This window comes from Miscanthus floridulus, chromosome 6, assembly GCF_019320115.1.
Source record: "Miscanthus floridulus cultivar M001 chromosome 6, ASM1932011v1, whole genome shotgun sequence".
NCBI lineage: Eukaryota > Viridiplantae > Streptophyta > Magnoliopsida > Poales > Poaceae > Miscanthus > Miscanthus floridulus.
In genome coordinates this window covers 136530757-136591704 of record NC_089585.1, presented here as the reverse complement: position 1 = coordinate 136591704, position 60948 = coordinate 136530757, and the positions used below count along the sequence as shown (strand labels likewise).

At 45.4% G+C, this 60948-nt stretch overlaps 1 protein-coding gene and 2 pseudogenes across 2 annotated transcripts; 2 read left to right on the top strand and 1 right to left on the bottom strand.

Annotated features, from left to right (window-relative positions):
• The first annotated feature begins 13960 nt into the window (after positions 1-13960).
• Positions 13961-16683, top strand: LOC136461313 (putative serpin-Z6C; annotated as a pseudogene).
• A 3122-nt stretch (positions 16684-19805) lies between these two features.
• On the bottom strand, positions 19806-26557 carry LOC136459793 (uncharacterized). 2 transcript variants are annotated; one of them, XM_066459634.1, is made up of 13 exons: positions 26135-26557; positions 24693-24876; positions 24540-24608; positions 24322-24420; positions 23701-23780; positions 23387-23615; positions 22833-23231; positions 22094-22752; positions 21639-21723; positions 21509-21548; positions 21357-21406; positions 21228-21275; positions 19806-21144 (listed from the first exon to the last, which is right to left on the bottom strand). In XM_066459634.1, the coding sequence occupies exons 1-13, from the start codon at positions 26395-26397 to the stop codon at positions 20968-20970; spliced, it is 2382 nt and encodes a 793-aa protein (XP_066315731.1). In that variant the 5' UTR covers positions 26398-26557; the 3' UTR covers positions 19806-20967. The 2 variants fall into 2 exon arrangements, with proteins under 2 accessions (XP_066315731.1, XP_066315730.1); XM_066459633.1 differs by having other exon boundaries at positions 19807-21144; positions 21509-21560; positions 26135-26556.
• Positions 26558-53509: 26952 nt separating this feature from the next.
• Positions 53510-54813, top strand: LOC136461456 (uncharacterized; annotated as a pseudogene).
• Positions 54814-60948: the final 6135 nt, after the last annotated feature.

Here is a 60948-nt window from a genome sequence, read left to right as displayed (position 1 = left end):
GGTATTTAGAAAACAATTAGTTTATGACATTTCTATGATCTCTGTAAGGGCAAGTGTTAATTGAATCTATGCTACAATCATTTTCATTTTCTTAATCTATTCTAAAATCATAGAAATGTGTATATTTCTAGATGGAGTAGTTTTTTCATTGGCTGCTTGGAATAAATGCAAGTGCATCCAACATATAGATAAAAAACACAACATATAAATGAATCTAGTAAAACGGACCAGGATTTTCAACAAAAATCTAGACCTCTTAGCACCTATGCTAGCATAGTTCTAGGTCTCACTAGTTATCACGTGAATCCATTGTACAATGTAAGAAACTTGAACTCTAGCAAGGGTTTAGCAATTTTGGTGGTTGAATGACAACATCATCAAGAGCATTAACAATGTTTGCTAGTATACATGGTATTTTAGTCCTAAGTATGCAAGGCTAGACTTGAACTAGGCTAAGGTGGAGATAGATCAAGCAATCAACACCTCAAAAGAAGATCAAAGGAAAGCATTGAAGACCCTAGAACATAAGTATGAAGCTCATCAAGACATCAATCAATTGAAGCTCGAACAAAAGGACATGAAGATTTGCATATTAGAGAGCACCAAAGTTATCCAATGGAGCGAGTCCGAGGCAGTGAAGATGTGACATCATACTTTCAGTGTGGCCATTGGAGAGATGTAACAATTGCACGGTGGAGGAACCAGATAGAGCACTGGAGCTCTCTAGTGTTTGCAACAGATGCAACATTTGAGTTTAGGTGCTGACACATTGCACTAGAATTCTATGGTGAGTAGAGCATAGGGATACTAGAGCGTCACTTCAAAGAAGGTTGCACATGCATTGTGGACTAGATTTATCCTGTGGTGCACCTAGGCACGGAGCCAGCGGTGGGGCTAGGGGGGCTCCAGCCCCCCTACCGCTCGCGAGCAAGCGAAGCCCCATAGAGCCGTCGTCTAAAATTTTAGCTGTAGATGTATAGGTAGGAGGGGCTAAGATTTGCTGAACCTCTTTTCTTGCTAATTGCCGTTGTTTAGCCCCTCCTAAATTTTTTCCTAGCTTCGTCCCTGGGTGCACCGAACAAACAACCAGAGAGATGGACTTCAATAGTGTGCAACAACTAGTGCATGTAGCAAGGGCACCAAATTTCTCTGGTGTGGTCACTAAAGACCTTTGCAAGTATAGTAAACAATGCTAGTTCAAACCTTCAAGTACCAAGATAAGATGCTATCACAGCAGGGCTTGTAATATCATTTTTTTAGACGAAAGAAGAATTATATTAGATTATAGCTGAGCACATCATCACGTTACAAGCACTATGAAATACACTACGTATATCTAGAAATTGATCTTTATCTATATTGTACTCATGCTTTAGGTCCAAATCTCAAATCCAAAACCTGTATGACAATTTGTATGGATTATCGCACCAGACAAATACTCGGCGAAAGGCCTGAGCAGATGCCCAACGAATGACGACCAACATTCCTGCAGACGGAGTTGAGAAACTTCTTCTTTCTTTTTCTTTCTGCCACTGAAGAATAAGGAAGACTGATCTGAAACTTATTCTCCATAGTCTTTCATCATGGTTAGATCTGACCACAACAAAACGGAGAAGAGACAGGAGTTAAACATGGTTAAATGAGTTAAATGGCCATTCAATTCACCATTTACTTAAGAGGATTACAGCTACCACATTTGGCACCAACTAATTAACATAGTAAGTATATGAGGTGGTGTGAGATTTAATTTTCTTCCAAAAAATTTATTTGATACAATACATATATTTTACATGCACAAATATGTATACTTTTGTGGCAGAATCGTCCGAAATAACACGCTTACGGAGGTGCTCGCCTTCCACCAGACACTAAACACCCCGAAAGCAAACTACAGCGGGCGGTATTCGTCGGGCACACCCCAACGGAGAACCCGAAAGATCCACATTTTTCCTAAGGATCCAATAATGAGAACGAGTTACAATACAGGTCCATCTCATACATCCGAGTTTCTTAAAAATTACATTATTACATTACCAAATGCCATAGTACGAAATGATAAACAACGGAATTTAAAATAAACATCTAGCGATAAGAACGAGGATCCGTCTGAGCCCACCAGAGGAATTTTCTATACAAAGGTACTTCTCATGCATCGCCTGCAACAGGGGTAAATAAACCCTGAGTACACAATGTACTTGTAAGACTTATCTGATTAGTGAGAATAATTTCCCGACTCCAAGGAATATGAGAAGCTTTATGGTTTGCTAGTTTATTTTAGCAGAAAGCAATACTAATAGTGAGTCCTTATTTATGTTATTATTATTGGCCATATTAAGTTATTATCTATCCAGTCTATATAAGCACAAGTTCTACTTTCAAGCAAGAGTTGAGCAACCAGTTCCATTTCTTCTCCTTCTATCTTTCAGTTCTTACTACGGTGCTAGACAAAAAAAACAAGCCTTACCGAATCGCCCGACGATTCGCGAATCAATGCTCCCAGCTGGGTGCCCCGAAAACACATGTCCCACTTGTACCCTAGGCATAAGTAGGACTAACCCATCACCCTCCTGTCCTGGGTGTCCAGGTCTCCATCCAAACTTAGACTCTAAGCCCCCACTCCTGAGTCCCGGACTCAGTACGGTGCAAGGACCTCCACCATCTCCACCTCCAATCAGTCGGTCCAGAAAGAGCCAGATCCACGACAGGAGAGCAACAAGTCTTCCCTATGCCCATACACAAGTATGCACTCGGGATAATAGATCTATGACTTGCCTCGAGACTTATGCAACGACCGGTCCTTAATTGACACAGACAGAAAAAAAAGTGCAACCGAGCTATGCCCTGTTGGCCGCAGGACACAACCATATCCCTGCCCGGTCACCATTTTCCTTTCCATCATTTTATCAGGAGTGATCATATTTATCGCCTATTTGTGAGCAACGACAGGTTACCCACGCTACCGACATCCTGAGCATAACAGCTACTCGACCTATACTAGTAGGACTCATGGGTGGATATATTTATGCATGTAGTTTCCATAAAATATCTGTAACTTAAATGCACATCATATATATATATATATATATATATATATATATATATATATAGTGATAAAAATAGGGATTATGCACCGGGGCTTGCCTTGGACAGGCGGGGTGTCAGCAAAGTCAGCAACTGATGGCTCCGAGACTCCCTCCTGCATGAGAACCTCCTCCTCGTACTCCTGCTCGCCCGCAGTAAACTTTACCAACTCGTTATCTACGTGCATGAAATGATGATGCAACGCTTAGTAATACGGCAACAATAACTCTTAAAATAAGAATACATCTACCAAGCTACTAAGCTAACTCTAATGACTAATACGCAAAGTTACCTATTATTCCCACTAAACAGGTATGAAACATTTTATGTATTATCTTAGCAACTAAAGGCATCCTTATTGTTTATATCAATTTACTATGTATATGATAAAACAAGGTGCACTAACTACCATATTTATCAATCTATTCTAAGGCTACAAAAATTACAGAGAGCATCTAATATTATCATGAGTCTACTGTAAAATTTTCAGGGCTAGCATTTCTACCAATGCATCATAAAAAGTCATTCCCTAAATAACCATAATAATAATAAGCAACCTAGAAATAATAAGTAACCCTAAAACATCGCAGAACCATATGAACAAAATACACCAACAGATAGATCAGAAATTTAGGAATCTAATAAAATTTATTTCACAATAAATAAATAAATTCAAATGAGCTCTAGAGATGAAGAAAATGATATTATTGGAGGAGGCTAATCATGCTATTGGACTTATTGACCAGCACATGACTGCGAGTCTAGAAATAATAGAGAAGGAGAATGAAGGAATCCTTGCACGTTACCTACCTCAGTCGATTACAGCTCGGAGAGGGAGATTGACAGGGCGAGCTAGAGCTCGGAGAGAGAGAGAGACTGGAGAGGCGAGAGGAGCGAGCAGCGGCGCAAGACGGCGGCGAGCTCGGTGTCGCCCTTTTATAGGCAGGAGAAGCGAAGGCTCGACAACGACGTGTCGTAAGGTTAGTGGCTAACTAGCTTGCTTAAAGGTAATAAAGCGTTGCTTGTGCACGACGTGCTGCTCGGATGGGCAGTGTTTCCTGCAGTGAACAGTATTTTCTTCGCGCTACAGTAATTCTGCGTTGCTGCAGTGCGTCGCGTGGAAAGGTGTCTGAGCAGCGAGGAAGCAGCGGGCAGAGCTTGTGATTGAGATTAATGTGTAGCGTGTGTGATGCTGCTGTCAGTCGGTCATGTGCTGCCAACTTGACTTACTTGACACGACAAAGAAAAGCACTACGTCTTGCCAAAGAATGTACTGAAGCGTGCTTCGCGGGCTTGCGAGTGCCGAGTGCGTGCATGGAAAATTAAGGAGGAGAAGAATAATGAGAGCTAGAGTTGGATTAGGATGAATGAAAGTGATTTGGGCTGCGGGAGAATACTTGGACAAGGAATAAATTAGAGCTCAATTTGAGAATTAGTGCAACAAAATTTTATTTCTTATTTTGCCACATGCAAAAAAAATACATAAATATGATGCTCATGACTTGGTTTTAGCAAAAACTGTACAATGTAACATCGATAGTGTTACAACTTTCTAGCATATTTAACTTTATATACATAAATATTGTACTTAACAAAATTCAGTACTATTCAGTAGTCGTGTTTTAGTAGTATTCAATATTTCGTGGTACTGATGCGTCGTACTGACTGATAACACGGTTCAGTAGTATTCAGTATTTTCTAGTCAGTTTTTGGCTACTTCTACACCAAATTGTTGTAATGAACAAAATTCAGTACTATTTAGTAATCATGTTCAATATTATTCAGTATTTTGTGGTACTGATGCATCGTACTAACTGATATTGTGAACGCGGTTTAGCAGTATTCAGTATTTTCTAGTCAGTTTTGGCTACTAGGTGTAGAATCCTAGGGTGTAGAATAGCACTACCGCATAAATATGCAAATTTAAGTGTTGCTGTACAAAACTATTTAACTCCATTTAAATATGGTCTAAACCATCTAAACGCTAACCAGAGGATGGCTGATTGTTTACCGTTTAGCGTTTAAGATAACACTGGTCAAGAACAATATCTCTGAAAAGAGTGCATGGCATTTCAACCAACACAATCACACCAATTAACCCCAATAATAAAGTCCCATAAACTATATGTACTTTCATAATTCCAGTGTGGCACTTTGACAAAGATAACCCTAGCAAGCATTCCTGACACACATTCTCCATGGCTACCATAATCTTGACTCTCAGCAAACAACTATAGCAACGACAAAGTTGAAACCGACAATAAATGATGAAGGAGAAGAAAGTGAATATATTTTAGTGCTCAACAGGGGCAATGATTATGTATGGACACGTGGCATGAATTCATGGTGGGTGCCCATGGATGCTTGGTGGGGATAGTCCTCAGCCAACTTTTTTTTCCACAAAATGCTTGTGTGCCGTGTTGACGTGGACATTACAGTTGAATGTATATGCTAGTGGATTTTAATTGCATATGATAGTGCATTGTTGAGGTGGACAGCTTGCATGTTGAGATATATAACTGGATTTTAATTACATGTGGTAGTGCATTGTTGAGTTGGACAGCTTGCATGTTGAGGTATATAGCTAGTGGGTTTAGGATTATAAGAGATATAGATTTTTTTATAATTAATAAGGGATGACATAGATAGCTTGGATGAAAGGATTGCAAGTTAGAAGGACACTTAGTGGGGAATGACATGGACACCATGCATGAAGAGATAAAACATCTAGTAGGGTCACTTAGTAAAGAATGATATGAACACCTTGCATCAAAGAGATAAAACATCTAGTAGATTTTAGTTTTATAAGAGTATATAGATAGATACATATTCTACTTGTTCGTACCATTTAGAATTATGTACCGAACTATTTACTAAATTTTGCATTGAATCATATCGTATTGTGTATTAGAAATTTTTTAGGTATATCCTAAGTTCAAATCCTAAGTCTGCCACTGATAGTTCACACAAACACTCAAACATGCACATAATTTTTATTTAACAAAATTTCAAATATTTTCAAAGTCAATTTGGCTCTTATTCTTGCAATTTGAATTCTATTTGCATCTAATCAAGCGGATTTATTGTAAAATCAAAATGTTTAAAAGCTGCTTAAATTTGGCCTTGTCCGTTGAGATGCCAATGCGCCGTGCATACCCGTGGTTGAGGCTGAGACCCTCTTTGGTTGGGCTTTTCAACCTGCTTTTTATTTTGCAAAAGCCAAAAGCCAACCAAATGGGTGAAAAGCCACAAGTGCTTTAGGTCAAAAGCTGTTTTTCCTCTTGTACAAAACTCAAAGTAGCACTCCACTTGCTTTTAAGTGTTTTTGGGGTAAAAATTTACCCATCTGCCACTGGTTATGAAGATACATGTTCATTTTTTTCTTCTTTCTTTTCCCGTACACGTGATGGCCGGTGCTCACTACGGCTCATCCAGGGCGGCACCCCCATGGTGGCGAGCGCAGCGATGACTGGCACCGTCGGGGACCATGGTGGCAAGCGGCATTGGCTTTGGGTGGGCGTGGCGCAGCCCCATCCCCGTCCCCAAATCAGGCGGGTGCGGGCGCGCGGCCTAGCCCCACCGCGGGCGTGCGGTCCTGCTCCGGCACGAGCACAACCATGCGCGAGTGCGGGCACGAGCTCCGGCGGCGTCCTGCTTGAACTGCAGCGAACTGCTAGGAGGAAGGAAGTTGACGAGCGGGGTTCACTTGTCAGTGAGAGAGGGAGAGAGTTGAGTGGGGTGGACTATGAATGACATGTGGGGTCTGCTCATAGGTATTTGCCAAAAGCCACAGCTATTTCACCAAACTGCTTTCAACTTTCCCACAATAGCTTTTTCAAAGCAACTTTTCACAACCCACAGCTCACAACAACTTTTCCAAAAGCCACAACTAAACTAAACACACCCTGAGTAGCCTCTCACGAAGTGGAAACTCAAAATGGAGACACACATAGGGACAGACTCAGTTACCAAAACCAGTAGGCTACCAACACGATCAGATTGAAACCAAGAATGGGTAATGTTGATTTTACTTCCTAAGGACATATGTCCCATGTGCTTGTACTGTAAGATGCACATGAGGAGTGTGCAGCAAGAGTTAGATTTCTCACCCTTGTTGCACATGCATTTCCATCAACATGCAAATGATGCACATGAGGACATGTGCCTTTATGGGTAAAATTTCTGCGTTCACACAGAGTGTGCCACGGTCATTAGTGGAAGAGTTAAAGAGATATACTGGGCCTTATGTCTCTGCAGGAGATGCTCACGACAAAAATAATACTGCTAGTTTTGTTCATCAACTCTAAATTATCTTCGCGCAATTAATTATTACAACAACATGACTACATGTGTTCCTCTCTTATTCAATTCCCTCGATCAACTGCATATAGATATATATGTAACACTCAGTTGGATACTTCCGTCCTAGGCATGTCCAAGGGCGCCAGCTCGTCCTCGCCTTGTGTCGGCTCAATCCCGGCTAGTGTCGTTTTTCTCCAACAATGAAGGGTACATCTGCATGTTTGTCTCCAGTAGGAGCAGTACCCACCGTGGCCAATGCCGTTTTGGATGCACAAGGCCGCGCAATTCCTGTTGCTCATGCACGGGCCATGGAAAAACTTGTTCCTCATCGTGCATACATGCACCGCCTCCGCGCCTACGCATATGATTATAGATTGCCAGGTTTTTGGTTAGGCGCATATATGCACAAAATTTAAAATAGAAGGACATAGATTAGCGGTACTCGCTCCAAGATGATATGGGATGATGCAAGATGCAGGAGGCATGTTGCCAAGTTCCCAATTTGAGGTGGTGGGTTTTCTTTACTATTTTCTTGAACATTATAAACAGCAAGGATTGATTTACTTACAATGGGCCACGAGGAACAAGGCCAGGGCAAAGAGACCGAGCACCACTACTTTCTTGTTGGATGCCATGGCTATTTAATTTGGTGCGAGAAAAAGAGCATACACAAGTTCAATATTTATAGTGGTTGCTCTGGCCTGCGTTGTTGACTATCCAAACCCAAATAGATACACTTTCGCCCTGTTCATTTGGGCTTGTTTGGCTGATAAGCCATGACTGAAAGTACTGTTGGTTGATTTGGTGTGAGAGAAAAATACTATTTGTTGGCTGAAAAAGTACGGCTTATAAGCCAATCAAGCCCAAGCGAACAGGGCATTTATCAACTCCATTCACGATGTAAGTATTTCTAGCAGCATTCAAAATTTGCCTACAAATGTAAGCATTTCTAGCATAATCTACCCCTCTATCCCTCGTCATTAGTAATTAGTTTCCTTATTTGTGTCAATGTAATTTGCTATTTAGAAAACACTTAGTGCATGCTATTTCTATTATCTCTGTAAGGTCAGATGTTAATTGCATCTACCTATTGAAGGGCGCCACAATCATTTCTCTTTTTTCTTAATATGTTCTAAAATACTAGAAATTGTTATATTTCTTTATGGAGTAGTTTTACCATGGCTGCTTGGAATAAATGCAAGTGCATTCAACATATGGATAAAAAACACAACATATAAATGAATCTAGCTATTAAAGCAGACTAGGATTTTTCAACAAAAATCGAGACCACTTTGCACCTATGTGATATATAGTTCTTTGTCTCATCAGTTATCATGTTCATCCATTGCACAACACATCCAAACATTCGGCATAGGGTGCAAAATATCATATATTTGAACACTCGAGTACAAACCGAGTACATCAAGAATTTAAGTTCATTACATAGCTTTATTATAGTCCACTTTGACTAAATCAAACAGAAAAACAAAGCAAGCAACGCAATGAAGCAGGTAGAATCCCAATCTATGACCATGCTTGAGCGTATACAAAACTAACTAGTCCTCCCAGCCATCATTGAAGTCTTAGTCAAGCTCAATGTCTGCACGTACACCATACAAATGTGCAATCCGTGTCACCAATCATTGAGCATTGCCAAGGAAAGTTTACAATAGAATTTGATTGTGGATTCACCATATTCACAAACAAGCAACAAACAATGTAAATGGGTGTAAGTATCAGGCCATCTCCAGAAATGCTCATTTCAATTCTTTTTAACTTTTTATTTTAAAAATATCCCCACTCATTTTTAATTTTATTTTTATTTTTAACCCTTTTGATCGTGTCAACGCTTATGGCACGACAAAATCACACTGTCATGCTACATGCGCTGGTGTGGCAAGATCTGCCATGTTGGTCGACAATTTTCACGTGAACCCTTGTCACACCACTTCCGTTGGCATGACAGTATTGTTTTGTCGCGCCAACGAAAATGATGTGTCAAGACTCAACCTTAGAAAAATAACATCTTCTCGATACGACGTTGGATGAAGATGATATTTATACAAAAAGTGTAGATGATCTAGAACTTTCTAGTTTTGAGTTTTTTTATTTGAGGTCGTTAAGATGCTTAAAAGATAATATAAAGTTTCAGCAGCATATTAATCATGTACCAGGACGCCACAACAGCACAGCACCCTTTCTCCCTCGGTCCCTACAAGCTGTAGTGCATCAGCCCTGGTGAGTGCAAGAGTGTCTGTAAGCCTGTTACTCAACCGTTGTCCAGTTTAGACTTAGACTTAGAAATTGTGCATATGGGATTTGTGAAATTGATGTGTGAATGTGTTATGTGTGATTTAGCATTAAACCAAAACCTCATATGCCATTTAGAATTAAAGCAAAAGACCTCAACTAGTAATGTAATGTTCTATTACTCAAGACCTTATGTTTAAGCTATTTGCATTTTCATTTAGGAAGGTTTCAGACTTATTTTTTTATATTCTACTTGTCCATCAAACCATTTAGAATTATGCATCAAACCATTTACTAAATTTTGCATTGGATCATACCGTATTGCGTCTTAGAAATTTTTGTAGGTATACACTGGGTTCAAATCCTGGGTCCGCCACTGATAGTTCACACACAGACACTCAAACATACACAAAATTTTTATGTAACACAATTTCAAATATTTTCAAAGTTGATTTGGCTCTTATTCTTGCTATTTGAATTCTATTTGCATCTAATCAAGTGTATTTATTGTAAAATCAAAATGTTTAAATACCACGATAGGAAATATGAAGCTGCTTAGATTTGGCCGTGTCAGTCGAGACGCCGATGCACCGTGCACACCCGTGGCTGAGGTTGAGTAGCCTCTCACGAAGTGGAAACTGGAAACAGAGACATGCACATAGGGACAGACTTAATGACCAAAACCAGCAGGCTACCAACACGATCAAATTGAAACAAAAAGTGGGTAATGTTGATTTTGTTTCCTAAGAGCATAGGCCCCATGTGCATGTACCGTTAGATGCACATGAGGAGTGTGCAGCGAGAGTTAGATTTCTCACCCCTGCTGCACATGCATCTCTATATGCATCAACAATGATGCATGTGAGGGCATGTAGCCTTTAGGGGTAAATTTTTTGCGCTTATGAAGAGTGTGCCACGGTCGTCAGTGGAAGAGTTAAAGACATATATGGGGGCTTATGGCCCTGCAGCAGATGCTCATGAAAAATAATACTACAAGTTTTGTCCATCAACTCTAAATTATCTTCAGACAATTATTATTGCTTACAACAACATGACTATATGTGTTCTTCTCTTATTCAATTCCATCGATCAACTGCATATAGATATATATGTAACACTCAATTGGATACTTCCATCCTAGGCATGTCCAAGGACGCTGGCTTGTCCCCGTCGTGTGTTGGCTTGTTCCCAGCTAGTGTCTTTTTTCTCCAACATTGAAGGGTACATTTGCATATTTGTGTCCAGGAGGAGCAGTACCCACCGCCGCCAATGCCGTTTTGGATGCATGAGGCCGCACAATTCTTGTTGCTCATGCACGGGCCATGGAAAAACTTGTTCCTCATCGTGCATATGTGCACCGCCTCCGCGCCTACACATATGTTTATAGATCGCCAGGTTGTTGTTGGTTAGGCGCATATATATACACACAAAATTTAAGATAGAAGTACATAGATTAGCGGTACTCGCTCCAAGAGATGATATGGGATGATGCATGAGGCATGAGGCATGCTGCCAAGTTCCAATTTGAGGTGGTGGATTTTCTTTACTATTTTCTTGAACATTATAAATAGCAAGGGTCGTTTTACTTACAATGGGCCACGAGGAACAAGGCCAGGGCAAAGAGACCGAGCACCACTACTTTCTTGTTGGATGCCATGGCTATTTAATTTGGTGTGAGAAAAAGAGCATACACAAGTTCAATATTTATAGTGATTGCTCTGGCCTGTGTTGTTGACTGTCCACCCAATGCAAATAGATACACTTTATCAACTCCATTCACAATGTAAGCATTTCTAGCATCATTCAAAATTTGCCTACAAATGTAAGTATTTCTAGCATAATCTACCCCTCTATCCCTCGTCATTAATAATTAGTTTCCTTATTTGTGTCAATGTAATTTGGTATTTAGAAAACACTTGGTGCTTGCTATTTCTATTATCTCTGCAGGGGTAGATGTTAATTGCATCTACCTATTGATGGGCACCACAATCATTTCTCTTTTTTTTTTCTTAATCTGTTCTAAAATACTAGAAATTGTTATATTTCTTTATGGAGTAGATTTTCCATTGGCTGCTTCAAATAAATGCAAGTGCATCCAACATATGGATCAGAAACACAACATATAAATGCATCCAGCTAGTAAAGCAGACTAAGATTTTTCAACGAAAATCGAGACCACTTTGCACCTATGTGATAGTTCTAGGTCTCATCAGTTATCATGTTCATCCATTGTGCAACACATCCAAACATTCGTCATAGAGTGCAAAATATCATAGATTCAACACTCCTAGAGTACAAACCGAGTACATCAAGAATTTAAGTTCATTACATAGCTTTATTATAAGTCCACTTTGACTGAATCGAATAGAAAAACAAAGCAAGCATTGCAACGAAGCAGGCAAAATCCCAATCTATGTCCATGCTTGAGCGTAGACAAAACCAACTAGTCCTCGCAGCCATCATCGAAGTCGTAGTCAAGCTGATCAATGTCTGCACGTACACCATGCAAATGTGCAATCCGTGTCAGTCATTGAGCATTGCCCAGGAAAGTTTATAATAGAATATCATAGAGTTCTATATTTGTGATTGGTTTACACACTACCGGAATCAATAGGTAAGCAGAGGGTTTGCCGAGTGCAATCCATCGGGCACTCGGCAAACAAGCTCTTTATCGAGTGCTGCAAAAAAAACATTCAGTAAAATAATTGCACTCGGCAAACGAGGCAAAAAAACACTCGGCAAAGTTCGACACTCGACAAACTAGAAAGAAAACACTCGGCAAAACTAGGCACTCAGCAAAAAATATGTTTTCCGAGTGTAATTGTCTGGCACTCGGCAAAGAAATATGTTTGCCGAGTGTAATTATTTGGCACTCGACAAATAATTTTATTTTATTTTCTCTTCTGACCTTGAAACACGTTATGGAAAAGAAGAAAAAGAAGGAAAATAAAAAAATGGGTTTACCGAGTGACCCAATCTGGCACTCAGCAAAGATGTGGCTTTGCCGAGTGTCCTGATCCGACACTCGGCAAACTCGTAACCTTATAAACTGGCCCGGCCGCCGCCCCCTCCCCTCCCTCCCTCTCCTGGCGCCGTCGCCCCCTGCCCTCCCTCCGTCTCCCGCCGGTGCCCCCTCCCTCTCCCGCCGGCGCTGCCCCCTCCCCTCCCTCTCCTGGCGCCGCCCCCTCTCATCCCTCTCCCCGCGCCGCCCCTCCCCTCCCTCTCGAGGATCCTGTTTCTTGTGGAGGCGCATGTGGATCTCGAGGATCCGACCGTGGGCTTCTTGGACGAGGCGGCGGCGCTTGCCGTAGGCATGCTCGAGGCACTGCTGCAGCTCGGTGGTGTGTGCATGCGCCCGCTCCAGCTCTGCCAGTGCCTCCACCAGGTGCGCCCACGCCGCCGCCATCTGCAGGTTGCAGAGCAATGCCGTCCGTCGCCTTGCTCGTGCCGCCAGTGCGCGACCCGGCCCCGCCCTGCGTCCCTAACCCCTCCGCGTCGCTGCCGTCTGCAGAGAGCCACCCTCGCACGAGCTCGGCTCGGACTTCCAAGTGATGGCTGCAAGGTCGAGTGCCGTCGCCGGCCGGCCATGGCCCTGTCCCAACCCCCCATCTCCCTCCCTCTCCCTCTTTTTTTTGCACAGGTGGTGCTGGCGGCGGCGGCGGCGGGGAGCCGCGGGCGGGCAGCGATGGGTTTTATTTATATTTTTCAAAAAGTCTTTGCTGAGTGTCGGTTTTAGCACTCGGCAAAGTCTTCGCCGAGTGCCCAATAAAAAACACTCAGCAAAGAAACGTTTGCCGACTCTATGTACGCCGAGTGCCGTTTGCCAAGTGTAACACTCGGCAAAGGCTTTGCCGAGTGTTTTTAGGCTTCGCCGTATGCCGTGGACACACGGCAAACCTGGGCATTCCGGTAGTGACATCTATGCTTTCCTTGCACAATGTTTTTTTTTACGATTGGTGACTACCAGTAGCAAGTAACTAAGAAATAGACAAATAGCTAGAGAAGCATATACAGGCGAGCCGGAGTGCGCCATCCTTCTTAGTATTTCTTATCGTGCAACGGTGCAAGCCGTGTATACCTACTTGGTGATCAAGAAGAAGCTTTTTTGTTTCCGAAGTTTTTTTTTATGAAAGTGTTTTTGAAGTATTTCTTATCGTGCAATCCATATACCTTCTTCGTGATCAAGCATTGAAGGGGCATCGTAGTACATACACACGGAGCCTTGGGACATGTATGTATACTCCGTGTCCGTGGATACAAAAGTTTGAGGCTGCAAGCAGGCGACATCGGTCGATCGAGCTCGCACCGGCGGCATCGCAAATTGGCAATGGTGGAACACGGGGCGCCGCGGGGTACTAGCTCCGGCCTGTCGGCCTTGTCTCACCGTCTGATGAGGAACTTGTCCTCCGCCGCCGGACGAGAGAGCAGGTCCGCCGGCAACCTTGTCTTCTCGCCCCTGTCCATGTACTCTGCGCTTTCGCTGGCGGCCGCCGGCGCCAAGGGGCGCACTCTAAGCGAGCTCCTCGACGCCCTCAGCGCCAAATCCCGCGAGAGCCTCGCCGAGGACGTCCGCTGCATGGTGGAGCGCGCCCTCCCGCGCCCGGACGGCCCAGGCAGTGTCGCACTCGCGCACGCGTGAGGTGTGTGGCATGACGCCGCCACAGGAAGGCTCAAGCCGGCCTACCGCGACGTTGCCGCCGCGTCCTGCAACGCCGTGGCGCGCGCCGTCGACTTCCTCAACAAGGTCAGCGACTCAGCGGGCACTTGGATCGATCAGATCTACTAAGAGCAAGTCTAATAATATAGCCGGTTTGCTGGCTGTAAGGTTTTTTTTGCAGCCTTTTCTCAGCCCACTCATATAGTAGTTAGCTCTTTACAGTTAATACATGGCCCACTTGTCTCTCTCACAGACTTTCTTGGTTCTTGTGCCCAAGCCGACTGTAAGCTTACAGCCCGCTTCTCCTCTCTCTCCTCCCCTCTCTCCTCCACCTCAGTATTTAGTCGGCTTACAGCCTGCTATTATACTTACTCTAACTGTTGTTGAATGCAATTAAGTATATTAATTAATATAAATACTCTGCCTTGATGCATGGATCCTCCTGCATTCATGCAACCGGAAGAGGCAAGGAAGCGGATCAACAGTTGGGTGTCGGCGGCGACGAACAACCTCGTGGACTCTATCCTCCCTCGTGGATCGGTGACCCAAGGCACAAGCCTCGTGGTCACCACGACCATCTACTTCAAGGGCATCTGGAAGACGACGTTCGACAAGTCCCTGACCAAGAAGGGCAAGTTCCACCGCATGGACGGCATCGCCGTGGACGCCCAGTTCATGCGCAGCAAAGAGGACCAGTTCATCGCAGCGCACGACGGGTTCAAGGTGCTAGTGATACCATATGCGGAGGCGGCGGCGGGAACAGCGGCAGGAACGGCCGTCGCCCCAACGATTCCCTCGCCGCCGCCGCCGCCGCATTACTCCATGTGCGTCTTGCTGCCAGACGCACGCGACGGCCTGCCGAGCCTGGTGGACAAGATGACGTACCCAAGCTTCCTCCAGGAGCACATGCCGGAGCGCAGTGTCGAGGTCGGCGACTTCCGGGTGCCCAAGTTCAAGATCTCCTTCTACTCCGGAATGAAGCGCCAACTCCAGGACCTCGGGATCAAGGCCGTGGTTGATCCTGCCAGAGCCGACCTGTCGGACATGCTTCTGGTGCGCGATGGCGGCGGCGGCGATGGAGACTCCCGAGCGCCGCGGCTGGTTCTCGACGACGTCTTCCACAGGGCGGTGATTGAGGAAGGCACTGAGGCAGCGGCTTCCACAGCTCTCATATTCGCCGAAACTTGTGCAATGCCAGCGCCTCCGCGGCGGCCAAAGGCTGTGGACTTCGTCGCCGACCATCCGTTTGCCTTCTTCGTGGTGGAGGAAGTGTCCGGTGCAATCCTCTTCGCAGGACAAGTGCTTCGCGATACTCACCTCACGTACGAAATATACTGCTCTAACAATAGTGATCACGTACGCATGCAATTGCTGGATCGGAGTACGTGGCAGAGCAGATTAGATATATAGTCCTATCTTTTGTATTATCATTATAATTTTTATTTATCTGATCTGGGATAAACAATACAATTAGAGCATGTGTCAATTCTAGTGCTACTACTATATCTGATCTCTTGTTTACTTCCGCAAATCAAAACTCCGGCCCCTTCATACTTCCTCCAGTCATGAATTTGTGACTGTGTTACGTTCAACCAACAAAATAATGTACATTTGTGTTCTTTACAGTGCAGTGTATTGCAGTATGGTGCAATACAGGGTTCAAAATTTCGCCAAAAATTTGCGAACTTTAGTAATTCCAACGGTGGTCAAAAGAAAAATCCAAATTTTTATATTACACTAATACATGTGCTATATAACTCACATTGTTTTATGTTACATATTCCTCTATTCAATATGTGAATATTTTGTTTAGATCTATTTTTTTTAGAAAAACATACTTCACGTGTAAGTCTATAAAAAAATCAGCAAATTTTTTGTTGAATTTTATAAATTTTGGGGGTGACCGAAACTTTTTTTATATCAAAATTGAAAACCCTAGTGCAATACTTTTCGCGCAGATCACATGCAACTTTATCATACGCAATATCGTGGCCACACTAGTAATTTGATACCTTGTGAAGTACTCCCTCCGTCTCATAATAAGTGCACTTTCAGAGTTCGAAAATGTTGGGGTTACGGCGTCCGATCGTCCAAACACTCCACCCACTGTCTGCGCCACCGCTGTCACACGCCACCTGTCCTTCTACGCCACCACCGCCTGTGACGCCACCACCGCACCCTTTGTGCGCCGCCGCCCAGCTCTGCATTGCTGGTGAGTTCCGCACCATCGGCGAGCACACCGGTGACCTCCGCGCGCCGACGAGCCTCCATTCGCCGAAGCAGCAAAGAGATGTTGTGCTGAAAACGTATGTTGCAAACATATGTTTCAAATGTTTCAGGTGTTTCAGAGGTATGTTAATTGCAAGTGTTTTATATCGATATTGCAGAAGTAGATCGGGATGTTGCACATGTTGCGATGGATATAAACATATGTTTCAAGTGTATTTTTCAAATGTTTCATATGTATCACACGTATGTTGCAAGTGTTTTATCTGGATGTTGCAAAAGTAGATCTGGATGTTGCATATACATGCATGTTGCAAGAGTATGTTTCGTTTTAGGTGTTTCATACATATGTTGTCAGTGTTTTTATTTGGATGTTGCATATGTTTGCAATGATTTTTTAAGTGTTTTCCAGGTGTTTTGCAAGTGTTTCAGACATTTGTTGCAAGTGTTGCAACTGTTTCAAACATATGTTGCAATGTTTCATTTAGATGTTGCAAAAGTAGATCTAGGGCCTCTTTGGCACGGCTTATGCCGGCTTCGGCTTCATCTATTTTGCGCAAATCGATGCACTATAGTGTGAAGCCGTTTTGTAAGCCGGGGTTAAAATAAACTAGAAGCCGAAAAAAGCCAGTTTTTCTGGCTTCACCGGCTTTGGCTTCACCGGTGAAGCCGTTTTGGATGAGCCGTGCCAAAGAGGACTCTAGTGTTGTTGGAACGGAGTACACAATTACTGGAACGGAGTACGTGGCAGAGCAGATATATAGTCCTATCTTTTGTATTATTATTATTGTTATTGTTATTTATCTGATCTGGGGTAAAAATACAATTAGAGCATGCATGTGTCTATTCTTTTAGTGCTGCTATCTGATCTCTTGTTTACTTCAGTAAATTAAAACTCCAGCCCTTCCTCCACGTATTCATGAATTTGCGTTTACGTTCAATCAACAAAATAATGTACATTTGTGTTCTTTACGGTGCAGTGTATTGCGGTACGGTGCAATAGGGTTCAAAATTTCATGAATTTTGGTAATTTCAACGGTGGTCAAAACAAAAATCCGAAATTTTATATTACACACTAATACATGTGCTATATAACTCACATTGTTTATGTTACATATTTCTCTACTCAATAGATGTGAATATTTCGTTTAGATCTATTTTTGGAAGGAAACCATACTCCATGTGTAAGTATAAAAATTTCAGCAAAGTTTAGGTCGAATTTCACGAATTTCGAGGGTGACTGAAACTTTTTTATATCAAAATTGAAAACCCTAGTGCAATACTTTTTGCACAGATCACATGCAGCTTTATCGTATGCAGTCATGGCTACACTAGTAATTTGATACATACTCCCTCTGTTCAATAATAAGTGCAATTGAGTTCAAAATTTATTCCAAAATAAATACACCTTTAGGTACGAGATAACCTAACTCTAGTTGTTTTTTTCTACTTTCTCTTTTCTCGAAGTGCAATGATTAAATCTTAGGAGTATATATGTAATTTTTCATTAACATTGATTTCTTCACCAAAACGCTAACATTGATCTCCTCACCAAAACGCTAGAAATGCACTTGTTTTGGAACAGAAGGAGTAAAGTCGATCGTAATGCATGAGATTGTATAGCTAATCATTCGTTCGCACTCTATATTGTGCATTTATTTATTGTTGGTCTTGGTGTCTGCCTAAAGCAACTTGGAATGCCCGCGAGAAAGCATTACCTTTACATTAGAGTGAACTCAAGAAAGCATTACCCTTGGAGCGTCCGTCCGGTCAGACGCGTGCCTTCGCTGGGCCTATGGACCAGGTTTGACCGGCCCAATACATGGCTTCACGTCGTCCATATATTGTACCCACCATAAATATTTGATACTCCACGATGCCTCCCAAAATAAATATCTCCCACTCCGCAAGCCGCACACACGTTTTGCTTCTCACAAATCCAGTCCACTCCCACTCTCCCACAGTCCGCAGTCAAAGCACCGTCCGCCGATGGCGTCTCCACCCACTCGGTCGAGGTCCAGACATCCGGCGATTCGCCTCGACCCACATCCGCTCTCCTCCCCTTCTTCATGGCCGCACCCCAGCCCTCATTTTCCCCCGCCTCCTGTCCTCCTCACCATGGCCCTCGCCGTCACCACGGCCTTCGTCCTGTTCCGCTCGTCACTCACAGTCGTGACCGCGGCGTCTGCTACCACGCGGCCGCTCTCTAAGCTCCCCCAAGCCCATGGTGTTGCGCATATCCTCGAAGGGCTTCCGCTACGGGTACCAGTACAAGGTCGCTCTCCCGGCTCGCACATCCGTCGCCTCATCGCCGGTGTCGGCACCAGCATCCTCATCGTCACCTCCTCCGGTGACGAGAAACGGCAAGGGCGTCGTGGTCGTGCCGTACTTCGCGACCACCTCGAGGCTTGCCAGACATGGTGGCCGTGGTCCACTAGAGTGTCGCGCTTGACATGTTGCAAGCGTATGTTTCAAGTGTTTCAGGTGTTTCATATGCATGTTGCAAGTGTTTCATGTGGATGTTGTAAAAGTAGATCGGGATGTTACATATGTTGCAATGGCTATATACGTATGTTGCAAGCGTTTGTTCCAAATGTTTCGGCTGTTTCAGACTTTTGTAGCACATGTTTTATCTGGGTGTTGCATATGTTTCACACTTATGTTGTAAGTGTTTCATCCGGATGTTGCATATATTTCACACATATGTTGCAAGTGTTTTATTTAGATGTTGCATACGTTTTGCAAAGGCTACACACGTGTTTCAGATGTATGTTGCAAGTGTTTCAACTATTTTCGGACGTATGTTGCAAATGTTTCCTCTAGATGTTGCAAAAGTAGATCTGTTGTTGCACATGTTGCAGCGGACCCCATCTGCAGCAGCTGTTGGGCCCACCTGCATGCGCATGGGTGTGGAGGAGGCACGAGCGGTAGACGCGGGAAACCGTGCGAGCGCAGATCGAGACGAAGCGGCACAGGACACAGAGCGGGTGCGGGACATAGAGCGGCGCAGGACACAGAGTGACGCGGGCCCCCACATAAAGCAGGCGCGGCGTCCGGACGCTAGCCGCCATCCGAATGTCCGAGCGCTAGCCTTTACATTAGAGTGGACTCAATCTAATGTATGTATTATGGTCAAGTTATAATGCGCAGTCCTATTTCATTGTTCATGACCCAACAACTGGTATAAGAGCATCTCTAGCCGTTCCCGATAATCCTCCTCATCCCATAAACATGTCATATTGGGGGAGTCGGTGTAGTTTCATTGCTCTAGCAGCTCCCCTTTAACGCCTCTTTTTTTTTTTTACAAAAAAAACATCTCATCTCCCCTCAAATAGAGGGAGACTTATCTCCCCCAATAGAGTGGAACCCACCCCAACTGCCAATAGCCGGCACCCGCCGCACCGGTGCCTCCCTATCGCGCACGTCCGTCGCCGGAGACCTCGTCGCCGTCGTGAGGGGAGAAGATGACGCGCCGATGAAGATCTCGTCACTAGGCGTTGCAGCCTGGCCTGGACGTCGCGGCGGTGGCCGCGGCCGGGGCTGGGCACGACGGTGGCCGCGGACAGGGCCAGGCGTCGCGGTGGCCGCGATCGAGGCTGGCCGCGGCGGGCGCCGTAGTCGAAGCTGGGCGCGACGGTGGCCACGGCCAAGGCCAGGCGTCGCGGCTGGCGTCGTAGTCGGAGCTGGGCGCGACGGTGGCCGCGGCCATGGCCAGGCGTCGCGGCGGGCGCCGTAGCTAGATCTGGGCGCGGTGCTGTCGACGGCCAGAGCTAGGCGTCGCGGTAGCCGGGGTCGGGGTAGGCGCAGCGGGGGCCGCGGCCGGAGTTGGGTTCAACGCTGTCCGGCTTCATGGGCACGGGCGCCGGGGCCTGGGCTTCCCCGCGCCGCAGGGGCCGGAGAACGCCGCCATGAGCTTGTGCGGCGGGAGGCCGTGCGGCGTCGTCGCTGGGACGCCCTTGCGGACGACCGGCGGGGAGGACTGCTGCACGGGGAAGCAGAACGGGTTTAGCTTCGTGGCGGCGGTCATGGTGGCTGCGGGTGTGCGGTTGAGCGCGACGGAGGAGAAGATGCGACGGAGAAAACGGAAAGAAAAAATAATAAATCCTGATCTGACATGTGGGTCCCATATATTTGGGAGGATTATTGGTCATTTGCTAAAGCATCCCCCTCAATGATCTGAAAAAACAGTATTAGTGGCCACCAATACTACTTATTGGGGTGACATATTGATAAGCTGCTAGAGGCTCTAAGTCCACATGGGCCCAAATCCAGAGCTGAATGTCCACCTATATATTATTTTTATATATCAAACAGCGAACCACTATACAGTATACACAATTTCAGAGCACGAGTACATGACGGATTGAGTTCTTGCAGGTATCAAACTATCAACTACATAAACTGCTATGGTATCACCATCCTTGCAAGCAGTTGTTTTCTGCAACTGTTGTTTAGACGAGCTGGACCACTGCAGCAATTCGCAGGGCACCACCCTGGAGAAGATCTGCAAGCTCATCAAACAGTATAGCAGTGCGCCAACCCCAGCCCTTCGGGGCTTTTGGTAGCAGCGTCCCAGCCTGCTTCAGGCTTCCAAATATCATGACCTCTCTCTTCGATGGACAGATGAGCTAAGAGCAGCAAGCAAATTGGCAAATCAGGCCACACACAGTACCCTCAGTGAAACGATTAGTAGATGAAAAACAGATAGTACCTGATACCGAGCAGTCACCTTTTCCCGGGGGTCGACATACAAATTAGCCTGAGGAATACAAGTTTTATTATCACTTGAGTTGAACATAATGTTCTGACAAGTGACAAGTGAATTCAGCAGATCACTCACCTTCCTCAAGGGATCTAACAACTCAACCTTGCGTCGGTGGAGAAAAAGTCCTGCATTGCCAGTTAAATTGGTACATGGCATATCATTATATTAGGATAGTCATCACAGCAAGAGGGAAGCATATGAGAACATGGCAAAGAAGAAAAGAATACCAAGGGTGCGTCGCCCATGAGGATCCTCATCGTTGAATGCCTGGACACTCACCTTGACATGTGTATACCAATTACTTTACTGGATTTTGACCATTATAAGGATGGATACATGTAGGACAACAATACTAACCTTCCATAGAGAGCCTGCATAAAACACTTCAGTCGAATGTTTCACCTGACCATCAGCAAGCCTGTGCACATCCTCGAACTCAACCCTGTGAGCAAAAATAAGCTGGTCAAGCCATGTCAGAAACAAGGAACCAATGTGCACAACCAATTCTAAATCATTACTACCTACATATGACAGATCAAACAGCAGAACATGTCTTGGTTAGCTAGCCTCATATTTTTGTGAGAAATTTTATTTTATTTTTCTTATTTCTGCCATGGCAGGTTATCAACAAGACAACAGCCCCAATTGGTATTCTAGAAGTAAACTGTCCTCAAACTTTCAAATGATTCGTGAGATAACTGGGACATTCTAGGAAATGGAAGAAATAACAAGTCAGATTTTCCCCGGACACCGTCCAATGTAGTTAATCATTGATGACAGAATCGCAGAAACAGAAAAATAAGTAATCGTACCCAAAGCGGAAAGGAGGAAAATGGCTAAGAGGTGTTTTCATGTCTAATGATATAGTTGCATCCTCTGCAGTTTCCCAATCTGGTCCAAGTTCATGCTCCTTTGACTCCTGCATCTGGACAGAAGAACCACCTGGAGTGGAAACAGATGCAACACTGCAATATCTTCTCTGCATCCCTGTCTCAAATAGGCTCTCAGCCTGCAGGTGAGCAGCATTGTTTTCTTGGCTAAGGTTAACCAATGCAGTCAGACCATCTGCTGAAATATCTCCATTGCGGTCAATTCTAGGTTCTGATTCATCATTGGCAAATTGCTGGCCATTTCTTGAACCGAGCCCATAAGGGACACGGGAGAAGACATAACGTGTAGGAGCCCAAGCTGCACCAGGCACATTTGAGTTCCCTCTCCCAATACCAGCAAGTCCATCGACTGCTCCTCTTACGTTAACACGGACAGGCCCAAGTACACCATTCCCATCGCCCTGGGCATCCGCAAGGTAGACATTACCTATGCTGCTGGAAGCACTGCTCCGGTCATGCTCCTGCCTGTAGTGTGTATGCGAGCTCACATATGCTTGCTTGCAAGCACAAGAATTATTCGTAAGGCAACAGTTCCTGCAAGTATCAGCAACTATCGTTTGCACCCTGTGACACAGAAGCATCTACAATAACAAAGTATCAAGGTTTTATATACAGTCTTAAAAGGAACAGAGTACCACAAGGCAGGGAGTAGATTAAATACCTGTAGCCATAGACCATCATTGACAGCTTTGCAAGGGAATCCAAATTCTTCGAGTTGCTTTCGAACACTTAGCAATGCATCAAAGGACATATTGCAGTAGAGAAGAGAACCCCTCTCAAATATATTCATAAAAGCATTATATTCATCAGTAGATAGACAAGAGCTTCCTCTAATGCATCTAACTTGCCGCCGTCCAACGACCCTACCACCCCAAAGTTGTGCATTGGGCCTTCCCCACTCAGTAGGAACAACACCACTACTGGAAGTTCTTGAGAAATAATTATTTGCAGTTTGCTCACTAGAAAGCCAGTTATTCTCATTAAATTGATATGAAGTGCTTTCTCCTGATGGTCCTCCGGTAGAACAATCATTCTCCATTCTCTTGGGAGCTTCACTGTTCTAAATTTCAGAAAAACAGTACAGTCTTAATGTAGTTGTCATGCTTCATGTTAAAAATAGTTATTTCATAAGACAAAGAAATATATAGCATATTGAACAAAAGTAGAGATTGAGCATCATTTCAGCTGTGCAGATACAATATTCCATCAAATTACCATATCTGAAATAGCAATAATGTTATGGGGAATTTCATTCCCCAAGTTATCATGCAACTTTAAGTTCTGCAATTCAGAGTCCATTAGCAGTTCCTCCCCAGATCCATTCATTGGAGTCTTCCCCTTCCTCATGGATCGATCAGCACTTGTTAAGTTTGATTCATTCCCACTAACTTGTATCTCACACATAGCAACCTTTGCAAGTAGAGTAAACACTGCTAGTTCAAACCTTCAAGTACCAAGATAAGATGTTGTCACAAAAGGGCTTGTAGTATCATTGAGCAGACAAATAAACACAAAGTGACATAACTAACCTTTTCTCCTCGTTAGGTACCCACAATTCGTCAGATGTAAGGAGAGCATGCAAAGTTTGTGAAGAAAGCTTTGGTAGCACCTTTCAAGAACAAAATAAAAAATAATAATAACCAAAAGCCCCAGCATGTTCACATATAACATAGAATGTATATTAAACAACAAATCCCAGCTAAGAACAACCTCACGTGTAAGTACTTATGTTGATGAAAAGAAAAAAACTAAACATATTCATGTAACTAAACATAGAATAGTTTCTCAACATTTTTCGTACACCTAACAGCCATACTACCCCCATTCACAATAATAGTCACCATGCACTTGATTTAATAAATACTGAAACAAATAGTCAATTAATTCATGCAGAGAAAGATATTGCTGAAATTAAGGCATGGATGACAAGGTCTATCGATAAATGAGCTCTATCAATATCTAATATTCAATACAAAAGGCAACCTTTCAATTCATATGCAATCATAAATAAGCGATGTAAAATTACTTGAGTGAGCATACTTAAAGTGGTGGTAACAAATCAATAAAAATATCTCAGAAAAGATTGCAGGGCATTTCAACCAACACAACTACACCATTTAATCAGATAAAGTCCTATAAATCATATGTACCTCTCGTAATTCCAGTGTGGCACTTTGACAAAGATAACCCCAGCAAGCATTTCTAACACGCTCTCCATGGCTCCCATAATCTTGACTCTCAGCAAACAACTATTAGTAATGACAAAAAACTAAGACCATGAATGATCAAGGAGAAGAAAGTGAACATTTTAGTGCTCAAGAAATCTGATCTGACCCAACAATAATCTATATAATAGTGATGAACCTACCTGATATTGTAAAAAGTTTGATGTCCAAAGCTCAGAAATAATAAAATCTGTACATATTGTACATAAGTCCTACAGTTGACCACATCATAGGTGAGACAAAATAACACAGCACAATGAAACACAAAGGAAAATTATAAAATAAATGAGTTAGACCTGAAGATCCAGAAATGATGCAGCTGCAAGCACCCGGAATGCATTGTTATCATTAAGCTTGGGGGGTTGCCCATAAAGATATGCGAGTGCAATTGCAATTGCCTCTGAATCAACATTGGCATCATCTATGTGCAAAACCACTGTGGGTGCTCCCGCCTCTCTCCAAGGACCATGTAGCATATTCCTTCCAGTCAATATCAAACAGAAGTTGTTAAGAATTTTACTTATTTTAAATTACATGAACATTCTATGTGCTAGTAGGGAAATAATGTAAGAAAACAGCAAAAGGTAAAAGTTTGGCTGCAGAAAGAGAGTGACTTCTGTGCTGACAGACAAACACACAGAGTATGGCTATAGGCAATGAAACTTAATCAATGTTGCATAGTTCTATCATAATTCTATATAAGTTTATATATTTTGTTTTGCTAAGTGATAAGCAAGCAATGCATATCCATGGTAACTACAACCTACAAGAGCAGAGCACCAAAGTCCCATTCAAGTACCAAGCAAAGATGCAGGGGCCATAACCATTATGATTTCATCTTTCATGTGCCACGCTATTGGTTGATGGCTATACGCCTATACCTCCATCCATAGTTCTGACCTTGGAATCTCAACAGAAAAACTATCTAGCAAGTAGTTCCTGACTTTTATTAAATCAATTTTAGCTTCAGTCATGATTCGTCGCATAGATGGAAATCTGAAAGTCATAGAGCAAACTAAACATTGAAGGATGCACTATGATATACAGAGTAAATGAGGATCTAACATATTCTGTATAAGAGTGTAAGATTTTAATTGGCATGCTATTTGCTGGCTGTAATTTTTTTTCTGAAAAAAAAATCCTAATCACTTGATAAGGTCATATTCTTAGGAGGACCGCACGTAGTGCGGTTGGCAACGACGCCAGGTGCGCGTCCACGCCCGCCTGCGTTCGAGTCTCAGCTCACGCAGGTGCTCACCGGGACTTTGTTCCCATTTTTCAACAGTCTCCGTTTGGATTGGTGCCTCTCACGTGTGATGCTACAATGGGATTGTGACGTACCCGTCGCCTACGAAATCAAGGGATTTCGGTAATCTCAACAAGGACGCGGTCTTCAGATCTGAGTGTAGTTGTCGGTTTGTTTGTACACGGGTGGTGTGAGTTGTGTGCGTGTGTTGTGTAAGCGTGCGTGTGTACGAACAGATTCTACAATTGTACCTAGATAAGAGGCAATAAAAAAAAAGGTCATATTCTTAGATTAAACATTTTAATAGGGATCAAAGCACATGGAAATTTCACAGGAAATGGATGGAGACATCCCAACCAAGACAAAAATGTCCACATAGAAATCCAATTAAGTACTCCGAGCAGTTGCAGACAATCAGATCGCAACAGGGACTTCAATCCCCAAGTAATCGAAGGCGGCAGGAGCGCCAATGATCAGCATTCTAGAACCTACCTGAAGTAGGCGCTGCGGGAGAGGATGAGGCGATGGAGGCGGTAGGTGGCGCCCATGGCCTCCACGACGAGGTCGGAGAAGGCCCCGGAGCCGAACCCCTCCGCCTGGACGTGGTCACAGAGCGCGGCGAGGTTGCAGTCCACCGGCCGGAGCTCCGCCGCCACGTCGTACGGCCGTGGACCCAGCGCGGCGGTGGGCAGGGGAGCCGCCGGCGCGGCCCCCTCCACAGCTGCCGGTGGGTGCGGCTGCGGCGGGGCGGCCATCGGGCCTGGGTGGGGCTAGGGTTTTAGCGGAGGCGCGCGACACGCCGCGTGTCGGTGGGATGGGGAGTGATGAGGCAGGGCAGGGTCGGGGAGAGGCCAGCGAGTCGGGAGGTAGAAGAAAGGCGAAAAGCGATCGCTCAGGCTCGGGAAATGTACTGCGTTCTACGGTAGTACGGTTGGCCAATTTTCTTGGAGTGCCGAACAAGCGACATCTTCTCCTTCTTATGGTTAAAAAAAATGAAAATATCTTTTATATAATTAAAAAAACATTTATAAATTCCAATACTCATTGCTCCTCCGGTCAAAATGGATCCAGTTTGGATTGTGTGCAAGTCAACCATCTTAGACTTTGCTAAGAGATTATAGTGTGAATTTTGAATATTTAAAAATGTATGAGTAGATTTATCTTAAACATAGTTCCATAATAGTGTTCCTTCGGCTATACTTTATAAAATACAATAAAAAACCATTAACCGAAGTTTTTAAGGTGTCAATGTCTAAATCAACGGAGGCACTGACCCCCGGATATCCGGCCCCAGTAGTGCATCCGGACGCAGCTTCCACACCCACTTCCGACGCAAGCAACTCCCTTCGTCCGCGCCAAATCCCGCTCCGGAGACCGCGTTCGTCCGTCTAGAGCTCCGCGCTTGCACCCGATGCCAGCACGCATCGCATCCCGCGCCCACTCGTGTCACGCGCCAGCACCTGGAACCGCGCCCCCGTGCCCGCATACAAAACACAACGGTGCCTCCCGCATCAGCACTAGGCGGCTGCGGCAGGCTGCTGTCCACCAGCCACCAACGTGCATTGCAACATGTGCAACACCCGATCTACTTTGAAACATAAAGATGAAACACTTGTAACATACAACTAAAACAGATAAAACATTTAAAACATGCATGCATAGCCATAGCAACATATGCAACATCTAGATCCACTTTTGCAACATAAGTCCGAAACATCTAAAACACATGAAAACGTGCACTTGAAACATGCGTGTATAGCCATAGCAACATATGCAACATCCAGATGAAGACATTTGAAACATATGTCTAAAACACTTTGAACATAGGCTTGAAACATGTGTATTACTGTCAGACTATAACTGTCGGTTCATGTCTTTAACCGGCAGAGATAGTTTATCGCTATCGCTGAAGCCACAAACCGTCAATGGTAGCTTGTTTTGCACAAAAAAAATATCTTTTTGTAGGAGGTGGTCGGATTAAGATAAACTTTATATCAAAGTTGTAGAGTTCAAAGAGATCTAAAACTATGCAACTATCAATTTTTTAATTTGAGATGATTTACATGTCCAAATATTCAATACAAGTTGTTGGATCGGATTTAAGATGGTTAACAATGTCGAATAAAGATAAAGTGAACATCAAAGTTGTAGTACTTGACGAGATTTATAACTTTGCAACTAATATTTTTTCATTTAAGATTATTAGAGTGTCAATATATAATATAAGTTCAAAATTATCACACAATAAAAGAGCGAGTTTTTTGAAGGGGCTCTCCCTTTATAATAACCGTTCGATCTATATGTAACAACCCAAAAATCCATATACTAAAAATACCAACTACAAAATTTTTCTTAGAACTCCCATGTGATGATGAGTGTCATGTATAGAAACCCAACCTAAGAGATGCATTAGGTCTAACCCCAACCCAAGTCAACACATAAGCATGGCATGTCATTAGTTAATTGTGTTTATTTAAATTCTAACAAATAAAGTATTGCATACATTGTTAATTCAAAATGTGATTTGGATTTCCATTTGAGTTATGATATGCTTAACAACTCCAATAAAGTAATAAACCATAAAATAATTAATACTCAAACCAAAGAATAAAGGTTTAAAGAGAAAAACTAATTCTATTTTTGTATAACAAAAACCACACCTATTTTTGTTATACAAAATAGCTAAATAAATTCCTAATATATATATATATATATAAATGATATGGGCATCAAATCTAAAAGGTACACCAATTTGGAATTCAAACAAAGGAGAAGAAAAGAAAAACAAAAGGAAGAAAAAAGAGTGGAGCCAGCCTCGCAGCCCAAGTGACCGGTCGGCCCAGCCTGCTTCTTTTCCCCAGCCAGCCCAACCCGCTCACCCGGCTTTGCTGGCCCACACAGCCGCAAGCAGGCCTGGCCTGACCGCGCCAGCACGCCAACTCGCGCAGCCAGCCCAGCTTGTGGCCCAGCGCGACGCCCACGCCCGCGCGCCTCCCCACCTTCGCTTGCAGCTGCTGCCACACGGGCCCCGCACGTCAGCCACACGACAGCCACAGTGTCGTCTTCCCCCCCCCCCCCCCCCGACCGCTCACGCCGATTCCCTTCTCCGACCGAGCCCCGACAGCACTGGTAGGGGCGGACCAGGGGGTCACGCCCAGGGCATGGCCCTGTCTCCTTGGCGCCGCGCCCACGAACCACTCGCGGCCGTTGGATGCAAGCTCATGCCCCGATCACCCTTGATCCCCATCCACCGATCACCAGCCGTCCGCCATTGGAGCTTGGAGCTCCGGCTATAAAAGCCCTAGCTCCGGTTGCCCAAGCGCATTCCCGTGCCCGCCGCCACCTTGCGGCCACCCCCTGCACACCCGAGCCAAGAGAGAGAGCCAAGAGAGGAAGAAGGAAGGGAGAGGAAGAAAGAAGAGGGAGGCGCCGACGAAGCACCTCTGAAGCCGCCGGAGCAAGGACAACGCCATGACGCTGCACGGCACTGCACGGCTTCCGGAGCTACACGGCCTCGAACCGCCACTGCATCACCACCCTATCGCCTTTGACACCAACGGTGAGCCCCCTCCCGATCTCTCCCTGCTCGCCGCCGGACTTCACCGTGTCGGCCATGGCGCTCCACACCGGGAGCGCGTAGGCCAGGGCCGTCTCCAGCCTCTGGGAACACACGCACCCACGCGCACACCCGCGACCACGCCGTGACCACCCCACCAGAGCCCCATAGTGCACCCGCGCGCCTCGCCGTCGTCACCATGTCGCCGTGGCCGTCGGGGAGCCCTTATCGGCCACCTGGAAACCTGAAGCCTCGCCTTGAGCCCTGGACGCCCTCGCCGCGTCCCCATGGATCCGTAGAAGCTTACACGCCCCACCAGGACGCTTCTCCAAGGCCGTAGCCACCTCACTGCCGCCGCCGTTGTTCCTAGAAGACCGCCGTCGTGGCCGGCACACCACGGGACCCCGCACGCCGTGTTAACCCCACCAGCGAAGACGTCGAGGCTTGGCGGAGCTTCCACCCGCATCAATTGCGCACCAGCGCCGCTGTCGAGGCTCACCAGCGAGCTCGCCGCCAGCAAGAGCACAGCCGCGGGAGAACAGGGGAAAACCCCCCTCGCTGGCCACCCGCGCATGCACCCGGTGCACATGGACCGCGCTCGAGAGAAGAAGGGTGGACTCGATCCACCGTAGACCTATCTGTGGTCCATGGACCAGCGCCTCTTGGTCCACCGTGAGCCACGCTCATGCCCACAGCCAAAGACCACAGCCCAGTGGGGGCCCAAGGTTGTGACATGGCTGCGTCACAGCCTACCACGTGTTTGGGTCAGCCCGGCCCAGATCGGCCCAACCCAAGCCCACCAAAGCCCGTCTGAGACCCAACCCATGTTGATCGTTGACCTGGCCCCACATGTCAGTGGCACGGACACTCTAGACCCACATGTCAGACGCTGACGTCACACGGGACCCACATGTCAGAAGCCAACAGCCAGGGTGGCGTCATGCTGACATCATGATGACATCGTCTGCTGACGTCAGCAGCCCTGGCCCCACACGTTAGTGACCCTGACCGTTGACCATAGACCGTTGACTCACCGTTGACTAACGTTGACTTTGATCGGACCCACATGTCAGTGACCCAAGAGCCCCTGGACCCACCTGTCGGAACTGATGACGTTGATGACGTCATGCTGACGTCAGCTGGACCCCACCTGTTAGATCGAAACCGAGACGCTGATGTCAGCATGCCACGTGGACCAGTCACAGCGTGACACGTGTCAGCCCAGAATTAATTCGGCCTTTTTCTATTTTTAGAAATGATTTAAACTTCGGAAATTCATAACTAATTCATATGACCTCAGAAAAATATGAAACCAGGACCAAAATTCATCTAAAATTGAGCTCTACGCAATGAACCCATGTTTGAGTGCATTTGGATCTTTTGAATTTTCATTGCTTCCTTATGCTATTCTATAGACGTCGCTAACGCGACTATAATGCGATCGATGCAGACTCGGAGGAGAACCAAACGGACGAGGATCGTGAGTACCATGAGGAGTATGGAGACGACTACACTGAAGGTGCCACATCCCACCCAATCTCGTAGCACCTATTATGCATGGCGAATATAGAACTGCTATTGCTTTACTTTATAGTTTTAATCATACTATGATAGGACTTGCATGGTAGTATGCTTTCTTGATAGCCTTTACCTTGACGCAACCTTACCCCTGCTTACCCTGCTATTAGGCTAGACACACGCTTGCTGCTATATTGCTTATTACTTCTACTACGCTTGTACTACATTGATGCGTGGTGGAAACTGGTGTTAACTGGACAATGGGGAGAGTGCTACGTGTGTGACTTGGGTGCGTGGAGGGTAAGGGTTGTGTCGACCAAGTTAGAGTATACGACGAGCCTGGGGCAAGTCTTGCCATGTGGTGCTACCTGGGCACCCCTGGAATGGATACCTATGGTGGGTAATGGTATATGAGGTGGCCCTGGGTGTGAACCTGTGATGGGAGGAGCCCGGGGTGGAGGTGCTATGGTGGCACGGTAGATGAAAACCCTGATGAAGACATTCTAGCTTGGTCAACCCTAAGGACTTACTAGTACTCAGATTCACCGGGAAGTCTTACGTACCACTCGCCCTATATGGTGCGGGACGGTCGGACTACTTGGTAGGATATTACCACTACTGCTAGGTTGATAGCGGACAGTGCGAGGGAGGTATGAGGCGTGGAGGATCCCCCACACCCTTCCGAGACTTCATGGAGACCTTATGGACCCAGCTCATGACTCACAGTTTTAGCCACCCTAGATTGGACTTGGGGTGTACCAGGGCTGAATGGTAGAGTGGCATTATCCTAGGCTAGCAAGCGGCCAGAATCAGCCCAGTTGACGACGGTCAGCGAGGAAGGCGGATCTTGTGGTTATGTAAAACCTCTGCAGAGTGTATGGTTTATCGATCGATACATGTGCCGACTTATCGGCTATGGACCTTTCCTGGGTTTCGCTTAAACTAGATAGTGAGATGAGTCATTCTTTTCTCCCCCTGTGAGAGAGTGTCGGTCGTAGCCAGGGGCTACGGGCCTTGAGACAGTGCCGAGAGAGAGTTGGCCTGTCGACTGAGAGATGGTATGGTTATGGTATGATGATGGTGTGGTGATAGAGGTATATCGATCCCAGGATCGAAACCTGGCTCTGGAATGGAAATGGGGTAGAATGTGTGTAGGAATGGTGTTAAAACTTGACAAACTACTATTATATACTTGATATGCTAATGCATAGGAAACCCCAGCCTTATAGGTTCCTTTTGACTATATCCAACTTGCATCCAATTTCCACAAAGCAATGCTCATAGGGTTGGGAGTGGCCAGTACAAATCATACTGATAAATTTTGGCACACAGGATCTGCTGAGGAGTATAGCTCCAAGGAGTTTGACGGTTGAGGGGTTCGTGCCTACGCTCGAGTTTGGCGATCTTATCTTCAAGCTATTCTGAATGAATACTACTTTTGATTCCGTCAATACGGCGATGTAATAATTTAAGTACTTCTGTACTATTTTTATTCTGATATTATCGTTGTATGGATGTGATATTCGACTGGAATTTGGGTAATATGATCTACAACGGTCTTATTACACTTCAACGTTGTGGATTTCTCTTCGCGGAAATCGGGGTCGTTTCACTATACGTCGTGCTATATGAGTCATCCGTCATACGTGATCTTACTCTTCCTCTATAACAACCGTTCGATCTACATGTCGTGCTATATGAGCCATCCGTTATTCGTGATCTTATAAGATGTAAGACTCCTATTTAATCTCAAATACGTCTCACGGTACGTCTAAAATCCCTCCGCCATAAGTCATGTTTATTCTAGGTACATGAGTCAAGTACAACTTCTATCGTGCATCATCTTTTTTTTAACGTTTATGTTAGGTATACATGAGTCAAGTACGACTTCTCCCTTGATCTACTCCATCTTTTTTTTTCTTGGACTCCTAGCGGCGCACTATTATGCGATGTGCTAGGACTCTAGGAGTACCGTGACTGAACTTGCACGCAGCCATGTACGAAGCAAGGTCGCCCGGTCGCACTATCATGCGATGTGCTAAAGTTCGCTTAGTTAAAGCCCAGATGACGACGTCGCGCATCATACACTGTCGGGTTGCATGCGGCCCTATAAATACCCATCACCCCGTACTCCTTTGTTCCATGAACCGGCAAGGCAGCCAAGTGTGACATAGTATCAGTTTGCCATCGCGAACGAGTGACAATAATAACCGATCGAAGATCGAACATGGTTGAGTTTCAACGACGTGGCGTGGGCACGTTCACGCTGTCCGAGCTGGAGGACGAGAACCGCTTCCTCACCGCTATTCCGCGCTGCTCCCCGGCCGGGAACTCACCCTACGAGTTGGACATGCGCGAGCACGCCGCCAATCCAGGAGACAAGAAGCAGAGGCAGCATTGCGTGAAAGACACTGGTGCTAGCAACCGGTTCAGCAACGGAGGCTTATTTGCAATCCGGCTACAGGGTACGGAGTACTACCTGAGTCTGCCCAACCCCCAGGGCGACTTCAACGTGGTACGCACGCACGTACGTTATATAGACCGGCCTACCCGATATTCGATTGGTTTGATTTTTTTTTTCAACCAAAACAATATTTTTCTCTCAAAAAAAATTATTATAAAAATAGATTTAACGATCTATCTAATGATATTAATTGTGTACCATAAATATTAATATTTTTTATATAAAATTAGTCAAAGTTATTTCTTGAAAAGCAAGAACGACAGTTATTTTGGGACGGACGGAGTATATGTTGTTTCCGTTAGTTCTTGCATGGAAACACGTGCGTGTGGCACGTGCATATTTGCTAGTGTACTTAAAAGAACAACATTCAGTACGTGAAAAATAGTTTGTAGCAACGAGAATATTTTTTTAGGGGTGGCTGGCATTGGAGCCGCCCCTACAGTGATGTGTTCGGGCTCTAGCACAGCAGCCGCCCCTACAAATGGCACAGTAGGGGCGACTGGTAATACGAGCCGCCCTTATAAATGTGTGGCTGCTGGACGAGCACGGACTCGTAAAAATTATCTAATCCGATGAAACCGAAGAGGTCAGGTCCGCACTTATCCAAGCCCGTCGTCACTTCTACCCCGTCCTCTCTCCTCTCTCCCCGGTGCATCCCCTCTCCTCTTCCTCTCCCTCCGCTATGGTACACGGGTAGCGAATTCGGCCGAATCTGCAACCCTCTTTCCTCTCCCTCCGCCATCGTCGCCACCTCTCTTCCTCCTCGACGCTGCCACCGCGCCTCCCCCTCCCCACAACCACGACGGCTCCACGGAGGCCATATCTGGTGAGGAGGCAGGCAATCTGGAGAGCGAGCGCTGGGCGTGGCCCTCCATGGGAGAGATCTAGAGGGAGGGAGATGGGCGACGAGGTTGCGGCGGCGGGGATCCCACACCAGATCTCCATTGTCGATGGCGCCCTAGCGTCCACCCACGTCCCAGCGAGTGGCCGACAGATCTAGCGAGGCTTGCCCGTCCCGTGCTTCCATGGTGGCCACCACTATCCCCTCGGTGAGGTCAAGGAGCACTCGGGATCTATTGAGGTTCCGTCTCTTTCTCTCCCTCGGTAATGGTGATTTCGTCCTACTTACTCTCTCCCTCGATTTCTCAATTTGATCCCTCACTAGAGCAGCAGTAGCAGCTAGTCGAGAGGTCGACAGCGTGGTGCACTAGCATCAGGTCGAGAGGTTGGTCCTTTCTGCAGCCCCAAATCCAGGTCGTTCCCCTCCATCAATTGAGTTTTACTAAACTTATGCACAAGATCTCCTCGTACTGTCTAATGAATCTGTCTAATGAATGAAAGTGGCTGCCTAATAGGGTGTGGATAAAATTTTATAATTGAACTGGGGTTACATATTGCTATCAGCTAGGAAGTGCCAACAAGTAAATAACGCCATGATTGGTCTTCTCGGTAGAAACTATACTGCTCCTGTGTATTTGGGTTACAGCTAGTTCAAAAAGCTAGAAGAGTCTTCACTATCTGTAAAAGAATTTCTAGGTCATTGCTAGTTTTAAAAAATAATGTGTCTGGTTGAATACAACAGACATTAGAAAAAATATTCATGGCATTTACAAGTGTGTGCAAGTAGTCAAGTAGTGCCATTTGTTATCCCATTATTCTTGTTGTTTGTGTTTCTATATTTGCTGATAACATTTTCCAATATCTATATGTTACTGGTATTGAAATCTGTTATCCATGTTTGTTCTTTGTTTATCTTTGAATTTCATGGTAACTGTTTTTCATCCCTTCAATTTTTACTATATATGTTTCTTTTTGCAGTCTGGAGGAAACTCTATTGCTATGGATGCGAATGCTATAGCGCATTTGCACAAACTGGGGCTTGCCAGCACAGATGATAGTCCAAAGTTTCTATGGCCCAAGGTTAGTTATACCTTTTCTTATCTTACACATCTATACTTAGGTTCTGTTTGAATCCTAGGGGATTCTAGAATCTGGATTCTAAAATCTAGATTTCTAGAATCCAGATTTTGGATAATAAAATCTCTAGTCGTACGAGTCCTCGATTTTTAGTTATGGATTCTAGATATTTCAAAGAGTGTTTCTCCCAAATACCCCTCAGCATTGTGTTCAATTAGCAGAGTTGTTAAGAAAAGGAAAACGTAAGAACGTACAAAGTGCCTAGGTCCACGTGAATTGCATCTCATCTCCATCCCTGTGCCTGTTGGTTGCTGCACGCCCTCACCACACTTTTGATATTTGTAATAAACTATTAGGGTTATGCTAATGTTTACTATGCTTTTCTTGGTCTTACCATTAAGATTTTGTAGGAACACGAAAGTGTGGGGAAGGCTATCTATACTGGCTCAGAATATGTTACTACAACTACTGGTGATGAGGACTTTGGCCTAGTGCTGGAAAGTACTGTCGATGCGGGACCCACAGGATACCCTGCAAGGGAGAGAGAAGATCTAGTCCAACTAGGATTCTTCCCATATAATCTTAGTAGTAGTACTATTCAGTAATCCTACTAAGAACTCTCATTGTAAACCGACTAGGACTCTGGCCTCCTGACTATATAAAGGAGGGCAGGGCTCCTGGGACAGACAACAGAACGATAATTGTACGACACAACACAATCAATCCAACGTAGAGGCTAACGCCGGCTAGACGTAGGGCTGTTACTCGATCAACGATCGAGGGTCCGAACCAGGATAAGTCATTTGTCTCTTGCGTTCACCATCGAGTTCTGCATACGCTGAAGCCCGAACAATACTGCCCCGGGGACCCCCGTGGCAGGCTATCGGTGGTAAAACATCGACAGCTGGCGCGCCAGGTAGGGGCTTTCGGCGAATTTGCATCCGAGAGCTCGATGGACCTCAACAACATGATCTTCTCAACGGGATCCGTTTTCATCTTCGGCTCATGGATCTGCGAGGTGGACAACAATGGCAAGCTCCAAAGTTGTCTCCTCGAAGATTCAAAACACCATGAAGACGATTCTATTCCGACGACCACGACAGATCAAATCTCCGGAGGATTCGTGCAGCTCATAGTGTCTGATTCAACTCAGGTTCCGCGGCTTTGCGCATCCGACTCGAATTTGAGCTCCGCATTCGAGTTGGAGTCTATTCCGAGTCCTTTCAGGAAATCGAGTTCTTTTCCGATGGGACTTAAGAACGTGGCCTTGACCTATCAAGAATACAACTCGAAGTACGTGCAGAATCCCTACAAGAAGTCAGATCTTCCTCCACTTGGACTCCTAAACATGGCAACATCTTATCAGGGACAGTTTGAAAGATCCTTCAATCCAATGCTTGGGATACCACTGTCAGGAGCCCAGGAGGGTCTCGTGCTAACGATAACATCGCAAGACTGTATCATCCACTGGCTAGGTTCCGTTCCTGAAGATAGCGGAACCCAACTAGTCGGCACAACAACAACAGCTATTCTATCTTACCAAGAAGGAGACTCGATCTGCGACATCGAGGCATCTACTGAAGTCATCAGCAACTCCGATAGTATGAAAACTAACACCAATAACAGAACGGCTCACGCATGGGAAGTACTCATGGTTCGACGTCCTCGATCACCATTAAATCCCCTAGAAGCACCCGATGTCAGGTCATCAGATGAATCAGAATCCAATATATCATCCTTTGCCTAGGGCTATGATGGAGAAACCGAGAGTCAGAAACAAGCTAGAGAAAGGAAAAACAAGTTGAAGCAAGGGCGCCAACACTGTGCTAGGCAGTGCAGGGAAGCCTGGATCAGATACGAGTTAGATTGGCTGAATACGACAGAAGAAAATCACAACGAGAAGTCGAAGGAAGACGCACAGCAAATACGCCTTACGATAAGATTCAAGAAGCATTAGAAGAACTCAGGGCAACTTCATATCCCGGTGAGAAGTATGAACAGCTCCAAGATTTGCTCCGGTTGACGATCCCGAGAACACATGAAGAGAGAGCCCAATCAAGACTACCCGCCAGATCAACAACCCACAGGCAAGAAGAACAAAATCAAAGGAAGTCTGCTTTCGAAAGACTTGGGCCAGGTGGAAGCCATAACGGAGAAAGTAGGAAGGAACATAATCAAAGCCACCAATTTGAACAACCAAGAAAGACCAGGAGTAGGGTGCCTACCCAGATGGCCTTGCAGAATTATTCCCATCAAAACAACAGTTGGCCAGAAGGAGGTGCCGAATCCGAATTCAAAGAAGCCGGAACACACGACAGATTCCCCTATTTCGCGAACAGGCTTGCATCAATATGATTACCCCACAAGTTCAAACCATCTAACCACTCCAAGTATGATGGCAAAACTGAACCAAGGCAATGGCTCAGAATATATTCACAATCAATTGAACTAGCCGGAGGAGACGATGATATCAAAACCCTGTTCTTTCCCATGGCACTAGAAGCCATGCCCTCCAATGGTTCGACAAATTAAATCCAGGATCTATCAGAAATTGGAAGGACTTGCAAAGAGCTTTTTGTGAAAATTTCATAGGAATCATTACACACCCAATCACTCATGCAGAACTAAAAGGACTCAAGCAAAAGGGAGGCGAAAGTCTCAGAAATTACTATCGACGATTCGGTGAACTACGGGCTCAAGTTCATGACATCACTGAACGAGAAGTAATTGAAGCTTTCTCTCACGGAATCATGGCTAGGTGGCAATTTTAAGACTTCTACAAAGAAAATCCAAGAAACAATGAAGAATTCAGACGAACAGTAGAAAAGATGATTACTGCAGAAGAAAAAACACGAGAGAGGTTCCCGGATAGAAGCAACCAGGACAACTCGGACAAGCAAAATCATCGAAATAGCAGACATCAAGAAAGAAAACGTAGACCAGACAATACCATGGCAATGGTCGACAAATCAAAGAAGTTTTCCAAACCCAGAAGATATGATGACATTGAAAACATACGTTGCCCATTGCACCCTAATGGGAGGCACACTATCGGAAATTGCTACACTTTCAATGATCGATACACAAGAAAAGATAGTAAGGAGAACACCAAAGAGGACAATCAGAAAAAAGATGAAGACAACCACGAGGACAAAGGATTCCAAAAACCCAGGGGAACGGTAGCAGTGATCTTCTCAGGGGCTCCAGATTGCAGAAGCAAACATCAAGAAAAACTAGCACTACGGACTATCATGATAGCAGAACTGGCTACACCAAGATATCTCAATTGGTCACAGTATCCTATCCAATTTACCAGAGAAGACCAATGGACTAGCGTGGGAAACGTAGGCCATTATCCACTGGTTCTAGATCCAACTATTGCTGGCATGACTGTCACCAAAGTACTAATCGACGGGGGAGCAGGACTCAACATCATCTTTTCAGAAACACTAAGGAAGATGGGACTACAACTCGCCGGGATGATTACACCAACAAGTACACCTTTTTACGGCATAGTACCAAGCAAGGCAGCCATGTCACTCGGACAAATTACTTTACCCATCACTTTTGGAACTCCTTCGAACTACCAAACAGAGTTTATCAAATTTGAAGTCGTAGACTTCGATTCATCATATCATGCGATCCTCGGACGCCCAACACTGGCAAAATTCATGGCAATACCACATTATCCGTACTTACTGCTTAAGATGCCAGGACCCAACGGTATCCTTTCTCTTCGAAGTGATTTGAAGCGTGCTTTTGACTACGACGTTCAGGCAATCCAAATTGCAGCCAAAGCACAAGCCGACAATGGAAGAAAAGAAATAGCCACAATTGTTGCAGAGACGAGCCAAGAAGAATTAGAAATACCGGCTAAAAAGCCCAGCATCATCGCACCACCAAAAGAAGCCAACGTCAAGCAAATCGACTTGGGCACTGGCGATACCTCCAAGACAGCAACCATCAGTGCTCACCTCTCGGCAAAATAGGAACTCGCGCTCACCAACTTTCTTTAGAACAACAAAGATATATTCGCTTGGAAGCAGGCCGATATGCCAGGTGTCCCAAGAGAGTTGGCTGAGCATAGAATTGAGGTTAATGAAAGCTCCAAGCCTGTAAAGCAACGGCTACGACGATTCTCACCCGACAAAAAGGCAGCGATTAAAAAGGAAATCACAAAACTGATGGCAGTCGGATTCATCAGAGAAATCCTTCATCTAGACTGGCTAGCAAACCCGGTCCTTGTGTAGAAGAAGAACACGGACGAGTGGTGCATGTGCATCGACTACACAGATCTCAACAAACATTGCCCAAAAGATCCGTTCGGGCTACCACGCATTGACCAGATAGTTGACTCAACGGCAGGGTCTGCCCTATTATCCTTTCTTGATTGCTATTCAGGGTATCACCAGATCACATTAAAAGAATAAGACCAGAGCAAGACGTCTTTCATTACTCCGTTCGGTGCTTACTGTTACAAGACCATGTCGTTTGGACTAAAGAACGCTGGCGCCACATACCAAAGAGCTATCCAAACTTGCCTTGGGGATCAAATCGGTGAAAATGTGGAGGCATACGTGGATGATGTAGTGGTGAAAACAAAGAACCCAGACACTCTGATTGAAGATTTAAAGCAAACCTTCAAAAACTTGAAGAGATGGAGATGGAAGTTGAACCTAAATAAATGTGTATTCGGAGTTCCCTCAGGACAACTACTCGGATTTTTGTTAAGTCAGCGTGGGATTGAAGCCAGCACCAAGCAGATTCGAGCTATAATAGAAATAGGCCCACCGAGAAGTATCAAAGATGTGCAGAAACTAACAGGATGCATGGCGGCCCTCAACCGTTTCATATCAAGACTCGGCGAAATGGGGTTACCTTTCTTTAAACTACTAAAGAAGACAGACAAGTTCGAGTAGACAAAAGAGGCTGACGAAGCTTTCAAAAAACTTAAAGAATACCTCACCTCGTCGCCTGTCCTGACACCTCCAAAGAAACACGAAGATATGATGCTATATATTATGGCGACTTCTATCGTGATCAGCACGGCGATAGTCATAGAAAGAGAAGAACAAGGGCGCATGTATAAAGTGCAACGTCCCGTATACTACATCAGCGAAGTACTGTTAGAATCCAAAATCCGGTACCCGCATGTACAAAAACTACTCTACGCTCTACTTATCACCTCACGCAAGCTTCGCCACTATTTCGAAAGCCACAAGATTACCGTGGTGACAGACTTCCTGCTCGGAGACATCTTACACAACAGAGATGCGACGGGACGCATATCAAAGTGGGCAGTTGAACTCGGAGCTCTTAACATCGATTTCACCCCACGGAAAGCAATCAAAACTCAAGCCCTTGCCGATTTTGTGGCCGAGTGGATAGAGATTCAACAGCCTGTATCAGATACAATCCTTGACCACTGGAAGATGTACTTTGATGGGTCACTCAAACTAGGCGGAGCCGGTGCAGGCGTTCTCCTCATTTCTCCAGAAGGAAAACAACTCAAGTACGTCCTTCAGATATTATGGCAAGCTACAAATAACGAAGCAGAATATGAAGCACTCATCCACGGGCTACGAGTGGCAATTACCCTCGGAATAAAGAGATTACTCGTATACTGCAATTCAGTAGTAGTCATCAACCAAGTCAACAAAGATTGGGATTGCACCAAAGAAAACATGAGTGCTTACTGTGCTGAAATATGGAAACTTGAAAAACATTTCCAAGGATTAGAAATTCTACACATCCTGCGTGATTCCAACATTGCAGCAGATGTCCTCGCCAAGCTCGGATCAGACAGAGCGAAGGTTCCATCTGGTGTATTCATAGAAGAGCTATCAGTTCCCTCTATCAAACAACCCAGTGAAACAACCCATGAAATTCAGGCTAAAGGCGTTCAGATCTTAGTAATCAACACTTCATAGAGCCAAGTTTTCATTGACTATATCAAAGAAAATAAATTACCAGCAGATAAAGCAGAAGCCATCCAAGTTGTTCGCAGAAGCAAAAACTACGTTCTAGTAGGAGATAGACTTTATAGAAGAGCAGCATCATCAGAAGTACTCCTAAAATGTGTCTCATTTGAAGAAGACAAAGTGATCCTAGGTGAAATACACTCAGGTTGCTGTGGAAATCATGCCGCTTCAAGAACACTGGTTGGCAAAGCATTTTGCACCGGATTCTACTGACCAACCGCTTTGAAAGACGCAGAAGAACTTGTCAGAAAATGCAAAGGTTACCAAATGTTTGCAAGACAAGCCCATGTGCCAGCTCACAATCTTATCTGCATCCCACCCGCTTGGCCTTTTTCCTGCTGGGGGCTGGATCAAGTAGGACCTCTGAAGAAAGCAAAAGGCGGCTTTGAGTACATCTTTGTAGCAATCGACAAGTTCACCAAGTGGATTGAATACAAACCACTCGCGAAATACAGCGTAGCCAAAGCAGTCGAGTTCATCCAAGACATTATGCACCACTTTGGCATGCCCAATCAAATCATCACAGATCTAGGCTCCCCCTTCACAGCTACATAATTCAAAAGCTGGGCACAAGACTATGGTTTCAGTATAGACTACGCGTCTGTTGCACATCCAGAAGCCAACGGACAAGTAGAAAGGGCTAATGGACTCATACTAGCTGGATTAAAACCAAGGTTATACGAAGAACTAGTGGACTATGGGTCCAAATGGATTGAAGAATTACCTAAAGTAGTATGGGGGGCTACGAACTCAAATAAGTAGAGCAACAGGCTACTCACCCTTCTTCCTAGTTTATGGGTCAGAGGCCATACTGCCTGCCGACTTGATCTAGACATCACCAAAGATAGAACAATACGATGAAGGAGAAGCAGAACACACAAGAAGATTAGAACTCGACAACTCAGAAGAAGTCAGAGTAAACACTACCCTCCAATCAGCCAGATACCTACAAGGTTTAAGACGACACCACAACAAAAGTACCCATCCTCGATCATTACAAGTCGGAGACTTAGTGCTAAGAAGGATACAAAAAACTAACGGACGACATAAGCTACTCAGTCCATGGGAAGGTCCGTTCATTGTCAAAAAAGTCACCGAACCAGGCACATACAAGTTAATAACCGAAGATGGAAGAGAAGTCAACAATACATGGCACATTAGCTAGCTAAGAAGATTCTACGCGTCAAAACAACTCAAGAAAAAACAGATATGCAAGCCACAAGGGACCAACGTTCACAATCGACAAAGGACAATATTCCTTGACAACATATGTATTAGTTTATATTCATGATCAATAAAGATGATATTCATCCACAACATGTCTTGTCATGACTTTCAACGAGTTGTTTTCATGAAATAAAAAGCAAAATGGCTGAAAACATGCCTGAGCATCTCGGCCAAGAGCAAAATAGCTAAAAAGACGCTTGAGCCCGCCGATGAGGGTATCTAAAAGCTAACACCCGAAACAAAAAGCAAAATGGCTGAAAACATGCCTGAGCATCCCGGCCGAGAGCAAAATAGCTAAAAAGATGCTTGAGCCCGCCGATGAGGGTAGCTAAAAGCTAACACCCAAAACAAAAAGCAAAATGGCTGAAAACATGCCTGAGCATCTCGGTCGAGAGCAAAATAGCTAAAAAGACGTTTGAGCCCACCGATGAGGGTAGCTAAAAGCTAACACCCAAAACAAAAAGCAAAATAGCTGAAAACATGCCTGAGCATCCCGACCGAGAGCAAAATAGCTGAAAAGACGTTTGAGCCCGCCAATGAGGGTAGCTAAAAGCTAACACCCAAAACAAAAAGCAAAATGGCTAAAAACATGCCTGAGCATCCCGGCCGAGAGCAAAATAGCTGAAAAGACGCTTGAGCCCGTCGATGAGGGTAGCTAAAAGCTAACACCCAAAACAAAAAGCAAAATGGCTGAAAACATGCCTGAGCATCCCGGCTGAGAGCTAAATAGCTGAAAAGACGCTTGAGCCCGCCGATGAGGGTAGCTAAAAGCTAACACCTGAAACAAAAAGCAAAATGGCAGAAAACATGCCTGAGCATCCCGGCCGAGAGCAAAATAGCTGAAAAGACGCTTGAGCCCGCCAATAAGGGTAGCTAAAAGCCAACACCTAAAACTAGTTGACCGAAATTAAGCTTCAAAAGACCCTCCAGCTCTTCATTCCGAAAAGCAAGAGGCTCGGGGGCTACATCCAGATAGGAATACTTTTTCCTCAGAAAAGCACAAGCGCCACTCAAGAAAGCACTCGGATGACGAAGTTTGTCAAGGCAACATTCTATGCCGAGTTATTTTACATAGCGCAGACGAAAGGTTGTCAACACAAAGATCTACATCTAACAAGTCATAGCGTGGACAAAGCACTCGACGGATCACAAAAGAGGAAGAAAAGAAAAGCACTCGAGAAATCGAGGGATTTCGTCAGGATAACGCACAGAGTTGTTTACAGAGCAGAGACGAAAACGGGACAAAGTACTCAGCAAGTCAAGTTACTCCGACCACACCCAGGCAAAGAATACATCAACGAAAATAAAGAATCTTCATTTGAAGAGGAGTGTAATATTACAAGAGGCTGGTCAATTGGATCAGGCATTGTCATCAGGAAGGGAAATATCAATATTAAGACTGTCTACAACCCTACTGGCTAAATCTTTGACCTCAGGCTCTATCCTTTCAACGGCATCAAGGTATTCTTGACTATCAGCTTCCTCTGCTATCTTGGACAGAGGCGCCTCTGGAGCAAGGACCCGGACCTGGGCCAGCACATTCTTGGTACATACTTGAGCGCACTTCTTCGTGAACTCTTAGAAACAAGTCGGAATCCGAGGAATGAACTGAGCCCAAGATTGCCCGTCATCCGCTGGAGTCCAGAGAACATCAGCTACTGAACGAAAGGATTTCCACAAAACGTTCCAATTTTCAGTAGCCGTCGCCAGCTTCCTAGACAAGTCTTCAATAGTTTTTTGGGCCTGCACAAGATCTTTATCAGCTCCACACCTGATCAACTTAGCAAGTGCAAGTTCTTCCTCAGCATGAGTAATTACCTCCTCAGCCTTATTATGACTTGTACGAACAAGAGTCTTCATTTCATCAATGCCCTCCGAGAGCTTTTTTCCTTCAACTCGGAGAGCTGGACAAGACACCAAACAACAAGTCAGTAGAAGGGAAAGGTTTGAATACTGAAAGAAACAAAAAGAACCCGGAATACCTTTACATTCTTTCTTCATGGCTTCCAAGCTCTTCATGGCCTCCGAGTTCTTTGAAGCCTCCCGGATAGCAGCATCTTTCTGTTTCTCCAACTCCTGGGCAATAGTGTCTCTCTGTTTCTCTACCTCTACCACCTGGGCATGGAGAGCCTTTTCCTCTTTTTGATGTGACTTACGCTCAGTCTCCAACTCGGCCCGGAGGAGGTCAAGGTCAGTCTTCAGAGAACTTACCTCGGAGGACAACTTCTTCTCGGTTTCAAACGAAAAGAAGAAGCCGGTATGGTCATGAGAGAAAGTCTAAACAATTAAAGAAAGAGAAAAATAAGGCGTAAGGACGAAGGCAAAACAAATGGCCTAAGAAAGAATCTCAGAAAAACTTACGTGAAGCTTCTCCCCGAAAGAAGTCACAGAGGACGCCAAGCTCCCCTAGGCTGTGGTCAGCTTTGATAGCCGATGGGTGGCATCGAACTGTTGCACCACGTCACCGATAAAAGAGGGACCGCCGGAAGCAAGAGAAGGGGAAGGAGAGGCCGCCTGGGGCGAAGAAGGAACAACCAAAGCAACCTTTAGGGAAGCCGAAGCCAATCCCTCAGAAGGACCCGATGCAACGGCCACAGTCACCTCCGGGGTGGCCAAGTCTGCAACTTCGCCAGGTAGCTCCGAAGCCCCCGCAGCAACTTCACCAACAGTATGTTGCGAGTCCTGAGGCTCAGAACTCGATGGCACGGTGGAAGGCTGAGAAGAAGTTGATGAAGAAACGAGAGAAGATGAAACACTAAAAATTGATAAAAGAAAGCACCGATGAGAACTAGAAGAAGGAAGATAGAAGCAAAAAGATGAAGCCAGAATCTACTCACCCAACCACTTTCTTCTTCGCGAAGCCAAAAGAAGGCCTCGTAGGGGGGACCACGACGGCGAAAACATCCCCGCCACCCGACGACGGGAGCGGGATAGCAGATAACGGAGCCATGGAAGAAGCTGGGGATGGAGCCGTGGAAGAACTCTGCACTGGAGGAGCGGTAGAGCTCGGTACCAAGGCTACCAAAGAACTCGACACCGGAGCTTCAGAAGAAGTCGGCGCGGGAGCCTTAGAAGAACTCATACCCGATGTCCGGTTACTTCAAAAAGTTCAAGACTAAAAGTCAAGATAAAGAAGAGAAATTCAATGCAACAGGAATATGAAAACAACTCACCGTCGCATGATGAGGGGTACTTCATCATCCTCCTCTCCCTCAGCCAAGGAAACTAGAGCACCTACTAAAAAAAGAATAAAAAGTACTCGGTTCAAGAGAGAAACAGGAAAACAATGGAACAAAGAGTATTAAATGTGCTCACCTAAGAGCATGCTAGCAACAACTAGAGTACCTGAGAGAGTACTTGGTTTGCGAGGCTTCTTGGAGACAAGCAGGCCAGATGAAGACCCATCCATTCGCCCCCTCTTCGGGACACTACGAGGACCGTGAGGGACTAGACGAGGAACATATTCTTCATATATATCAACAAATCCGGAAGAAACTCTAGGAAGCGCTATGGAGGGTGGGGACTTACTAGTTGTAGAAGTTCCAGCAAGTTTATCCCCAGTCTCCGCCACGACAGGGAGAACCTCAAGAGGGATCGGGTCAACAAAGTTCCGCCCAAGCTCCTACAAAAAAGGATAAAATAGCAAGACAAGGAAAAGCTAAGCAAAAATAGAAGCAGCAAGAGTACATAAAGTATCCAAACAAAGAGATAAACAACTCACCGCTGGGGGCGGGTTGTTGGCAGAGAACTCGGAGACAGCAGGAGGAATAACGCTCACTCCTTTCAGCATCTTTTGGAGATGCTCAAGTACCTCCTCATCGGTCAGCTCAAGAGCTGGGACCATGCGTGAAGGATCCTCGGCCCCAGAATACTCGAAGCCAAGGTGCTCCCGCTCTTTCAAAGCCTGAACTCGGCGACGAAGAAAACTCGAAACAATACCGAAACTGGTTAAACCCTGTTGTTTCAGCATGCTAATCCTATCAAGGAGTGGCCAGATCACTTGAATCTCAGTAGGTGACTCAAGTTTCTTGTCCCATCGGTCATTCACCACAGGACCAGATCTAGAGTGGACGACAAGGGAAGGGATCAAATTGGCAGCATAAAACCAATCGGTACGCCAATCTTTTACAGAATCAACCAGGTCATAGTCAAAGAACTTGATCTTAAGACCCTGGCGAAACTGAATCCCGCAACCGCTAAGAACGCTGGTTTCTTCATGGCGGGGTTGAGGTTTCAGACGAAAGAAGTAGCAAAAAAGAGATAGAGAAGGAGAGATTCCAAGGAAAGCTTCACAGAGATGAACAAAAAATGGAAAGATGGAGAACGGCATTAGGCGTTAGATGGTTCAGACTAACCCCAAAATAACCAAGAAACTGATGAAGAAAGACGGAAGCAGGAAGGCAAAGTCCGGCGCGGACAAAGGAAACAAAGAGGACAATCTCACCAGGACCCGGAGCAGGAACCCGATGCTCGCCCAGAACTCTCCATTCAGCGATGACTTTGCTTTGGATCAAGCCATCGCTGACGAGCTCGCGCAGCTAATCTTCGCTTGTTGTTGGAGCTGGCCAAACATTTTGAGCAGCCCTCATGGCCACGAACTCTTGGTTCTCAATCAAAGAAAGAGATGACTCCTCGTCCACAAAAGTTGCCTGGGACTTGCTCGTGGTTTTCTTCTTACCCATGAACTAGCAGAAGCAAAAAGGTACTGGGGAAGATGAAGCTAGATGGCGGCGCTAAGGACGGCGGCGGCAATGGTGACGGCGGATGATTAAGAGCTAGGGTTTGAAGGCAAAAGAAAGGCAGTAAAGAAAAAGAGGACGTAGGGTCTATAAATAAATTTTACAGCGTTAGAAACGGCCCACCAGGCCCATTAAAACACCGTGTGACAACGCAACGGTCCATTTACCGACGTAGCTAAAATGACGGAGGGCACAAATCCACATAATGGTATAATCCAATGGGCAGATTTCAGACTTATCCGTCCAGCACCACGGCAGGGTTATCAGATCACTACAAGAATAACCCGTCAACCAAGAAGAAACAAAAGGGCTACCTCACAAGGAACAAAAGAACCCAGTTATTTAAGAAAGAACTCGATAATCTCATGAACGACAGGGATCACAGCAGAGAAGTAAAGGACAACTCAGAAGACAAGATTCATTCCATTACAAGCGACTTCAAAAATAGAAGATTACAAATCTTACAAGACCCAACGAACTCGGTACCACGAAAAGCAAAGTAGCAAAGAGGAACACGGACATGGCTAGGCTCTGGAATGACTACGTGTCCCAAATTGCTACTCAGAAGGACAAACCGCCATCAGCTACACTGTTTTCTTCAAAGGACGGACGCAGTGCATCCAAGGCAGAAATCAGCAGCACGGCAGGACAACATGGAGCAGAGAAGGCCGGCGAGCATCTGTCTACCCAAGACCGATGTGATGCTGGATATGGTGTTGATCTGCACCAGATAGTCTCAGGACAGGCGACTAAGATCAACCCAGAACTGCCAGATGAAGAAATGAAGCCCACATCACAAGACTTCCTCCAACTACCGCCATGTACATCCTGGTACAATGCTGTCGTGGGATTAGCCTACCTCTAATCCCTATCACAAGACTTCCTCCAGCTACGACAAGACACACAGGAACTACAAAATATGCCCAGGGGCTGCTCCACTTCACAAACTACCATATTCATGACCACGAAGGTTTCAATAGAATGTCCAATGGATGAAAACAAGCACTCTGGGACAGTATTTATAGATCAAAGGAGCGGCGCACATGGACTAGGAGTACCAACGAAATAAGCCTAACAAAGGACACAGTGAAAAGATAGGACTCAATAATGGAAGACTCAGGCGAGAGGGAACAGTACTCGAAGATGAGCATATTCGGAAGAATATACCAGCACAGTACAACCCATGAACAAAAGGCATTTACACTCAACCACCACCATACAACTATATCTGACAATAGCAGACTATCAAAGAATACGCCAAGACCTCACATTCGAGTTCTTCCTGAACAAAACAACATGGATATACGCTCGGAGGCTGCATGCTGCGAAACTACTCGGATGATGGTTTAATCCAAGACTAAAGGGCTGCTTCGGAAAGATGCCACAAAACTACTCAGATGATGACATAATCCAAGTCTCGGGGACTACTTCAAAACACAAATTTTCAAACAACATAAAGATTCAAGACCCTCCAACTTTTTGTTCCAAATAGCAAGAGGCTCGGGGGCTACACTCAGTGAGTGCACTTTTTCTTTGAAAAAGCGCACGTCACCAAAAGACTTCCTCAACGCAGACCACTTCAAGACATTACGACAAAAAGAACTCGGAATGAGCCATATTCGAGTTCTTTTTTATAAAACTTCAACGAACAAACAGAGCAACTTCAAGACAAGATCCTCTAGCTCCTTGTTCCAAATAGCAAGAGGCTCGGGGGCTACAACCAGATGGATGTACTTTTTCTTCAAAAAGCACTCACCACGAAGAAGGTCCCAAGAAGCGCTATAAGGTTTCACTCCAGAAAGCACTCGGATGACGTTTGTTCCTACTCAACAAGACTTGAAGGAGCAAAACGAGACTTTTAGAGCTCAACCATGAAGTGCTCGGGGGCTTGTCGATGCGGGACCCACAGGATACCCCACAAGGGAGAGAGAAGATCTAGTCCAACTAGGATTCTTCCCATATAATCTTAGTAGTAGAACTATTCAGTAATCCTACTAAGAACTCTCATTATAAACCGACTAGGACTCTGGCCTCCTGACTATATAAAGGAGGGTAGGGCTCCTGGGATAGACAACAGAACGATAATTGTACGACACAACACAATCAATCCAACGTAGAGGCTAACATCGGCTGGACGTAGGGCTGTTACTCGATCAACGATCAAGGGTCCGAACCAGGATAAGTCGTTTGTCTCTTGCGTTCACCATCGAGTTCTACATATGCTGAAGCCTGAACAATACTGCCCGGGGACCCCCGTGGTAGGCTATCGGTGGTAAAACATCGACAAGTACAAGTTTCTATGCCGAACAGGGTGGCCAGGTACACCATGTCTATATCCATGCAATAGCGATATGAAATATGGCATTAAGTGTTTTTAAATTCACACCATCAACTGTTAGCCTTGTTCAGTGTTTAGAAATATCAGCCCCGTCTAACTGGCAAGTTCTCTTTAATTATTATTTTCAGGCAGTTCTTGGATAGTTACTGCTGCCTGCTGGTATATTCGATCCAAATGTGTTGTTCTAGGACTTGTTTCAATTTACCAAACTATTGTCATGTTAAAACATTTCTGTTTTTACCTTTATTTTATCTGTATCATTTCACCACTTGAAACACAAAGTTTGTACTATCCCTCCTGATCTTGAGACTAGAATTATAGCGAAGGAACATTGATGCATGGCTCTAAAGGTTCTCAACGTTACTTTTAATATTGAAACTTGAAACATATATAGTATATAATTGTTGGAAACAATCATGTGTGTCTAAGTGCAAGCTAGTGTTAAGGTTCATAGCATTTACTTTAGCTAAATTTCAACATGGAGTAATAGGATTAATAGGTTGATTATTTGGGTAATATTCTGCATTAATTAGGAGGCTATCACAGCTACAATTGTAGCTGACGACTGCCTACATATGAGAGAGAAAAACAGAAAATGATAAGTCATTTTATAGCCACCAAATTCACTGTATTTGTGTGTGCTTGTGTGTTAGAGTTCCTTAGTATCCTGTTGTGGGCTATCTGCCTTTCAATAATTTATATAGCTTGATGTCATTCAGCCCGTTTGCTTGTTGGTTTTAGCCAAGGCTTATCAGCCAGTCAACTGTATTTTTCTCTCTCAATAAACTAGCACCAGCTGGGCTTATCAGCCCAGAAACCAACCAGCAAACAGGCCGATTATATCACAGCAATAATATACTGCAGTTTACATTCAAAGTTATCTGCATTTTCAAATGTCATCACTGAGACATACATTTGCTAAATCTTTTGGATTAACATGGATTTTTTTTTGCTTCAAGATATTTGACACCGGAAGCATTGAGGGGTCTTTTGGAACTTTTAATGTGAACAATGTCCAAGTGTTTGCTGGCTATGTTCTACATATTGGCTCATTTACAAAAGGTTCCAAGGTTTTGTCTCTTGGTGATAATGTGATATTGGCTCATTTACACAGTTGCTCTCTTTCTCTCCTGATGATTCTGCCATTGCATTTATAGGAAGTACTTGGTGATCATGTTGACTAGAAGGGTTCAATTTTTCTACCTAAGAAGCTGAGATTTGGTTTCTCTCATGGTATTGTGGCTCCTTTGTATTCCACTGACTGAATTTTATGAGCTCGTTTACTCAGCTGTTAATTCATATAACAGGAAAACCTGTCCAACCTGAAGATTTGAGAAAAATGGAGTCCATAGTGAACCAGAAAATAAAGGATGAGCTGGGTGTATATGCACTTCAAATAAAATTAGAGGATGCGAAGCGCATAAATGGTCTTCGTGCTATGTTTGGTGAAGTAAGTTTTCTTGCTTATGGAATATTGATATTTCTTGTTTGGCTAGTTATTAAAGGGGTTGGCATATTGATTTTGTAGATCTACCCTGATCGAGTAAGAATTGTATCAGTTGGTCACAAAGTGGAAGATCTGCTTGCAGATCCTGATAGCAAAGAGTCATTATCCATATCGACTGAACTATGTGGATGTTTGTTTTCAGCTCTCTGCTATGTAATTCTATGTTTCATGATTATGATATCTAAAATTTTGTGTATATATCAGGTACACATATTTGAATTAGGTAGAAATCCTCTGTATCAATACCTTGTGCTCTTGTGCTTGTGGTCAGATTTAAATTATATATGTTCTGGTCAAATTTGAATTGTAAATTTAAATTTTTTATAGAAAATGTACTGTAGGGACGGTTCTAGACTGAACTGCCTCTACAAACAGGTATTATAGGAGCGGCTGATACTATAGCCGTCCCTACAAATCGATTTATAGGGGCGGTTTGAGAATTGCCCCTACAAATCGGCGATTTGTAACCACGCTTTGGTAGGGGCGGCTGGCCAAACCGCTCCTACAAATGCCCATGAGCTGCAACTACAAATGATATATGTAGGAGTGATTAGTTGTATAATCACAAATAGGTATTGGTTCGAATCCTAGAAATATATGTTTACTTTTTTTCCTTTTATCACCTATCATTGCCCGGGTTCTAGAACTGTGGGTCGGCCCGGGTTCTAGAACAAGGGGTTTCGATCCAATTATGAAATCTGATGTGGTGGATTACTGTGTTTTTTCATAGAACGAGTTTCCCATGCTCAAGACCGAGCATGCAAGACCTTGCAGGATGGAATGCTCTATGAGATTTGAGTGAGAGACTGATCAACCGTATCTTCTGAAAAGATTTCAGAAGAAAGTTGGTCCATTCGTGATTTTATTTCTTATCCATCGTGATAAAGTGTTGATCGACCGTACTCTCCTACAAGATTTATTATTCATCCATGCTGGTTGTTTGTAATTGAATTAATCAAGCTTGATTTCACATGTAGATATATAACATCAGTATATAGATTTATCCCTGTTCATGTTCTACACTTGAGCTAAAAACACAAGGATACGTCCTCACCCGTCACCGACACCTGCAGGACGAGCTAAACTTTTATTAGAATCTTCTCTATCTCTACAGACCAGGACTACTATGTTCTATGTTCTCACCCAGAAAAGTTCAGTAATGCATACTGCATGCGTGGACTGATCAGAATCGACCGGTGTTTCGTTCTCTCAACAACCATTTGGGAATTGGGAGGCTAGAGTTTGAATGAATGCCAATCTGAATCCAAGAGGAAACAGGTAGCACGTGGAAAAAGAAGAAAACAAAAGGTGCACATGACAACAAGCGTAGTATGTAGCCATCAAAAGCACACTTATCTTTATGGAAATTAGCGAAAAAAATGATGAGAAAAAAACTCACCGTTGGCCGTTTGCAAAAGTACACCGAAAGAAAGTAGCATCACTCAGACTTACATAAGTAGTGAATCAACAACCATAGCTGAAGCATAAAATAAAAGTAAAGAAAGAAAGAGTGTGTTTGGAAGCATGGCCCAGCGGCCCGATAGCGCTCCTAGGCTACAACGCTCGTGTTTGGGGCCACTAGCCCGCTCTTAAGCCTGGTCGCCGCGGTGCAAAAGGGCGCGCCCGCCTGGATGTGGGGAAACAAAGCTAGGGTTTGTTTTCTGGGGGCGCGGCTATGAGCGGCGTGAGGCAGACGATTTTGGGGCGATTTGGCACGGTGGCGGGTGGCTCGCGCGGGAAGGGGAAAACCTCCACGCGCCCTCCCCACCGGCGAAATCTGTCGCCTTTATAAGCAGTCGTTGCTGCTGCGTCTCCTTCCTTCGTCTCCATGCTCTTGGCCCTCCCTCTACCCACGTGAGGGACCGGCGGTGGTGGAGAGCTGGTGTCCATCGCGGCGGTGTCCTTCCCCTGTGGGCTTTGTCTCCGTTCCCTCGCCTTGGATCTGCTTCGACGCGGCGCTGCTCCGTCGACCGCGGGACTCTGTGCAGGCGGCCGTCTTCTTCCATCTTCTTCTATTGCTGAGGTGGTGTGGTTGTGTTCCCCCGGCCAGATCTGCTTACTCTCTGTCCAAATCTGCTTCCTCTTCATCATCGGTTCTTCTTCTTCTCCTAGCTACGTCGCTCCTTTGCTCCAATGACCACCCCGAGGTGAATCGACCCCCAATCCCCCTCTTTCTTGATGGCGATGATGCTAGGGTTTGTTATCATAGTTGCAGTTCACTGTTCATTCATTTATTCTGAGTACAAGCTACTATTTCATGACGGATTAGGGTTTCATTTGTTATTGGATTGATGCTGGTTGTTACAGTAGCTTGTTCTATCTGATGATGCCCTATCTGTTTAGTGTCCATTTTGCACCTAATGTGTTTCATGGTTGTGATGGTTGCCATGGATTGCCCTGTATTTTGTTCTTACGGTCGATGATGGTGTCCTAGGTACTTAGGAGGCATGTTTTTACATGCAGCCATGCTAAATATGCTTCTTTAATCATTGTACAATCATGTTGAAGCCAGGCAGGGTATGATGATCTGAGTTCCTGTTTCATTGTTATATACATGTAGATGGATCCCTCTGATAGCTGTGAGATGATGTGTAAACAAGCAGCTGCCATGGTTGTTGTCATGGTTTCCTTTGTGATCACTAGGCTTAAAAGGAAAAAGCCTAAACCTGAATCTAAACCTGACCCTCTATTGTATGCACTTAGAAATGAAGCTGAGTAGCACAAGCAACAGACCCTAAGTGCTATCTATAACTCCACTGATGGAGAGTGCCTTTCCATGCTTAGGATGACTAGAGCCCCTTTTTTGCTTTATGCAATCTTCTTAGAGATAGGAGCCTTGTATCTAAAAGGGAAGGATGCATAGTAGAGGAGCAGGTTGCAATGTTCTTTCATGTGGTTGGGCACAACCAAAGGTTTAGAGTTGTCCACTAGTCTTTTAGGAGGTCCATAGAAACTGTCCACAGGCACTTCCATCAGGTCTTGTATGTTGTTGGTGAACTTAGGAATGAAATGATCAAGCCTCCTAGTACTGCCATTCACCCAAAGGTATTTGGAAGCCATAGGTGGAATCCATTTTTCAAGGTAACTGTGAAGCACATGTTCCTGCATTAGGTAGATGTACATATTCACATGTACTGCTATCTCACTTGCATGGTTTTTAGGACTACATTGGTGCCATTGATGGCACACATGTGTTGGCAAGGGTGCCTAGACACATGCAAGTTGCTTTTAGGGGTAGGAAACACAACCCCACACAGAATGTCATGGCTGTTGTGGACTTTGATCTAAAGTTCACTTATGTCTTTGCTGGCTGAGAGGGCTCTACCCATGATGCACTTATCTTGGCTGATGCCATTAAGAGGGATGATGGGTTCACTGTCCCACCAGGTAACTGCACTACCTAGTCAATGCACTTATGTCCTTACAATTGCCACATAGACTCACAGTAGATGTCCACCAATTGTAGGTAAATTCTACCTAGTAGATGCTGGTTATGCATGCCGAAGTGGCTTCCTACCCCCCTATAGGGGGGTTAGGTACCACTTGACTGAGTATGGGAACAGAAACCACCCAACCAATGCAAAGGAGCTTTTTAACCTAAGGCACTCATCACTAAGGGGCACAGTGGAGAGGGCTTTTGGGGCTTTGAAGAACATGTTTCGATTCCTAGACAACAAGCCCTTTCACCCATATAAGACATAGGTGAAGCTTGTATTGGCATGTTGTATTCTGCACAATTGGATCCTAGGTTTTGGGATTGACCAAGTAGTGACAACTGAGGAGGGTTTAACTGGAACCCAACCTAACCCACTTGACACCCTGCCTTTTAGTGAGAGCCAATCCCAAGAGTCCAATGCCATGGCTATTAAGAGGGATGCCATCTGCAATGCTATGTGGGAAGGAAGGGGTACCTCTAGGATCTGATCATTCATTAACTATGTTCTTGAATTCAGTTTGATTACCCTGCTATGGAGCTCATGATTGTGTAATGGATGTGTAATAATTTGTGGGACATGGTTGAGACCAAGATCAATTTGTCTTAATTGTTTCATGTTTCCTCATTGTTCATGCTATGCTCAATTGTGCATCTTAAGTGTTGTGTGATCATGAGACACATCCATACTATCCTTGCACCATACAAGGAATATGGTGCTAGGACTGCATGGGTGTATCCCATGGTCACACATTATGTCTTAGTTGTTTCCTGTTAACCATTCTTATCTTATTGTACATCTATTTACTTAGGAACCAATATAGGATGGCGTCACTCCCTTTGGATGTGCTTGGTGGTTAAGGGGGTTTGTGGCAGCTGCTAATGTAATGAATGGCTTGGTGGGGGTGGTCTAGCTAGTGCTGGTGCTGCTGTAGTTGTTGCTAGTCTAGCTGGTGCTGGTGTAGCTGCTCTGGCTGGTGCTGGTGCTGCTATTGTAGGTGTAGCTAATGGTGCTGCTGCTGGGGGTGCTAGGGCCATGAGGTGGAACAACAACACCTCTAGTTTTGTTCTTAGAAGGATGGCTCAGCTTGTTAGTGATGGTAGTAGGCCTGACAAGGTCTTCAAGGACAAAGATGTTAACTATGTGGCCAAAGCACTTAAGGAGTACAGTGGGGAGGCGGTGAGCCCAATTCAGATGTACAACCATATGAGGAAATGGAGGTAGAAGTGGGCTAGGATATGTAAGCTAAAAGATCTTAGTGGTGCCTTTGTGGGATAGTGATGTCAATGCTATCATGCTTGAGGGGGAGCACTACCTAGGCCACTGCAAGGTAGATCTGTGTTTTCTTTCCTCTTTCCTCCATGCACCTACAACTTTCTATTAGTTACCTAAAAATGTACCCCCCTGCTGTAGGACCATCCTAAAGATGTAGAATTTCTAAACTACCCTATAAGGTTCTACACAGAGATGGAGTCCATCTTTGGCCATGGCATGGCCACTGGTAGGTTTGCACAAGGGTCTAGTGATGCCCTAGGGGTGAACCATGCAGATAGTGTTGCGGCTAAGGCTGAGGGTGCTCCCTCTCCCCTTGTCCCTACTACCAAGACCCAAACAGAGGCTGGAGAAGGCAGCAAGGCCATAGAGCTGTTGTCCTCAGTTGTGGGTGGAAAGAGGAAGAGAGGCAACTTTAGTGAGGATGAGATGCTTATGTTGACAAACATGTCTGATGTTGTCAACAATGTTGCCAATGCTCTTAGGGAGACTGGACTAGCCCATGTTGATGCTAACCTCTACCTTGCTATGATGGAGATACCTGGCTTTACTGAGGAGGCACTGATAGTTGCCTAGACCGACCTACTAGACAATAAGGCCCAAGGCAGATGCTTTGTTGGCATGAGTGATAGCCATAGGGACATTTGGCTTAGAAACTGCCTAGTCAAGAACTACTACATGTAGTTCCACTTCCTGCTAGGTTGCATGGCCAATGAGGGGGTTGACTGTTGAGATGTATAGTTCCTCCACCTCCCCACCCACTCTCTCTTCTTTTGACTACAATTGAGCACACTTTGTTGTACGTATTTTGTGGAGCTTACTTGTCCGACTCACACTGATCCTTTTGGGTTCTTTATTGGGAGGGTGGCTAACTATATGTACCCGAGGGCACCTTGGTAGGCATTTGAGCCCCAAACTATTGGGCAGAACCTATTGTTGTAAGGAACTATTTGTAGCCTCTGTTGGCTACTTTATTTGAGACCAGTTGTTGTTTATTGTCTTACTTATGAACTATTTGCTTTGTTTCTTTGGATTGGTGGGTACTGTGGGAAACTTAAAAGGCCTATGATGCAAACTGTCAGCAAAAATGAGGTGGCTGCTGTTGGTTTCCATTGCTTCTTCTTGTTGGTTTTCATGACTGTCATCAAATCTATCTGAACCATCCATCCTCTAGCAACTCCACATGGCTGATGGCAGAGGATGGATAGCCAAATAGGTTCCATGCCTGCCATGACCTTGGGTTTTCATGACTGTTTAAATCTTCTATTGCTTGCATTTTTGTACCTTGCTGTTCTATTGGCTTTTTATTTGTATGGCAGCCATCAATGAATTAAACAATGAATTACACCACTAGATTCATAAGCTGAGGCCAATTCTTTATAAAATTCCTGTGATGTTGAAAGCTCTAGTTTGGTTTTGGTGAATTGATAAACCCCTATGTGCTAACCTATTTGCTCTAGTGATCATGAGATAGGTAGCACAATTCCAAGTGGTGGAGCAAATGAAGATCATGGTGATGGTGGTGATGGCCATGGTGATCAAGTGCTTGGCTTGGAAAAGAAGAAAGAGACAAACAAAAAGCTCAAGGCGAAGGTGAAACTTGATAGAAGCTTTTTGGTTTGGTGATCAAGATACTTAGTGAGTGTGTTTATATTTAGGATCGATAGCCATACTATTAAGAGGGGTGAAACTCGTATCAAAATGCGGTTATCAAAGTGCCACTAGATGCTCTAACTCATTGCATATGCATTTAGATTCTAGTGGAGTGCTAACACCCTTGAAAATGTTTGTGAAAATATTCTAACACACATGCACAAGGTGATACACTTGGTGGTTGGCACATTTGATCAAGAGTGGTGAAGTTTGGGGTCAAAAGGAGAAGTCTCGTAGTGACCGGACTCTACCTTGGGCAGTGACCGGACTCTGACCCCACGTCCGGTCAGTGGCGCATAGTGAAGGCCACCTATTGGTGTTTCAAGTTACCAACTAGTAAATTTCTAGTATTACATGTCTGGCTCGGATGGTGTGCTTAGAGGACATGATTATTATACTGGTTCAAGCAGAAAGTCTCTATGTCTAGTTCATCGCTGTTGCTCATGTTACTAGCACTAAAAGTTTATAGTAGGGGTTACAAACGAGCAAGAGAGGGACATGTCCCAAGTCTCTGATGTGCGTGTGCTCCTAAGGCGTGTTAGGGCATGTGTTTTGATGTCTACAGTCGTGTAGAGTGGTGAACCACTGTCCTCTCTCCTAGGGCATCCTGCTTTCCCTTTTATAGATGAAAGGGAAGAGCAGGCTACATAGAGAGAAAGAGGGAGAAGAGCCAAGGAGAGGAAGGCTTCCAGGACCGCCGGGCCTTTCTTCTGCTTTATGTGGGTCCCGCCAACACTACAAATGGTGATAGGGGTGGCTCCATGTCGAGCACCTATTCATCACTGATGCCATGCCCCAATGTTGTCAGCGGGTCGTGATGTCCCATTCTGTCTCGGCGGGCGACGTGGTGAACTAGCGTGCTGGTCAGTGGCCATATAGGGAGTAGGCAGCATAGTGACCACACGTCCATCACTGTTGGTGATGTGAGTTCCCTAGAGTGACATGTCATGGGCATGGGTCATGTTGAGATGTGCCCGCTCCCTGCACGATGCTAGAAGTTTGACCTTGGGTTGTACTTTCTAGCCCATAGTGGTTGGCGGTGGTATGGGCTTCCATCAGGGCTGTGCCTGAGGGGTCAGACGAGATGGAGCCCCTGACCCAGAGGTTGGGCGAGGCGAAGCCTACCCCTAGAGGTCTGACGAGGCAGAGCCCATGCACCTAGGGGTTGGTTGGAGATGTAGTCACACTCTTAATTGCTCGGATGAATCAATGTTGATGACCATTAGCTTCTCCTCTTTGGGTACCCTAGTATTGGTCCTCGATAGTAGCCCCCGAGCCTATGGAGGAGTAGAATAATCCTTCGGAGGCTTTTCAGAATGGGAGAATTCTGAGGGCCTTGGCCTTCTTTTGTCACCCACAGCGTGTCCTAGGGATGGTGATTCCCTTTCATCATGATCAGACCCCTCGGGGGTATAGCCATGAGATTTGGTGGGTCAAAAAAGGTCTTTCCTAATTCTAACCCCTACAGGGGTATGTCTTTCTATGACCATGCATTTAGTCTCCTTACGAGTCCAACTTTCCTCGAGCCCCCACATGTAGTAGGGGTCCGGTCGAGGGTCGACTCATCTTTGTGTTTGTCTTCCCTCAAGCATTTTTTCTGATAAAAACAGAGAGGCTGAGTCATGCTATGATTTTCCTCTATGGATGAATCATGGTGCTCGAAGAGCTGTTAACGTGCTAGTCTCAGTGGGGCCTTGGCATCCCGTTCATGGGGGTCCTGCTTGGGTCAGCTAGTGATCGACTCCAGATTCTCAGCAGTCAATCCATATAGTTCCTGGGTCCATTCGACCGGTCCCGAGGGCTCTCTGCCTTTCTTCAAGGAAAACCCATAGATCGTATCTGGCCGAGACTTGAACATGGGCCAAGATGCCTGCGGCGCTCGTGCACCTGGGTATTGGCCACTAGCAGGCCCATCCCTTTCCACCCCTTACTCTAAAGGTTCTCGGAGTGGTTGTCAAACCTATTGGTGGGCCAACCTTTGAACTCATAGGCCTAGGCGGGCCATAGGAGCATTTTTAGCTCAATATCCCTCTTACCTATGACGGGTCATGGTCCATTCAAGGAGGCCCTATGATGAGACGTGGTGATAGGTCATGGCAGGTGCAGAGATCTAGGCATGTGGTTGGTTTCCTCGCACCCATCGCCCTTCTATAGCCACACCACCGCTACCAATGCTTAGGTTTCCTGCCTCCACATCTCCGCCATAGTTGTGCTTGCATCCATCCTCTCCCACTTGTAATGGATCCATGGTGCCATTCCAACATCATCTTCTAGCGCATGGAGGGTCTCGTCCATCGTGGTCTTCTCTGCGTGTGGACCTCAACCAAGGTGTGGTTGTTGCCCGGCAACGAGGATTCACCATCGTCGCCCGATGGCTACGTGGTGTTGGTCGCCCACTTCCACGAGCATGGGCTTGCAACACCCACACACAAATTCCTCCAGGGGCTACTACACTTCTACAAGATTGAGCTACAACATCTCAATCCCAATGGGATCCAGCACATGGTGGCGTTCATCGCACTGTGCAAAGGATTCCTTAGGATCAACCGCCACTTTGACTTGTGGAGGTATTTCTTTGCTGTCAACCTCTAGAAGAAGAGGGAGAAGGGCGGTAGGCAGGAGCTGCACATGCCGATGGGGTGCGCCGGCATCCAACTTTGCAACAATCGGGGCGGTGAGTACTTGTCCTTGCAGCTCTTGATGTCTAACAAGGGGTGGCACTCGCAGTGGTTCTACCTCAAGAATGACGCTGCTGCCCCTCTGCCAAAGTTCATCGGGTGCCTTATCGAAGAGGCCTCGAAGCAGTGAAGGAAGTGGGGCATCCCGGAGAAGGACAAGAAGAAGATCCAAGACCACATCGCCACCATCCACATCCTAAAGGAGAATGACCTAAAAGGGCCAGGCATCATCGGGGCTTACCACGCAAGGAGGGTGGCACCGTTGATGACGTGCGCTCCCGCTATATGTGATGGCGCCCAAGGTGTCGTTTGATGGAACAGCGCTCACCAAGGGAACGCTCCCCAACTCTGAGATCATGCAATGCATCAAGGAGGCAATGGAGCCTTTGCAGGATGATGTGGGTGCCACCCTCGTGTCTACCCGGTGTCAGGACATCCTCCGATGCGACCGAAGCCAGGCTATGTTGTCTTCGTAAGTTTCCCTTTCTCTTGCCTTCTCTTCAATTAATTTACCGACCCCATGAGACTAACTTTGAGAGAGGTGGGACCAGCCGAGGGGCCTCATCCTCATAGATCACCCAACATCGCTCCCGAGGGATTTGGCCATGAGGGCGGCAAATCGCACCGAGGGCAAGCGGCTGAGGAAGGCGAAGGAGGACAAGAAGAGGAAGAAGCAGCGGAAGCTATGGGTGTGGGAACAAGGGGAGGACACTAACAATGATGATGACGATGACAATGGTGACAACAATGAGGTGATAGAGGAAGAAGAAATGGTAGCCGACGATATCGAGTGGGACAACATAGAGAACGAGGATGCACTAACAGGCATCGGTTTGTCCTTGTAGGTGTTGGGACCCTTTCCTGTTCCATGGAGGAGAGGGTACATCTGGGGAGCCAGTGGAGGTGGGCCATTCTGATGCCCCCAAGAACCGATAGAGGTGAGACATACTATCAGCCTACCCCAGGAGCCAACAGAAGCAGGCCGCTCTACCGTCGTGCCTAAGGTGCCAGCGGAGGCGGGC

What these genes read in the sequence shown, in the direction of transcription:
- LOC136459793 (XM_066459633.1), bottom strand. Translation starts at nt 26,397, where the DNA reads ATGGCCGCCCCGCCGCAGCCGCACCCACCGGCAGCTGTGGAGGGGGCC. An exon ending in TTATTGCTATTTCAGATATG is followed by an intron (nt 23,232 to 23,386) that starts GTAATTTGATGG and finishes TCTGAAATTTAG; the next exon opens with AACAGTGAAGCTCCCAAGAG. An exon ending in TCATGGGCGACGCACCCTTG is followed by an intron (nt 21,407 to 21,508) that starts GTATTCTTTTCT and finishes CTGGCAATGCAG; the next exon opens with GACTTTTTCTCCACCGACGC.